Source organism: Lepisma saccharinum, chromosome 4, assembly GCF_977018435.1.
Source record: "Lepisma saccharinum chromosome 4, izLepSacc3.1, whole genome shotgun sequence".
Lineage (NCBI taxonomy): Eukaryota > Metazoa > Arthropoda > Insecta > Zygentoma > Lepismatidae > Lepisma > Lepisma saccharinum.
The window spans coordinates 82,986,213-83,058,301 of NC_139232.1; positions in this window are offsets into that span (position 1 = coordinate 82,986,213).

The following is a 72,089-nucleotide window of genomic DNA, read 5'->3' on the forward strand; positions in this document are numbered from 1 at the left end:
AGCTAGGAACCATGGAATCCAATCAAGCAAATGCTCTGTCTGTTTTTGCCACCCAGCTTCAAGAGATTGTGCAACAATACAAGAAACTTGTTGTGGACATAAAGATCAAGCCAGGCCATGATGATGTTGTTAGAACTATCAATGAGCACCTTGAATCTGTAACAAGCAGATTGCTCACAGCAGAAAAAGAAATAACAGGCATAATCGAGAATCCTAAACATACAGTAATTCTTGAATTGTACAGCATCCCCAACAAAGAATATGATTCACCATTTACACCAGGTGGCAAAATATATATGCTGTCCCCTGCACAATTTTATTATCAATTTTTTGTTGGGGGCACATTGAGACCAATCAAGATCAAATATTGGCTACAACCACAGGCACACCACTACCCCACCTTATCAATAACAAATGCTGATAACAAAGTAAAAATCACCAGTGTAGAGTTGGAGGATTTTACAGACCCCAATACATTAGAAACAGCCTATACTGAAGATGATGGCTCTCTGGAATTTAAAATACATATTGGAGACAAATTATATTTAGAAAATCCTGTAGTATCAGCTGCGGAACACCCCATAGTTGCAATATTCTTGTTTACATATTATGTCTAGAGAAATTATTGTTGATGAATTACACAGACAAGCCAGACATAATTTTAAGAGACTCCCAGTAGTTACAAAAGGCATAGATGATTTATGGCAGAGCGACTTGATTGAAATGTCAAGTGGACAGTTGAAAAACTTAGACAAAATCAACAAGGGCTACAAGTATCTACTCACTGTAATAGACACATTTTCAAAATTTGCCTGGGCTGTGCCACTCAAATCCAAGACTGGAAAATGTTTTACAGAAGCCATCAGGACAATCATCAATCAGAGTGGAAGATCACCGCGCTATTTGCAAACACATAATGGCAAAGAATTTTATAATTCTGTGTTCCAACAATTTATTAAAAGCCAGTCAATACAACATTACTCGAGTTACAGTGATCTCAAGGCCTCAATTGTAGAGAGATTCAACAGAACCCTAAAAAATCATATGTATAAACAATTTACACTTCAAGGTAATTAATTATAAATGGATTAATATTCTTCCAGAACTTCTACATAAATATAACAACTCGGTCCATTCCACAATCAACATGAAACCCTCTGAAGTAACTTCAATTGATGAGCAAAAATTGATCAGGACTGTTTATTATCCTAGATACCAGCCAACAACAAGAAGGGCCAAATACAGGGTGGGTGATCAAGTAAGAATCAGCAAATATAAGCACTTATTCAAAAGAGGCTTTACAAGAAACTGGAGCACTGAATTATTTACAGTGGTTCAAGTTAAACCCGGGACCCTTAACACATATATAATAAAGGATCACCGAGGAGAAATTCTCAAAGGCAGGTTCTATGAACAAGAGCTCAGCAAAACTAAACAGCCTGACACATATCTCATAGAAAAAATTATCCGCAGAAAAGGCAACAAGTTACTTGTCAAATGGCTGGGACTTCCAGAACACAGCTGGATCGATGCAAACAAAATAATAATATGAACACCTGGGATGTTATAAAGAGGCTGCCAGAACCTGAACAACAAAATAAGAGAAATGGAAAATTGCTACCTGATAATATTAGGTGTCTTATTGTTGGGCCATCTGCTTGTGGTAAAACCACACTAATGGTTGATAATTTTTTATTGGCACCCAACTGGTTAGACTGGAAAAACAGGCACTTGTATGTCTTCTCTAAGAGCTTGGAACAATTAAAATATCAGCAGCTGATGAAGCTATATGATGGATTGGATATTGCTACTTTTGAACCAGATGTTAAGCCACTTCATGACTGTCTCGATAATTCTGTTGTTGTGTTTGATGACATTATACTGGATAATCAAAACAAGGTTAGAAATTTCTTTACAGAGGGCCGACACAAAAACATTGATTGCTTCTACCTGGCACAGACTTTTTCTAAAATTCCGAAGCAGCTGATCCGAGACAATAGCAATTTTATATGTGTGTTTCATCAAGATCATACCAACCTCAAACACATACATGATGAATATGTAGGTGGGGACTTGAGCTACAATGATTTTTCTAAATTTTGCAGCAGGTGCTGGAACCAGGACAGTTATGGGTTTGTCACAATTGATATGACAAGAACACCCAATAGCGGCAAATACAGAAATAAAATCAACAATTTTCTAGACATTGAAATATAAATAAATAAACATGAAAAGGCCAATCATTGATGATCTTAAATTAAGAGATTATCTTGTAAAAAGATTTAAGGGATGGAAATCAGAGAACCGGGGAATTTATGAAAAACACAAACAAACAGAACAGCCTGTAATTGATGCTATTAATAATTTAGGTAAGAATATCAAAACTGTTACAGAGCAAAATCAAAATTTGCTCACAGAGCTTGTACCTGTAGCTGCTAGGAACATATTAGATTATCCAATCACCCCACTTTCCAGTATTCATACACCTAGTCCTGTTGCTCCTAGAAGAATTGAGGCTAGTCAGGATCCTATTGAATTGGGTCTTCTTGCTCAAAAATATTTAACCACACCTAAAGACAACAAAGATGAGGTGTTTGGCTTATATGCTGACACAGAGCTTGATGGTAGCATCATACATAGAATTGGCAATTTCAAAGTAACATTTATGGGAGATGATATAATTGTATATTCAGAATCTCGACTTGGAGAAAAAGGTGCTTTTGTTAAGTATCTCGGAACACCTGGATTGTGGGAATTGATGACTAGGAAGAGGCCTGGCAGCTATACAGATCAAGATTATGAGGATTACAAAGAAATATTAATAAAATCAGATGCTCTATACCAGAACAATGATCCCACACAAAAAAGAGTCAAGTCTAGCAGTGGAGCAAAATACAACAATTTAATTAAGCCCATATGGTCACAAATTAAGACAGGCAGTGGGATCAAACAATACAACACCTTGCCCAAAGAATTTGTGTGGGTTGATGATGTCAGGAAACTTGTAGATAGGTTATTGGTGATAGCTGGGGAGGAAAATGCTGGCAACAACAATTTTTACAATGAAAAGGTTGGAATTATGGACATGATAAGCACAAAATTGTCTAATTTTATAGTGAATGACACTAAGGGGATTGGATATCTCATAAAAATTATTAATACTCTACCACCTAAATTTTGGAATATCTCTGAGGGTCGGGGCTTGGTTAATGACATTATAAACAAGCTGCCATTTGAACTACATATTCCAGGCTATCAGTATTGTGGTCCCGGTACAAAATTGGACCATAGATTAAACAGAGGTGATCCTGGTGTTAATCCCCTAGATGCTGCTTGTAGAGACCATGACATAGCATACAACACACATTCTGATCTTGACAAGAGACATGTTGCAGACAAGAAATTAGAAGAGGCTGCATTTGGTAGATTTGTAAGCAAAGATGCTTCTTTAAGTGAAAAAATAGCAGCATTGGGAACCACCATAGCTATGAGCACCAAACAAAAACTGGGGTGGGGGTTGTGAATATGTATATAATAAAACTAGAATGAAGGCCAAGGATGTTATGTATCAAATACCTTATGCAGGTCTTAAATCTCTTAAAACTATTGATAGCCTTTTGACCAAAAAGCAGCGCAAGAAAAAAAATTCTTGTATTGCCAAGGGCCATGGTATGAAATTGTTGCTTAGTACCCCCCAATTAAAAAAATTACAGCAATCAAGAAAAAAATCACATGTGGGGGGTTTCATATTTACCATCCCTGCCATCTTAGCTGCTCTCGGGGCTGTGGGGAGCTTGGCCGGGGGATCAGCTGCCATAGCAAAAACAGTAATAGATGCCAAGAAAAATAGGGCAGAATTAGATGAGCAGAAGCGCCATAACCTGGCCATGGAGAAAAAAGGCAAAGGTGTTAAGAGAGCCATGAATAAGTTTAAAAAAAACAAGAGCCGCTTACAAACCAAGATATTGAAGCTTTAATCAAGCCACTGGGCATCAAACATTTTAGGGGTGTGTACATGTCTGATTCTTTACCGGAACAACCACTCAACAAAGAGTGTGGCATTGTTAATTTGGATAAGTACAAAAATCAGGGCACTCACTGGATCTGTTATCTTAAATATTTAAACAATGAGGCATTTGTGTTTGATTCATTTGGAGGTGTTCCTCCTGAAAATTTAATAAAATATCTAAAATCAGCTAATCTTCATTACAATAATGCCCGTGTTCAAAACTTCAAAGATGTTAATTGCGGACATTTGTGTTTATCTGTTCTTAGATACATGTCTCAAATAAATAAACCATCAATTGAAGATTTTCAAAAAGCCTTGTGGTATCTGAAACATCATGGGGGTATTCCATCTCACCAGCCAAAATTCAATATTGAAACTCAAATTGCATGATGACATAGTGTATCCCAAAACAATAGCTCTCAGAGCATTTTATGGCATGTACTTGATCCCTAATATTACACACCACAACAACAAAATTGCAGTTGGTGATCAAAAAATTGTCATCACTCCAGGGCAGTATAATCTATCTACTCTAAATGCTCAATTACCCAGAGGTGTAGTGTTAAGTCAAAATTCTGTCACTCACAGAGTAGAGATTGTATCTGCTACAGAAACAGTGGATCTGGGTACTATAGGAGAGTTGTTAGGCTTTGAGAACAACACAAAACTTGAAGCGGCCATCAAACACACTGCTATGAATATACCTAAATTCTTAGCCATAGAGACTCTGAATATTCACTGTAATGTGGCTGAGGGTATGATCACCAAATCAAATGGCATAGGCATTCACAAACAAACTGGCATCATTGCAACATTCAAACCTAATTCCGAATTCATGGAGCCAATCATCTACAATCCATCCCCAACATTATATTTTCCTGTGTGCCATAATAGAATAGATTACATTGAGTTGATGGTCACTAATGAAAAAGAAGAATTAGTGATTTTGCTGGAGCCACAACAACTGCAATCATAGAGATTAATATTTAAATAAAAATACATACAATGGAAAATATTGAGAGTTATGAGCTACAATCATTCCCCCCAAACAGGAGGACATTTGCAAATTTAAATCAACCCAACACAGAGATTGAGGTTGATCTTGATGTAGGGGATGGCTTTATACACCCCCACAGAGCAGATCTATACATCAAATTTGATGTTGTAAAGCTCGATGGAACAGATTATCCGGCAAATTCAAATATAAGATTGGTAGACAATTTTGTGCCGCATCTGTTCTCTGAAATTGAGATCAGAAAGCATGGTGTTGTTATAAACAGAGTGGATTATCCCGGCATTACCTCCACAGCTTTGGCCACACTAAAATTATCCAAAACCGAGGCTTCTTACTACAAAATAGGTGGATTTGAGGCTGGTGATAAAATATTATCTAAGAACCATACTGTATTGTTCCCCATGCGCCTGTTGCCAGGATTCTTCTCAGATTACAAAGATATCATGTGGAAGGGTGGTTTAAGAATCACATTTAGAAGAGCTGCAAATGATAACAATGCTTTGATGAGGTACAGTGCAATAAACTCTACCGGGGAAGCTCTGCCTAATACCCTACCAGATGCAGGCAAATGCATTATTCAGACTATGGAGCTAAGAATCCCTGTTGTTGAATATGAGGCCAGTTATGCTCTTAAATACAAAGCTGATATCCTAAAAAATCCACAAATTTCTCTACAATTTTATACATATCAATCTGTACAGAAGCCTGCATCTGGTACATATTATGAGTTTGATGCTACAAATTCATTCTCCAGTATACAATATGACATGCCGGATTTTGTGGTGGTACTGTTTCAGACTGGAAGACACAACAATCAGGAAAAAAATTCAAGTAAATTTGATAACTGCAACATCAAGAACATATATCTTAAAAATGACAGAAATGAGGTATTTCCTAGAGAAAATTACAATTTAGACATTTCCAAGGATGATTTCCTTAAATTATATGAGGCATTTTCAGCATTCAAAAGAGTCACTATTGGCAATACTGACATGTATTACACACCAGATGAATTCAAAGCACAGAGACCCATGTTTGTAATCATCACTTCAAAAAGGAAACAAGTTGTGGTGAATGACAGGACAAATATTAAAATTATCTGTGAATTCCATGAGGCATTACCTGATGACACCATATGTAGTGTTATTCTCATAGGAAAAAAATCATATATTTATGATGTAAGAAATGAGAGAGTCACGGAGCAATTCTAGAGGCCGATTCAAACACAGAAGCCCTTTGAACAATAATACCAACACTTTGCCGTCAGTTACTTACCCATATTATAAATATATTACTCATAGCACTTCTGCTCGTGGCAGGAAAGCTTTTACCTACCCAAATTTAACAGCACATCTGCCAAAAGCTTAAATACAAGAAATATGCAATATTTTGCAAGTTCTGCGACAATTCAGTTTGTACGACAAATATCCGAGAAGCCGGAATTTCCTCAATATGATGGATGGTCTCTGAAAAGAGGACAGTATAGATAAGAGTCCGATGATAAATGACATATAATTTCAGTCGGAAAAAGCACAATGCAGATATAATCTCCCAGGCATACAGACTTTGATGATGTTATTCCCCATCTGAAAAGACACAATATAGATTAGATCTGCTGGCAAACAACTCCCCGGCATACAATAATTTATTGCTGGCCGAAACATGGGACTGATCAAAAGATTATAAAAACATGGAAGCATGTTTGTTCGCTCCTTTCCCATTGTATGCCGGGGAGTTGTTTACGCGCAACTCGGGAAGCAAAAATCAATACATAACAAGGTTATGGCTAGACTAGAGGGGCTCTGCATATAGATAAAAAAATTGAACCTGGTATCCAATTGAACTTAAACCTGAAGTAAATATGTATAGGTGGGTATGGATACAAGTTTATGGACAAAAATCTGGCTGATGCAATTTTTGTAAATATGGGCAAATCTGCTTGAGGGGGGTTGATACTTTCCGAAGAGCATTTTTACAAAACTCTTGGGTTAGGCAGGGTGCTATACTTGAACAAAAAACTCATATGGACATGTTGAGCAAGTTTTAAGTATAGCCAAATCTGCTTGAGAAGAGCTCTTCTTTTCCGAAAAATTCCCGAGGGGTATTTTTCTAAAATTCTTGGGTTAGGCAGGGTACTACACTTAAGCAAAAAACTCATATGGGCATGTTGAGCAAGTTTTAAGTATGGCCAAAGCTGCTTGAGGAGGGCTCTTCCTTTCCTGTGCTGGTAGTACAGTCAATCATACTACTTTATTTTTTTTAAAAAAAAACAGACCTAGTTATGGGTTATAACCTGTGCCGTCTTGCAATTGTTTTCGCTTATTTCAATGTCAGCGAGCGTGATATGAAACATGCATGCGAAGAAGGGAGGAAGACCATAACAAATAATTCACACTTCGATTTCAATACTTTCGCTAGTCACGTTTCACCTCCTATCTAGAAGGATACTGGACGCTACTTTTTTTGAAGATGGCTAAAAGCGAGGGAAGGAGAGAAATGTTACCTTTTACCTTTTTGCCTGTGTGTGTGACGAAAATAGTTTTACATGCATATGGCTGTATCGTGATCTGCTTGAATCATCATCACGTCTGTGAGTTTTCAGTATTGCTGAATATATTTACATATCAACCAACGGTTATGAATTGCGTAGAAATTGGCTTTGTTAACGGTCCAGTGGCGAAGTTGGGAACGGAGAGCGGTCACATCAGACAGGTGCTCCTGGTATCTAAAGAAATGCCCCCTCTTACAGAAAAAAAATGGAGTGTTAGAAAGGAAAGATGTTATACCCGAATGAACGGGGAGTCTCGAGCATCTTCCAATCCTCATCTTCGCGTTCAGCTAACGAGGAAAAAAAAGAAACTTTACATATGGGGGACGCAACAGCTGCTGTACGGTATTGTCCATGGATGTTAAAACTTTTTGTTTTTTCTGAATAGACAGACATATCAGTGTTGCAATCTCCAGATGAGACCGGAGCTTTTTTTTTTTTTTTTTTTGGACAAGGGGGATCAGATCAATGCATGGACTAAAACTTTTCTTCACATCAAAATAAAACAAAGGATTCTTTACTCCACTGCTTACTTATTATTGTAAAGAATGGGGTGCCGTTTCTTATTGTATAGTCTTCCAACAGCACACCTCGGGGCGTAAATTTCTGCTTCTTCATGTATGCAAAATGCACTTAACTTCTGTTGTGAAGCGAATGGAGAGTTTGTTTTGCTGCTGTGATTAAATACTAAACCAAAATCTTATTACATAACTTTGAAGTATATTTGTTAATACGATCTATATTATATCATCGCTATAGGTGGTCCATATTATGCGCAGGAGAATTTTTTAAAAAATGTCTTGTTTCTCGAACCTGTGACCTGTAGATTTGCTTTTGCTGGCAACAGAAACAGAAAATGGCACCATGTTATTCTATACTGATACAGGTGTACTGTAATCATAACAATTTTCTAGTAACAAAACAACAACTATGTCGGAAAGAAATGGTGGGGGACTTGTCTGTGTGGGGTCTTATTAACTACTTCACATCTGTACCCGCACAACTCATCGACTACAAGGCAACAATGTTAGGAAGTGTGTGCATGGTCCCAAAAATACAAAATTTAAAATCACCAATGAGACATGAACTCCCTTCACTGGTGTGTATTTGAATATGCGAAAATGAGGTACTTTGAATAACCACAAAAAAAAGCTTGCAACGGTATAGAGAAGGGTCACAACTTCAAACTTTAGACGATTTTCGTTAATCTGCAAAGGCCCAGGGCGTACGGTAAATTGATTTTATTGAAAAAGTATGCAGAAGCAGTGTTGGAAGCAGTTTGAAGACTGAAACGGCTATGGAAGGACACTTATTATAATGTTAATATTTCAGTATGTTTTCAGAATTGCTTTTCGATAATGTTCGGTACTTAATTTAATCAATTGTTAGACAAAACACACATTCGAATTCAAGGACGGAAAATATGAACAGCGAATGAATGCTTTAGAGTAGATGTGATATTTAAAGGAGGTGGCTCTTCCATGATCATTTTTTTTTTACTTTCTCAATTCAAACAAAAATTCATGAATATTATTATCATTGAATGGTTGGTTAGGTGCTCGGTTTACCTTGTCACTCCGAACGAAAGATGGAATGTATACAAGCCTGTGCCTCCTAAGTTTATCGCGGTTATGAGGATGAATCGCGAAATGAAACGAACTGGAAACTTTCAATATTTTTTTTTTAGAACATGCTTCGCTAAGGAGGTCAAATGACAAGTTGGATTGCTATCCTTTTTATAACTTGTTAATTTTATTACGAACGAAGAAAGAATGCATGGCACTTAATGCTGTAATGTTATTGATTAGATCATCGTTTATCTCGTCCGCATCGATTAATCTCCTTATGTTCTTCTTCTTCCTCTTGTCGTTTTCGTCCAGAGTCGCGCTTATTGGAACGTTTCACAGCGTTAAAAAAAATCTTAAATTTGCAAATATCTCGAAAATAGTAAGAGTTATCGAAAAAATATATCGAAAAACACCCCCATCCCGGTAGCGAAGCTACCCCCCCTGTCGATTTTGGAGGTGGAGAATACGTGTACCAAGTTTTGGTGGTCCTGGGCCCAAGAGGTAAGAAGTTAGCCCACCTCCCAAAACTTTGATCACTCGTAACTTTTGAACGAATAGTCGTAGAGAGGTCGGGTTTAGTGCGTCGGTCGAGTCTCGGTGTCCTCTGTCCACCCATACCAAAATGAACATAGGTCGTCATGGAACCAAATTTGACCCCCATCTGTCGAAAATTTTCCAAGTCCAGCGTTAAATTGCAAAATGTCTCGAAAACAGTAAGAGATAGCGCGAATATCCTTCCCGTTGAACCTCTTGTCGAGTTTGGTGATGCAGAGTACGTGTACAAAGTTTTCGGAGGTTCTTGGAGGTCAAGAGTGGGCCAATTGCCAAAAATGTTTTTGATCACTCGTAACTTTCGAAAAAATGATCATAGAGAGCTGGGATTTCTTGCGTTAGCATCGTCTCGGTGTCCTCTGTCCTCTCATAACAAAATTGGTGTAGGTTGTCATGGAACAAAAAAAAATGTTCCGAAAATTTTCCAAGTCCTGTGTTAAAAAATCTTAAATTTGCAAATATCTCGAAAATGGTAAGAGTTATCGAAAAAATATATCGAAAAACACCCCCATACGGCATCGTTAGATGCCTCCTGTCGATTTTGGAGATGTAGAATACGTATACCAAGTTTTGGTGGTCCTGGGGTCAAGGGGTAAGAAGTTAGCCCACCCCCTCTCCAAAACTTTGATCACTCGTAACTTTTGAACAAATAGTCGTAGAGAGGTCGGGTTTAGTGCGTCGGTCGAGTCTCGGTGTCCTCTGTCCACCCATACCAAAATAAACATAGGTCGTCATGGAACAAATTTTTTTCATCAATCGAAAATTTTCCGAGTCCACAGCGTTAAATTGCAAATATCTCGAAAATGGTAAGAGTTATCGAAAAAATATATCGAAAAACACCCCCATCCTGGTATCGTTAGATACCCCCCCCTGTCGATTTTGGAGGTGTAGAATACGTATACCAAGTTTTGGTGGTCCTGAGGTCAAGAGGTAAGAAGTTAGCCCACCCTCCAAAATTTTGATCACTCGTAACTTTTGAACAAATAGTCATAGAAAGATCGGGTTTAGTGCGTTGGTCGAGTCTCGGTGTCCTCTGTCCACCCATACCAAAATAAACATAGAACGTCATGGAACCAATTTTTTTCATCAATCGAAAATTTTCTAAGTCCACAGCGTTAAAAAAATCTTAAATTGCAAATATCTCGAATTTTTGACAAACAGAGGTGTCCCATAGGATCTTTGAGAAAAAAAACACGTGAAACTCTACAGAGGTGTGGTAATCTATAACCGCAGCCGTTAGAGAACCTTTACTTTTTTGGTTGGGCACCACGCACCCTGGCGAGGTTATAGGGGCCAGGGATCCTAAAAAAACAACAATTATTATTTGTTTGTTTGCGTCACAATACGGAAATAATGAGAGGCACGCGCGCGCGCGTGTGGCACATCGTTCCCCCGAGAGGTTTACAAAGGTCACGATATATATAAACATTGGTCCCGGACTTGGAAAATTACGATAAGGTGCACTCATCCTTCAAAGGATGAGAGGATGAGAGAGTGAATTTCACTCATCACTGCTTTTCTACGCTGTGAAACATCGTCAGCGCAATAAATGAGGCGCGGAACGTGGAGAGAAAGTGAGTTTTTCAGGTTTTGGTGGTCGTGTGGTCAAGAAATCAGAGTTGTCATCAAAGGTACAAATACTATCTACTTACATTCCTTCAAAGTAATCGCCCCTCATCTCTACGACCTTCTGCCACACGTATGGAAGGCGTCGCACACCGTCAGCGCGTCCATCTCTGTCGATGTCCCGCAGTGACCGCCCTATAGCACGTATGATCGCTTCGCGCGTGTCGTAGTGCTTCCCGCCCAGTGGTTCCTTCATTTTGGCAAAACGGTCGTAATCACACGGTCTCATACCGGTGAATACGGCGGATGTTCCAGTACCTCCCACTTCCAGTATGCAGGAGAGCCGTCACAGTGTTCGCAGTGTGACACCTTGCATTGTCAAGCAGGATGATGGACACCGTGCCTGAACGTGGGAAGCTTTATTCTCCCAGAATTTTTGCCTTTGACGGCAATCTCTGGAGCAAAAGCCGAATAGAAAGTCAAGCTGGGAAGAAAACTGAGGAGGATGATATTGTGTCACTGCCACATTGCGTTGCTTGTACAAGTTTCTTGGGATGCTTTATTGTGCCGTCGCTTCCTTGTTAATGCGAGACGAAGGTGGTGTTGCAAGAAGGTGCAGTAGTAGGCTGCGTTGACCGTCTGCCTGAGAGACGTTGTTCTTCTTGCCTAAACATATTGTTAGGGCGCTTGCACTCTCGTCCTCTGCTTCAGAGCACTGCTGTTTTTGACTGAATAACATACAATCGCTCCCACTCACTATTCTCCCTCGTCTGACATTCCTTTATCAGCCACGAAACGCTTGTGGCGCTGCGACTCACCCCTTTCACGGGACATCAGTGTTGCCATTACTTTTCATCCAACCCTTGTAGTTTCCTGTACAGCCAACGGCAAAGATAATAGTAGCCAATTTGACCATCACAATTCTAATTGTTTCTTTCCTACCTCCTGTATTGTTTTAAAATATGTAATTCTGTTGATACGAATAAGATGTTTTCCTCTGCGTATTGACGATTCTGTTTCAATTAGTGACCCTCCCACTGTGGAAAACAGACTGACTGAAAACGGTGAAGAACAATTCGCCTACTATTTCTTTTGCTGTTGGCTAGGTAAATGTGTTTTTTGTGGTCAAAGTAAAACTGAAGCAAGGCACGAGTAGTTTTCAGTTTTTTTCGCATATTTTCAAAGAAGCCTGAATAGATGGTTCGTATTTGACATAGTGACTAAAGCATGTTTCACGTTTTCTTTATTTTCAATATCGCACCCCCTTAGCACACTTAGATGTGCCATAATCCTGGCGCTGTAGCTGATGCTAGACAAAAAATGGGTGTGGAGGTGGAGGAGTAACGGGTATATTTTTTGGGGTATTATTACATTTAATATATACCCCTAAATACCACAAAAATACATCTTGTGGCAAAAATAGTATTTATCTAGTTTTCTTCTTTGAATCTTTGCATACGAAAGCAACTCATGCTTTGGTAGAACCCTTTTGGAAAACGTTCTTGGTGACAAAGTCATACTTAGGTTTGAATGAAAGGGGCCAAATAAGAGATACGTTGCATAAATGCAGATTCCAAATTGTAATGAAAGGAGTAAGGCTGTTGGTAATAAAAATCGCACTGACTACTACTGTTCAATGTTTTTATGTAAAAATCAGTAATTTGCAATAGTAAAAATTCTTCGTTGAATGTGAAATATGATGAACAAACTTCGACTTTCCAACATCAGACACATTGCACTTATCGATGTTTTTGACGTTAAAAACTCTTTACAAAAGGGAAGAAAGGAGAAAAAGTTCCAGAGACCAACATGCTTCTTCGTGTCGAGTACGAAAAACCCCTCTGTTCATTTTACAGAAGGAACAGGAAGACAGAAAAATAAAAAATGGAAGAGAAGATAAAAGGTAATGCATTTCTCAAAAGAAAAAAGAAAGGGATCGATCAAGTTGTGACATTTTAAGTTGCCTGGTGTTCGGGCAAGGAAAGGGAGGGGGGAGACAATGGAGAAGTTAAGAGCTGAGGGGGCGCCCCCTTTCTGCTCCGGCTGCGTGAAACCATTTAACATCTTCGAGCAGACGCGAGATGCCAGAGGCCATTTAATTTCGTGTCCAATATCGCAAGAGTTCTTTAATAGAACAACTCAAGCAGTGTTAGTAAGCCCTGACAGTTTGTTCGGCGAAATCTTGTGGAAAGAAATAAAAGTTGAATTCGAGTGCTCCCGGAAGGCATATTAGTGCAGGGACTTGTTGCAGAGAGTTACTAACAGTAGGCTACGTTACTATATTTAAACAGCCTCTAAATAAAATAATAATAGCAAATCTCGCCATTTTGTGTAGTTGAGCATTAGGTGGGCAAAAACATTAATTGGGATTGAAATGGCGGACACACTCGTTCCTTTCAATTCATATGCTGTAATTTTTAAATGCTTTAATAGTCTGTAATGCCGTGAAAAATGTTTCTTCGTATAGTTTCGAAAAAAAGTGTAAAGTCCACTATTGAAGTAAATTATTTCTTTCTTCAATTATTGTTGGAATAAAACTTAAGATGCAAGTCAGCTCGTATCTCAGTCGTATCTCCACAAATGAAAGTTTAACTGTTCTTGAATATTTCAACTGTTTGGTGTGACACAGTACATCGAAGCCTTTACAATATCTTACATTAACTCTAGTTCTGTTATTCTGTTACCATGTTGCAGTACCATGCTATCATAACCCAATCTGGTGGGACAAGGAAAATTTACTTTCCCTTGTAAGACAAGGCTTGGCATTAAGATGCTGTAGTCCATGTGTAAGAAGTTGCTAAAAGTGTAGTGGGCAACTGTCCCCCTTGGCCTCTATAATCGCCGCCACTGGGTGAAGCGATAGAATCATCTCTGCTACCACTGTTGCTAATCCCCTTTAATTAGAACTCTGCAATAGTGACATAGTCATCGTTCTTTTCTTTAGCTTCTGTCATGATTCCAATATTGACGTCTATGTTTTGGCAGTTTTTGACACAAAGGGCATATGACTTAAAACTAGAAGATGGTTCATAATAACATGACGATGCTCCAGATGTCAGCACTAATCCTTCCTGGATTTACTAGGGAATACATTTCAATTCTGACACACCCGTTAAATTTAGTTCTGCTTCGACATGTGACGTGACAGAGCTAATGCCACACCAGCGACATGTGGACGAGGCTTTACAAACTGTTGAACCGAGTTTCGTGCGGCGTACAACGCAAGGGGGTTCAGCATGTGGTGGGCTGAGTCTCGAACCTTCCCTCCTTTGTCTCTGTAGCAGAAACTCGATAAGTAGTTTCCGGTTGACCCAGCCTGGCAATTAACCCAATTAGAGTCCAGTTCTGTGCTTAATTAATTTACGCGAGTTTGGAGGAAATAACTCCAATCGTCTCCAACTGCCACACGGAGGAATTCCACAAACCACATTAGGAGCATTCATGATTAGATCGGATCTCTGTAGAGACCCGCTCATGAATCAATCACGGACTCCAAACTATTGACCTTTTGGGAGTAATTAGTGAATAAGCTTAAACGGTGAAGAATATTAGAAAAGTTATATTCCCCCGTTTTGTTTTCTCTCTTGTGGCCAAATCGAAATAGTTAAAGTTTGTCTCATAAATACACATTCGCAGGATATTTTTAATTTTATCATACTTATTTAAAGTATACAGTACAGTGCTGGATAATCCACAATGTGGAACACATAAACTTCCACGGTTTTATTAGACCCTAGTTGTGGACAAAAATCCATACCACACAGGAGGGTTACGAGGATAAATTTCGGGGGGGTGAGAAGATCTGAATTCCCGGAGAGAGGGAGACAGATGAGGAGGAGGCCTATTAATATCATTATTTAATCTCTTTTAGACACTATTCCTGATATAGATTCATACATTATGAAATGTACCACACACCTGAAATAATGATTCCATGTTCTTTTGAGATGCACCTCTGATGAGCCTAAATCTATTTATATTTGGTTATTTGACGTCGCTTTTCTTCCATTTTTGGCTAATCGAGACGATGGAGATGAGTGATGATATGATGAAATTGGTAAAGGGACACTCACAAATAATACCAATGCTTAGGCGGTTTCGTAGCTCACTGTGGTAACCGAGGTCTACAGTTCTACATATATTATGATATTGGAGATCAGAAGGCTGTAAGCACTACATAACATCTAACTTTATGCTTCAATAGTGCTTGTTATTGTTATTGATTTGGTGTTTTAAGCCCACTTTATGCACAGTAAGGCTAATTAGGACTGGACCTACAGTTTAAAGTGGGATCCGAACCACTGTGGCAAGTGCCTCCACCGGGTATCGAACCCGGCACCCCTTGATTCGAAGGCGAAGACGCTACCACTGCGCCAACGCGGAGGCCCAATAGTGCTTGTAATTCGTACAACAGTCGCCTAGTAATCAAGGAAGCACATAGGTTAGGATCCTATATTATACTGTAGTTCCAGTCACGATTAGCCTTATTGGATCCCACTTTAAACTGTAGGTCCAGTCCTGATTAGCCTTACTGTGCATAAAGTGGACTTAAAACAACAAATCAATCAATCAAATCAACGATTAGCCTTATTGTGTATAAAGTGGACCTCAAACTCACAAAACTCGTCTTGTACAACAGTCATTTATGAGCATTTGATCTACCAGAAACTTGGCGTACATAAAACCGATGTTCTCTGCACTAACAGTTAAATATAACAAATTCAGAAAGTTTTTTATTAGGAAAAGGATATATATTTTATAAATACCTTATATTTATTAAAATTATAAAGTTAACAAGTACTCTTCAAGATTTATAGTCTGCTTCTGCCATAGATACAGCATGGAATTCAGTGTTTCCTACGAAATTCCGGAAGCATGGTTGCCAGGTGGTAAAGATGAATATATGGAACAAAATAGCAGTCACAAGTTGAAAATAACAGACAAAATTGCAAAAACAGAACATATAACATTTCTACTTACGTTTTCATCTTCAGAACAGTCCTTTCTTATGAAGAAAAAGCTAGTATTGGATGTTGCAGATAAAGAACATGCTATGTTTTTCGTGTACTCCATTCCTCGAGCGTATTTGCAACCTGTTTTATATTTGTTATCACTTCTTCTAACCACGACTCTGTCTCGACAAATCTAGAAGGGTCTCGTCTCGCCAAATCACGGAGAAAGTTTCAAAAGTTTAAGTTTACTTTATGTATAGTCACCGGCAATAAAAAAGGTGTCCTATAGGATTTTAATAGCAAATTTTCAATGGCAATTTCTACCAACGCCTTTTAGTTATGCAACACACATAAACACCTTGCAGGGAAGCGAGTATTTCAGGATCTAGGTGTCCCAATTATATTGCCGGTGACTGTACAGATAGGCTAATGGGAACTGGATAGTTTAAAGATGTTCCTCCACTCGGTCTAATTATAATGTGGCTACGCTATTACTAAACCATCAGTCTCGACTATTCTGGAACAGTATCATTTCCTTCACGTCTGAATTTTTAAAAAACCGTTTTGGTCTGGGAAAAATTTCTAAGCAAGTTCTGTCTTGGGAATCTGTGGAGCAAGGCCGCACATAACAATAGAGAAGGTGAGAAAGCGAGCAAAACAGCCGTAAACGACTGGTAGCTGCAGCCATGTTTTCTGGTCCTTACAGCCACTTCCTATCTCTTGCGTTCTTTTGTCGAGTCCGCTCGAGTCCCACTTGAGCAGAGGACTTTTTTTTAATTCGCTTGCTCCAGAGATTACCGAGAGTATGCGTTTTTAAGGAGATTTAAATTTAGCACCGAAATTATTGTGAATTAAACAACTGTGTGAAATTTGAGGGTGTTGTAAAAAGTTTGGGAAAGGGTGTTAAAATGGTATTGGGTTGATTTCGTAATCACTGCTGAATATTGTTAAGCACTGTTTTCTCTCTCTCTCTCTCTCTCTCTCTCTCTCTCTCTCTCTCTCTCTCTCTCTCTCTCTCTCTCTCTCTCTGCTAGAACCAGGATGCCAATGGGCGCATGGTGAATATTGCTGAATATTGTCACTGCTGAATATTGTTAAGCACTTCTCTCTCTCTCTCTCTCTCTATTTTCTCTCTCTCTCTCTCTCTCTCTCTCTCTCTCTCTCTCTCTCTCTCTCTCTCTCTCTCTCTCTCTCTCTCTCTCTGCTAGAATGCTAGAATCAGGATGCTAATGGACGCATGGTGCGGCGCCTGCAGTGAAATTACCCCATCCAATGACGAAGAGCAAAAGACAAGCAAGGGAGTTAGCGTTTTTCCACCTCGTTGATTTCCATCACACATGCTCTCCTACGTCATCATTCTTCCTCCCCGCTGCGAAATTCCTTTATTAGCGAAGTGAACCTTGCCATTTGGCAGAGTGTTTCGCGAGACCTCTTCGAATCCCGTAGCAATTTCGCGAATTGATTAAGCCCCTCGCTCGAACAGCCTCCCAGTTCCTGTTTGTGCAGCTCTTGCACCGGAAGTCAGCCCCCACCCCATGGCCCCCCTGAAGTGAGCAGAATTCTCGACGGAAATTTAATTGACTGCAGAATTTTCCTCCCGTCCCTCGTCTCTCCCTTCAACCTCCGTCTCTTTTTCCGTGACATTTCCTTCTGCAGACAGGCATTTTCTAAAGAAAAAAAAGAAATGAAAATCGCAAGTGTCACAACTTTGCTCCTGGACACACATTGTCTTTAATGATCAACGTCAGATTGAAATCGAAGTGGAACAGATAACTTTCAAAATCATTATCTTCCGTGACACTCTCGGTCATGAAAGTTATTTTTAGGTCAGTTTTAGACACAAAATGACACATTAAAATGCTGACTAAGGCAAAATTTATTGCAATAAAAATAATCCCTAAAAAAGTAACGTTTCCACTCAGTGTCTTCTTCAGACAAAGATTCACAATAAATTCATTGACGAAGAAGCACAATAAATTCATTGTGAATCATCGTCTGAAGAAGACCCTATTAGAGTGCGGAAACGTTACGTTTTTAGTGATTGTTTTTATTGCAATAAATTTTGCCTTGGTTAGCATTTTAATGTTTTATTAACATGGAAACAAGACTCAACAGTATTACAAAATAACGTTCAATCAATATATCGAACGTCTAATTTCGATAGTAAAGTAAACTTGATAAAAGATAAAGACGGTGATTTTCTAGCTGACCCAAGCGATATTCTAAATAGATGGAAGAACTACCTTAATGACCTTTTAAATGTCCATGTAGGAGATAAATCAGAAGTGAATGAAGTCCACACAGCAGAACCTTTAGTTCCAGAACCTAACTTGACTGAAGTTAAAGATGCTATTAAAATGCTAAAGAATAACAAAGCACCTGGCATTGATTTAATACCAGCTGAGTTAATTAAATATGGTGGAAATTCATTAATATGTCAAATTCATAAATTAATTTGTTTAATATGGAATAAAGAAGAAATCCCTCAACAGTGGAAAGAATCCATAATTGTTCCTGTGGTTAAAAAAGGTGATAAAATGAACTGCAATAATTACCGTGGAATTTCTCTACTCTCAACAACATATAAAATATTATCTAACATTCTTTTAACAAGACTAACCCCATATGCTAATGAAATTATAGGTGATTATCAATGTGGATTTAAACGTAACAGATCAACTACAGATCAAATTTTTCACATCAGACAGACACTTGAGAAAAAGTGGGAATATAATCAAAATGTCCATCAGCTTTTCATTGATTTCAAAAAAGCATATGATTCGGTCAAAAGAGATAAATTATATAATATATTAGTCGAGTTTGGAATACCTAAGAAGCTTGTTAGTATGATAAGAGTATACACCAGTGAAACAGAAAGTAAAATTCGTGTGGGTATTAATATGTCTGACAAATTTACAATTCATGATGGGTTAAAACAAGGAGATGCATTATCTCCATTGCTCTTTAATTTTGCCTTAGAATATGATGTTAGGAAGGTAAAAGAAACTAAAGAAGGACTAAAATTAAATGGTGTGACTCAGTTGTTAGCATATGCAGATGATGTAGACTTACTGGGGGATGATGTGAATACAATTAAGAATAATGCTAAAATATTTTTCAAAACTGCTAAAGAGATAGGTTTGGAAGTTAACAAAGAGAAAACTAAATATATGCTTACAGGCCGAAACCAAGTGTTAGCTAATAATCAAAATCTAATTATTGATAACAACTCGTTTGAACCAGTTTCCAAATTCAAATACTTAGGAGTAATATTAACAAATGAAAATTATATTAAAGAGGAAGTAAAAAGTATGGTTAATTCAGGAAATGCATGTTACTTCTCTCTTCATAAACTTTTGTCGTCTCGTTTAATATCTAAGAAACTAAAAGTTAAAATATACAAAACCGTAATTTTGCCTGTAGTATTATATGGGTATGAAACTTGGTCCCTTACATTGAAAGAGGAACATAAATTGAGAGTATTTGAAAATAAGATCCTTAGGAAAATCTTTGGGCCTAAAAGGGATGAGGAGACAGGTGAGTGGAGAAGGTTACATAATTTAGAACTACATAATTTGTATTCATGTCCAGATATTATTAGAATAATTAAATCATGATGACTTAGGTGGGCAGGCCATGTGGCACGAATGGGAGAGGAAAGAGGAGTTTACAGGATTCTTGTTGGGAAACCTGATGGTAAGAGACCTGTAGGAAGGCCAAGACGAAGATGGAGGGACAACGTTGAGATGGACCTAAGGGAAATCGGTGGGGATGGAAAAGAGTATATAGATCTTGCTCAAGATAGGGAAAGATGGAAGGCCTATGTTGCTGCAGCCATGAACCTTCGGGTTTAAGAAGGCTAGAGAGTTAGTTAGTTAGTCTAATTTCGATAGTATAAGTTTCTAACGAATCTGCCTCTTTATGATTTTATATTCTTGAATTGTTCAAGCCATTGTTGCCATTTTTATTTAGAAATATGACGTCATCGGTAGGATGCTACGACGCTTTTTGAAGTTTGAAATCCTCTAAGTTCAATTAAAATTGGCTGTGACATGGTTAATATTTTTCGAAGTAATAAACATTCTTAAGATTTTTAATATTTAGGTACTTCGAAAAATATGAACTATGTCACAGGCAACTTTGATTAGAAAGACAAATCTGTTAATTGAACTTGGGGGGATTTCAAACTTCAGAAAACATCATAACATCCTACCGATGATGTCATATTTATAAACTTAAAAATTGATATTTGTGTATTTGTTATTATATTTACTTCTTCCACTTCTTTAGGTTAATCGCGAGGTAAGAATGACTTGTGAATTGCTGAAATTTATGAAGAGAAGAAAACAATGAAATATCCTATCCAGGATTCGAACTTAGAATACTCTGTATATGAAAACAAATACTTGGTTTGATCATTATAATTAAACTTCTCTAACATGTAATAGAATTAACAACAATACGTTACCGTGACAATAACAATATAAGATTGAAATTTAAATTATGGACGACTCAGTCCATGACTGCATACCTAAACTTTGTAATACTCGTATACATATAACAATGCATTTCTATTTATTATTATTTTAGGTTTATTGCGAAGGTGATGATGGGTAACGAACTCTGGGATTTGAAACGGTAGATTAAGGAGGCCAAGGGGAATGAAATTAATAAAATATGTGCGTTATGCATACATTATAAAAAATGACCATCAGTTTGCGCCGAAACACTATGTACCTCCACCGGGAATCGAACATGGAACCCCTTGATTACAAGGCTACGACGCTACCACTGCGCCAAGGCCGTGAATGAATGAATGAGTTAACATTTTTAAACACCTGTTACATGGTTAACTTAATAAATGTAATTTTAATAATTCAGTTTTTGAAAATATATTCACGGTGTAAACACTTGCAACTATAAGGTAATTTTTTCAATTCCTTATGCAAGATAAAATATTCAATTTTTGAAGTGTTAAATTCAAAATGTCTCAATTCTATACTAAATTGTAACATACATGAGTTTAATATTCCAAGAGCGTTAACGAAGCATTGTTTATTTTTCATTCCAATCACAACACCGAGAGGTGACAACATGAGTATCCTTCTGTTCACGATAAAAAGATTGATTCCCGTTTTTGTAAATTTACAAGAATAGTGTTAAATTTTAACTGTAGAATGTCGAAAATTATATTGTAACTTCCAACAGTGTGCCAGTGTACGGGGTATAGGATTGATTGATTGATTTATTTGTTGTTTTAAGTCTACTTTATTCACAGAAAGGCTAGCAGGAGATATTGGAAACAAGCGAATGAGCACAGTATTGAATGTGAGTGAGTACATGCATATTGTAATATATTTTCATGAACTCAACAGTTCATGTAGCGTAACGTTTTGCAAATTAACGAAATCAACTTTGTGTATGAATAAGGATGAAATATACAGTTTAGAATGGGATCCATTTCACTGAAATACTGGATTAAATAGCTATACGACCGACGTCAACAACTGAATTTGTTGGGTAAATTGTAGCAGTTCCTCTGACGATTATTGTCAATAGAATGCGGGCTGTATTTTGGAATTAGTGTAACTAAACTGTTAAATTTGTTACAGATATGGGAAGAGCTTTTGTTTCATTAACCAATTTCAGTCTATTGCAAGCACATTACACATATCTTTGGCATTTTTCATTTCTAAATTTCAGTTATCTAAGCTCGTTTAGTCTTCTGTGCAAAAAATAAGTTTCCTGGGTAAGTTAAGTTTGAAAAAGTTGTCCCACAATGACGGCACACATACATCAATGTATGTGGCCGACAACATTCTGTTCTGAAAAACGGTTCATTTCCATGACGCTCTGCGGTTCCATAAGCCTAATAGGAGCGCTTGGAATATGAAACCCACCAAATCCACTTATCACACCGCCAAAAGCAGTTTACGTGTAACTTTATCATATTACAACTGGCTTTTACCATTACACTGATGGATCGTGTGTTTCTTTGTTGATATTTTCATGCAAGCGCTTGCTGTATCGGGGGGTAACCGCAGCTCTGTGGGCGGGGAAGTTGGAGGAATAAAACGGGGGTGAATAAATAATTAGAGACGGGGAGGGAGGGATTACCTTTTGAATTATGCAATTTTGTTTCTTGATGTTCAGCATCTTTAAATTTCCATCTACAGCGTCTCGTAGCGTCTCCGTTCTAATTCGAGTCGTATACAGAAGTTTAAAGGTTTTGTTCCGAAGTTCTAATCGCTATTATTTTTTTACCACGGCAACCTGCAAAATGCTTGCGCCATTTGCAATTCTGATCCCCCTGTCCCGTTTGCGAGGTATCGCATTGTTTCTGCTCTCCGAAATTTTGGCGTTCATGGTAACCTGGTTAGGCCGTTGTTCCTCCTCCCCCCTCTCTCTCTCTCTCTCTCTGTGCCCCCTCCCCCAACCACCCGTCGGCCCCGAAGCTTCCACCTTCATTCCAGAACTGTCAGTGTAGGGTTTACCCAGGAGAGGTTGGCAAAACCAGGCTAAACCAGCTCCTTTTGTACGCTTAGGAACGTGGTCGAGCCCGAAGAGAGGAATAAATATGCCATCGACGTAACAGCTTCACTCTTGCAGTTCTGTGTCATTATGTATGTTAATTGGAAACAGCGCTGTTGATGAGACTCCAAACGTCGCCTTTGACAATTCTCGGAGGTCATGTCTCTTGAACTGCAAGCCCAAGTTATACCATATTAAAGTTTTTATTTAATTCAAAAGTTTCTGCAATTTTTCTCATGGAAGGGCTACAACCTGCATCAGTTCGTAGTTTGGAGTCTAATCAGATCTAATTTCTCTGGACTGTTTATTTCATGGACTCAGCAAAGATCATACTCTGATGTATTGGATACAGGACCATAAGGTGGATCAAATCGGGACATTCGTGTATAAGGGATGCCCTCCGCCTGATACGTATTTATTAATTGTTGCTTAATACCTTCTTATGAGTTTATAGGCCAACGGTGCTTCAAATTGAGAAACTAAATATCTCAGATTTATAATTTAAAAACACCGAAAGCAAATATCAGTACAACGACCGCCTTCTTTCACAAAAGGAGTCTTACTGGCATGCGGGAGACCTGGGTTCGATACCTGGCGAGGATGATCTAAGGTGGGATTTATTCTGACAATGTTCCTGCATAGGGGTTCCCCTACCTTCCATGGAATGGGGGGTAAAGGCGAGCGGAGCATGGTGTTGATCACACCACCTCCACTGTGTGGTGCCCTACACCCTCTATGTGCCTTCATGCACAGAGAATAGCAGGAGAAACGGATAGATACGTTGGGACAAGCGGACACCTGTCTTTACGCAATTTAATGTCTTAGGCAATTGTGACTGAAAATACGAGCCGTTGCAATTTTCTGTGCATTTCACATGTTACTATATATGACATCCAATGAACTGAATCCAGTCTTCACCATATTTATAAGCCTTTGGACATAACATGCATGCTCCTCTCGTTTTATAAGATTAAGAAGCATATTCATAATAAATAGCAAAGTAACAGGAACGAAATGCCAAATCTTCCAAGCAAACCAAAGGACAACTTTTTATAACTTAATTTAAACATATATTTGGGATTTTAAAAAAAACAATTCGTTATTCCGGTTTCTTTATAAGTTTCTATATTACCTCTGTAAAAACCTATTAATGTTAAACGGATTCAAATTCTTAATGAAATTAATGAGGAAGGCTGTTTGAAAGAGGATGAACATATGGAATCTACAATTTCATTATCTTTCATTAGCTTTTCTGTATCATCTTCCATAACTTGGCCCATTTCCATTCTTTCTTTCTACTCTGAGATAATATCTTGCAATCTTGAACTCCTCAAACAAACAAACAAAAAATGTTATTATGGACAGAGGAATACGTATTATCAACTGTGTTTTGGAATATTTCAAGCCACTCACTGCTTCCTTTAAACACACTTTTAAAACAGGAAAGAGTTTTCACTCGCTGTCGCGAGAAACAACAACGCATTCCAATAATTTCTCATTCGTTGCTAGGCAACACACAAATGTTGAAGTGTAACGCCCACCCAGGAAAACGCGCGGAGTTTTCTGTTGCGCGTTTCTCTGCGTCTCAGTGGGCGTCAAGCTTCAACATTTGTGTGAAACGTCCGTGGAGTTTGTAGAAAGGATTGGGCATGGAGAACTACTGTTATTTTGGAGCAACCATGTTCCATACGAACACATCCCGAAACTTTCAAATTCAAATTCAAATTCTTTATTTAAGTGGGCGAGGTTCAGCCTGAGGCTGTTCTGCCCCCTAACCCATGTCATGGAGTACATTTAAATTTACATTTCTTATATGTACATACCAAACAAAATGTACGATTTAGCTACAAAATACTGCTTTTTATCAAATAATTAAAATAAATGTTACATGCATAAAATTATGCAATAAATGGTGAGAAGACAACAAAAATAAAAGTAAAATTAAAATGAAAAGAAGACATGGACAAAATACATAACATAAGCGTACAAGTTACATCATAGTATTTGAACACAATCTCTGCTCTGCTAATAGAAATGTCTTTACTTCATTCGGAAAGATTCAATTTTAGGTACACGCGTCATGCTCTTAAGTAGGGCATTAATGGTGACCTGTACATTACAGTGATTTTCCAACCAGTTTCCTTTTACGTTTTTCTATACTAATCCTCAGAAACTAGTACGAAACTGGTAAAGTTATTGTTGAGTTTGTTTTTAAGTTCACTTTATGCACAGTGAATAGCTTCCTAGTTCCTGGGTGTGTGGTTTCGCGTATGTCAGTTTCACTCTGGTACAAATGAAACATATATGTAGATTAACTTATACTTTAATATCATGAAGCACGTAAATAACACCAAATATAATGAAGGGTTCCACACAAATGTACACGAATATGACGAGGCGTACAACACACGTACGTCGCCTCACGACTCTACTCGGACTCACACTGCGCATGCGCACACTGCATGGCAACAAGCTTAATAAGAATGACAATTCGTCTGAACACACAGAAAGGCTAATCAAGACTGGACCTACAGTTTAAAATGGAGTCCGAACCACTATGTGCCTCCACCACTGACACAGGTGAAAGTACACGATAATAGAAGCAAAAAAGTCTCAGTAAACATGGGTCTGCAAACTAGCCGTTTTCGAGATAATCGACTAGGACGACGTTTACAAACAATGAAGTCAGTGGCGGCTTGTTCACACATTCGCGATTATCTCGAAAACGGCTCGTTTGCAGACCCATGTTTACTGAGACTTTTTTGCTTCTATTATCGTGTACTTTCGCCTGTGTCAGTTTGCGCTATTACTTATGAGACACCCTGTATACTCCCCCAGAACAACATTGTTAAAGGTATTAGCAAAATTAATCTGTTCTTTGAAATTATCTAAATCCCTGTAGAGTTTAGAACTCCACGTGCGTCAATGGTGTCGCTGTAGTGAAGGCAGGATCACCCATCTGACTCGTAGCTCTCAGATGCAGAAGGGAAACAGCAGCGACTGACTTCCGCCAAGAAGGAAGTTTCTTGGAAGTTGGAGGTCTGGAGAGCAGATGACAATGACTTGATAAATACTAATGTGAAGATTCACATTCAGTAACCCCAACGAGATGTCGAACTTAATAACACTGCAATCTATTCCGTTAGCTGATATCATTTCAGAATGAGGGTTTGATTTTTATTTTTCATGGGAAATATGAGCAACTTAAAATGATTTTTTTTTATATTGCAATTTCTGAGAGCCGCGATGGTTTAATCGGTTTGCTTGTCTTGTCTGATTTCCACGCGGGAGCCCCGGCTTGGGTGATCTGAGGTCGGAATTTTACCGGCCTTGTCCCTGCATAATGCTTACTGAGAATTTCTGTTGTCTGCTTTTATTGGCATCAAATGGTGTAACGCCCACCAGAGGGAAACGCGCGGAACCGAAGCACGGAGTTTCCGTACCAGAAGTCTGCACGTTATCGTAAAGGTTATAGCCCACTGAGACGCCCGAAACACGTCTGTTGCGTTCTGTTGCCGCGTCTCAGTAGGCGTCAATCTTCAAGCGGCTCTGGGGCTCACCCAGCCTGAAATCAATGGGTACCTGAGAGGTAGCCCTTGGGGGGGGGGGCACAGGCGCAAACACGATTTTTTGTCTGGGGAGAGCAAGTACCAGGATAAACGTACCAACAATAATAATAATAATAATAATAATAATAATAACAATAATGACATTATTATTGTTATTATTATTACTAGTGGTATAGTATTAATAGTAGTAGTGCCAAAAACGTTATCATCCTCATAAATTACGCAAGAAGGGGGTAGAAGTCCAATTTTTGATCCAATTTTTGCAATTGAAAACAATATTGATATAATAGGGCACAAATAATTTCACTGTACGCCATGGCATTCTCTCTTATATGTCGTATGTGTGACGCTTATTGCGTAAATAGTCTGTATGGTTTATAAGACCTTTGAAGTTGTCAAGATGTTGTTAAAAACAGATTGTGTTTTGTCTTGTATAAATGGAGTTCATTATAGTTTGTTGAATGGAATTTTGTGATCAATTAAATATTGTTGAATTATGAGTGCTTATCATTGATAATCTATTCGACACCTTGAGTGCGATCTGCGTGTGTTCCAAATACACAACAGATGTATTAAATGGCGACGAGAAAATATTTAACGGCGTAGTACACATTTAGGAGAGTTTGGTCGATGATTAATTGGATTTAATCGTTGCTGTAGGCATCATGTCGTACGTGCCAGGATTTGACAAATATGATCCAGATGAAGGAACCATTAACTCTTATTTGGAAAGATATGATAATTATTGCCGAGTTTTCAACATATCTGAGGAAAGCAAAGTTCCTAGATTCATATCTGTAATTGGCGCCAAACCTTATGAAGTGCTACGCGAGTTATTCTCTCCAATATTACCAGAGAAGAAATCGTTCAAAGAAATTTCTGATAGGCTCATTTCTTATTACAATCCAAGTAGTAATTTTATAGTGCAACGCCTAAAACTAAGAAAATGTACGCAATTGGATGTGGAGAAGGTTGAAGATTTTACAAGAAGGCTCCGAAAGATAGGTGAAGCATGTGGATATGGTGAGTTTCTACCTATTGCATTGTTTGACACGTTCGTGAGCGGTTTAAGGTCTGACGTTATTAGGAAGAAAATAATAGCAGAAAATATCATGGAATTCCAGAAAGCTTTTGAGTTAGCTAGACAAATGGAAAAACTCGAGTGTGATATGAAGGATTATTACCGTGACGTGAACTTAAAAGGCACAATGAATAATATTAAGTGCAAGGGCAATAACAGAAGATTTCATGAAGCGAATAACGTTTCACGTAAAAATGAGATTGATTCCAAATTTACCAATCAGCAAAGTATTCTTCATGGTCAAAGTAATAATTCAAAATCATATAAATCAATGTCCAAAGTGCAAGGGCATTATGAAGGAAGTTTTTGTTCGTTTTGTGGGAAGCAAGGCCATAATTATTTGAAATGTTATAAAAGGATTAACATTGAACGTAGAAAATCCACAAATTATGAATTCAATAACAAATTTGTTGCTCATACAACTGAGTTAGAATCCGCACCTAAATCTGAAGCTAGTCCAACAAACACAGATGCAAATCAAGATTTATTTATTGCCACTATTTTTACGCATTCTAATGATGCACAAATCAACTTTAATAGTAAAGTTGATAAAGAAGAAATCGTGGATCATGCATCCAAACTTCAATCATCACAACATATGGTCAACGATTCGGAAAATGATATAGAAGTGTGTACAAGGGAACTAGATTCCAACATTAACCAGCGTACATATTTAATAGATATTAATGTACACGGTCATGAAGCCAAGTTTGAGATTGACACTGGATCCTATGCATCTGTAGCTAGTAAAGATTTTTATCAAAAGTTTCTACAAAATGTACAAATGTCTGAACCTAACTGTACATTGAAAAGTGCTGATAATAATGTAATACCTTTACTGGGAAAAGTTAATGTGAATGTTGCGTGGATAAATCAGTTCTATCGTCTAGATTTGTACATAATTAACTGTCATTTAGAATATCCGCTTTTAGGAAGAAGTTGGATTCAAATTATGATACCCAAGTTACATTGTGAGTTGACTGAAATTTGTGCAAGGGGAACTTGTTCTCCGCAGTCTGATATTATTGCACACAATGTCACAGGAAATAATGCAATGAACTCTGTTCGTAATGTCAAGCATATATTAAATAAATGTGACAATTGTATAAAAACTAATAATGTACAAGGGATCGTTGATATTATAAAGGAAGAATTTCATTCTACAGAGTGATCACAAAGTCCCATTACCCCCTATCGCTTGTCCACATCGTCATAGATGGTCGCATTGTATTAATGTGAGATCATGGCAGAGGACAACTCGGGGGTAGTGTGACTATTCGTTATGATTTAGTCCAGAGTGTCTGTGTGTACACCATCGTTTTCATAACAGAGTATGATTCTCTGCCATGTACGATGGGAAATTCTCCTCAACATTGCTGGCGTGATGGCAGTAAATGCAAGTCGAACAGCATCCTTAAGTTCGTCAACTGTCTCGTAACGTGTGGCAGCAACCTTCTGTTGGGACCTTGTTCTCACTAACATCTATGTAATACATAGGGGGTAATGGGACTTTGTGATCACTCTGTACATTTGATGGCGATTTAAGCTTGCCTATAAAAGATTTTAGAGCTGATATTCCATTAAAACCTGACGCAACTCCAATTTTTAAGAGAATTTACAATGTACCTTATGGAATTAAAGATAAAGTAAAATCAGAATTGGATAAATTGGTTAGAAAATGGCATTTATGAAAAAGTCAATACTAGTGAATGGGCCAGTCCGATGGTTGTCATTAAAAAGAAAAATGGAGATTTACGCATTTGTTGCGATCTAAAAAGTACATTGAACAAATATGTAGAAAATGCTTCTTATCCCCAACCACTGTTAGAGGATATTTTCCAGAAAGTTGGAGGAAATGCCGTATTTGTTAGTTTGGATTTGCAAAAAGCTTATTGGCAAATAGCTTTGAGTGAAAAAGCAAAAAGGTTGCTTGTAATGAACACGCCATGGGGATTATTACAACACACAAGATTACCGTTTGGAGTTAAAATTTCGTCTCAAATATTTCAGAAAGTAATTGAACAGATATTGCAAGGTCTGCATTATGTAATTCCATATCAAGACGATATTCTAATTTGTGGATCTGGACTGAATGAAACGGTTAGCAGATGTATTGAGGTCATGCACAGGTTAGCAGAATATTACGTGAAGGTTAATTTGGAAAAGTGCAAGTTCTTTAAATCATCCATTCAATACTTAGGATATGAACTCTCTGCGGAAGGAATTAAACCATGCCAGTGCAAGATTGAAGCATTGCTTAATTGTCCACGTCCGCATGGCGTGAAGGAATTGAAGTCGTTTTTGGAAGGCATTAATTTTTTTCGAAGGTGCATTCCAAATATGGCTATACTGATTCCAGCCTTGTACAATTTATTAAAGAAGAATGTACATTGGAATTGGAGTGATGACTGTGAAAGTCAGTTCAAAAAGGTTAAAGAAGCACTGCAGTCATCCGAAACTTTAACTCCGTTTGATCCTAGCAAGGATACAGTAATCATATGCGACGCTTCGAGCTATGGTCTAGGAGCTCAGATATGCCATAGAATTAATGGTGAATTGAAAACAATAGAGTGTGCATCTACTACTCTTTCGCAACATGAAATGGCTTATCCTCATCATGAAAAGGAAGCTCTTTCAATTATATTTGCCGTGAAGAGATTTAGAAAATATATTTATGGAAAGCAATTTCAAATATGGACTGATTCACTACCCGCAAAACAACTACTTCAACATGGAAAGGCTATACCCATTATGGCTTCATCCAGGATTCAACGTTGGTGTTTGTTCTTGGCTAATTATGAATATGAAATTGTGTACAAGAAGAATGTTGAAGTAGCGGATCTGTTGTCGAGGTTGCCATTGCAAGGGGAAACAGTTGATATCGACGGGATTCAGTTTGTAAATGCAATCAAACTCACTGATCGTCTGAAAGATGTCTTCCGAACTTTGCAAGAACAAGATGTGATGTTGAAACAGGTCAAAAGGTATGTTATGGAAGGTTGGTCAGAATCTAAGATTAAGGATCCAAATATAGATGCAAGTGAATTCGAAGCGCTGAGAAGAAGAAGAAATGAACTACAATGTGAAGAAGATATATTGCTGTGGAGTTCTAGAGTTATTGTACCTAATTCAATGAGGCAGCAAGTTTTGGAGAAAGCTCATGAGAATCACAATGGCATAGTAAAAATGAAGTTACTATTGCGTGAAAGATATTGGTGGCCTGGCATAGACAAATGTATTGAGGATCACGTAAAATCGTGTAACGTTTGTAATGCTGTAAAACCCGACACCAAAAAGAAAGAATACTATAATTGGAAGGAAGTAACTAAGCCGTGGGAGAGAGCACACATGGATTTCTTCTATTTTCAAGGAAAAGTGTTGCTTCTCGTTGTTGACGCATTTACTAAATGGCCAGAATGTGAGGTTGTATCTTCTACATCATTCAGGGATGTAAAAGGATTTATGTCGAGACTAAGTTCAAAGGTATAACCAGCCATACACCTTAGTTACGGATAATGGTCCTCCCTTCCAATCTGCAGAATTCAAGAAATATTGTGAAGATTAAGGGATTGCTTTAATGCATTCACCAGCTTATCATCCGGCTAGTAATGGACAAGCTGAGAGACACGTACAAATTATAAAAAGTGCTCTGAGATGTAAATTGTACGAAACTAGAAGAGATGACAAGCATTTTGATTTAAATAATGCTTTGCTAGATGTGCTACGTAGTATTCGAATGGCTCCAAACACCGTTAATTTGAAATCTTCTGCTGAAATGATGTATGCATTTGAGCAAAGACCGAAAGATGATATAGATCGATTACAGAATATTCCTGATAAAAACAGTAGTGTATATTGGCCGGTTCTACGCAATACTTAGTAGGTATGCCTTTTTTTTATCAATCGAATATAAGTTTTTGACATATTTTGACAATTTTTTGTCGATGTTTTAGCGTTTAGCGATGTTTTAGTACAAATTTTCACTATACTCATTTTTTTTCCACTCATACTTGGTAGGTATATTATGATCTTACGTGATACAACTTAACCTATCCTTTTTTTTTACGATTATTTAATTTTTTTTACGATCCTAAGTGATATAACTTAACCTATCATTTTTTTTATTTATGCACTGTTTGAACGTCATCATTTGAGGATCATACTTTGTAGGTATTTTTTTTTATCAATTGAATATAAGTTTTTGACATATTTTGACAATTTTTTGTCGATGTTTTAGCGTTTAGCGATGTTTTAGTACAAATTTTCACTGCACTCATTTTTTCCACTCATACTTGGTAGGTATATCACGATCTTACGTGATACAACTTAACCTATTTTTTTTTACGATTTTTTAATTTTTTTTAAAATCCTAAGTGATATAACTTAACCTATCATTTTTTTATTTACGCACCGAACTAACCTACAAGGGACTCTGTTTGTTTTAATATTTCAGTATTATAAGGTTTTCACAAATTTTATATAACCTAAAATGTGTTGGATGTTGATTTTTAGTATGTGGCAATTTTTTATGAATTTTAAAACTGTTCCGTCACCCTCTCGTTCTTCACGTCGTGGACGAAGGACTTCTCTGCAATCAGGATGACGCTGCATAGAGTATCGGCAGGCAGCGCGTCGTGGAACTCGCAGACGACCTTGATGTTGGTGCGATCGTTGACCACCACCTGCCTTCTCTTAGATGTGTTGATGACGGTCATGGGTCTCCGTGCTTTGAATTCGCTGGGCGTGTAATACATGTCCACGCTTCCCTCGGTCACGCGTTTGTAAGCCGTGTAAGCTTCGTAAAGTTTGAGGTAATCGTCTTTGGTCACGTCGAGGTTGTAATTCTCGCGCGGGAACACTTCGTTCCTACCGTTCTTCAGATAAACGTTCTTGATCTTGCAGTCGTCGAACTTGCTGGAATCTTTTTCCTGATTCTTGTCCCTCCCGGTCTGAAAAAGCACTACGACGAAATCTGGCATGTCGAACTGTATGTTGTTGAACTGCGTCGTCACGTCGAATTCCATGTGACTTCCCGACGCCATTTTCTGCACGCACTGGTAACCGTGAAAGTGAATCGGCACCTGCGGACTTTTCAAGATCTCCGCTTTGTACTTGAGGGCGTAGTTCGTTTCGTATTCCACCACCGGCATTCTCAATTCCATGCTTCGGATGACGCATTTCGCTGCTTCGGGTAAAGTGTTGGCTATCGGCGTGGTGCCGTCCGGACCCAAAGTAGCGTATCGCATCAGTGCGTCGTTGTCGTTGGCCGCTCTTCGAAACGTGATCCTCAGTCCTCCCTTCCACATGATCTCCTTGTAGTCCGAGAAGAAACCAGGCAGCAGACGCATGGGAAAGAGCACCGTGTGACTTCTCGTCGATATTTTGGTCCCGGCTTCGAATCCCCCGGCCTGGTAGTACGCTGCGTCCGTTTTGGATAATTTCAACGTTCCCACCGCCGTCGACGTGATGCCTGGATAATCTATTCTGTCGATGACGGTGTTGTGTTTCCTCACCTCCACCTGCGAGAACAGGTGAGGCACGAAGTTGTCCACGAGTATCAAGTTTGCTGCTGCGGGAAACGCGTCTCCGCTTTCCTTCTTCACCACGTCGAATTGAAGGTAGAGGTCCGCTCTGTGAGGATGAATGAACCCGTCGCCTACGTCCACGTCGTATTCGATCTCCCTGTTCGCTTCGTTCAGATTGGCGAACGTGCGACGGTTGGGAGGGAAAGATTGCAATTCGTAACTTTCGATTTGCTCCATTTTACATGTATGGTTATTTATTATACGTTGATCTCCACGATGGCCGTCGTAGTGGCACCTGCGAAATCCACCACGTCTCCTTTCTCGTTCGTCACCACCAACTCTATGTCGTATATGCGGTTGCGACATACTGGAAAATAGATCGGCGAAGAGGGCGTGTAGATGATCGGTTCCATGAACTCGAAACTTGGTTTGAAAGTGGCTATGATTCCCGTCTGCTTGTGACTTCCTAACAATCCGTCCGAAGATTTCGTGATCATGCCTTCGGCCACGTTGCAGTGCACGTTCAGAGTTTCGATGGCCAAGAATTTAGGAATGTTGGTTGCTACGTGCTTGATGCCAGCTTCGAGTTTGGTGTTGTTCTCGAAACCTAAAAGTTCTCCCATGGTGCCCAGGTCCACGGTCTCCGTCGCGGATAGGATTTCCACTCTGTGCGTGACCGAATTTTGAGAAAGGTACGTGCCTTTGGGTAATTGAGCTTGCAAAGTGGAAAGATTGTATTGGCCTGGCGTGACGACGATGTGTTCGCTTCCGACGCTAATTTTGTTGTTGTGCTGGGTGACGTTAGGTATGAGGTACATGCTGTAGAATGCACGCAGAGCCACGGATATAGGATAGACGATGTCGTCGTGCAGCGTGAGTTTCAAGATCGAAGATTCGCTCGTGAGATGGAACATGCCCATCCTAGTGATGCTGTTTGAGGTTCCACAATGCTTTCTGGAAATCTTCGACCGTAGGGTTATTTATTTTAGAGAGAAACGCGAGCACGGAGAGGCAGAGATGACCGCAGTTCACGTCTCCGAAATCTTGAATGCGTTCGTCGTTGTAGTATATAGAGGTTTTGCTCGTTTTCAGATAATGAATTAAATTTGTAGGTGGAACACCTCCGAAAGAATCGAAAACGAATGCTTTATCATCATTTTTGTGGTAACATATCCAATGCGTGCCTGGATTTTCTTGACCGTCCAAGTTGACTACTCCGCATTCTCTTCTTTTGACGGTTGAAGGTAACGAGTCGGACATGAAAACTCCTCTTAAGTGTTTAATTTGTAACGGTTCGATCAGAGATTCAATGTCTCGGTTGGTGAGTGCTTCTGTTTCTTTTTTTTAAACTTTCTCATCACGCCCTTCCCCTTTTTCTTCTCCATGGCCAGGTTGTGACGTTTCTGTTCTTCCAACTCGGCCTTGTTCTTCTTCGAGTCGATGACGGTTTTCGCGATGGCGGCACTTCCGCCGGCCAAACTTCCAACGGCCCCCAATGCTGCCAGGATGGCCGGGATGCTGAATATGAAACCTCCGATCTTTTGCTGTTTCCGCGAACGCTGCAAGCGTCTCAATTGAGGTGTGCTGAGAAGTAATTTCATTCCATGTCCTTTTGACAAGCAAGAACGTTTCTTCTCACGTTGTTTCTTGGTAAGTAACCCATCGAGGGCACCTAGATTTTTAAGATTGGAGTATGGTATCTGGTACACGACACCCTTGGGCTTCATGTTGATGCTCTATGTGTTATTTTCACGGTATGTTATTTATATATATATTCTGAGATTTTTTCTTGTGTAGTTTTTTTACGGTATGTTATTTATATATAAATGTTCTGAGATTTTTTTTCAAGGCCTCGCAGTCGTTACACAAATTCTATTACGTGCTTCGTTTTCTTGCCAAGAAGTTCCTTTGTCCCCTTGTACACGATTCGAGTTTTGTTCTCGATTAAAATAGATAGCTTCTCGTCGGATAACATGTTAGCGTATCGATCTGGTAAAAATAGACTGTAATGTGCGTTGAGCAACAGGCGTACCTTGGGGCCATACTGGGTAGAAACGATTGAACCGGAAGTTATCGTGTAAGGTTTGTCGACTTCCAATTCCTGAATTTTTACATACTCGACTGACAAATTTAGCATTTGTTTTAATGCTTGGAGATCACTCATTTTTTCAGTCGTCATATCAAAGAAAAATTTCAAAGTGTTAGAGAGAAATTTAATTGTTTTTCACGATGTGTGTTATTTATATATACCGAAGATTATTTTTTTTCACGATGTGTGTTATTTATATATCAAGTTTTTTTTTGACACGTATATATATTATTATTTTTTTAACAGAGGAAGAAAGTCCGTGCTTCGGAAAACGCGATGATGTGCGTGATGATATCTTCCGTCTCCTGCTTAGACTTGCGCCAATCATCAGTATATCGTCTTCTTCCCTGCCTTGCCTCGTGCAATTTGTCCAACTTTCGTTTAATTTTTCCCCTGCAGCCGAAAGCAGAATGTTGAGATCACCACACCTCAGGCCGCTGATCTCCCGAAGATGGTCCTTGAGAACCATTTCACAAGGGATGCGAAATTCCGGCGTTGTTTTTGCCATGATTACAAGTTTCCCTACATCTCTGTTTACTACTTTTTTTAATATTTTAGATAGTAGCTCGGGTGGCGAATCAGTTATATGAGACATGTTGTTATTATTATTATTTTTTACTCTATGTTATTTATATACCCCACCCCAATTTTTGTTTCGTGTTCATGGCGATGGTGGTACCCAGTGCGGCGACCCGTTCACCCAGCGATGCGTCTCTGCTGACGAACCTTTCGAAAGCTGCGTGCTCTAACTTTCTGTCTGCTTCGTGACGTGCGTCCAGATCCGTCTGCGTGGTGTTGTAGGCGATGTCGTGATCTTTGCATGCCCGTTCCAACGGATTCACACCCTTGTCTCCTCTCTCCAATCTTTTCTCGAGTTTGGTACCCGGTCCGCAGTACTGGTAGCCAGGTAAATGCATCTCGAAAGGTAACTTGTTGATGATGTCGTTCACGAGTCCTTTTCCTTCGGCCACGTTCCAAAATTTCGGAGGCAGTGTGTTGATGATTTTGATCAGGTAACCTATGCCCTTGTCGTCGTTCACGATGAAGTTGGAAAGTTTCGTGCTGATCATGTCCACGATGCCAACCTTCTCGTTGTAGAAATTACGATTGCCTGCATTCTCTTTGCCGGCTATCACCAACAATCGGTCCACGAGTTTCCTAACGTCGTCCACCCAAACGAATTCTTTGGGTAACGTGTTGTAGCGTTTGACGCCGCTGCCTGTTTTGACCTGGTTCCAAATCGGTTTGATGAGATTCCTGTACTTCTCGCCGCTGCTCGATTTCACCCTATTCTGCGAGGCGTCGTTGTTCTGGTACAAGGCATCCGTCATGATCAGAATTTCCTTGTAACTTTGGTAATCTTCGTCGGTGTAATCTTTCGGCTGCTTTTTGGCGACGAGTTCCCACAGTCCCACCGTACCCGGATACCTGTTCCAACTATCCTTGTCGCCTAAATTGACTTTAATGTCGTTGCCTTCGAAGGTCACCTTCGATTTCCCAATCTTCCACACCACACCGCCGCCTTCGCTGGTTTCCATGCTGGGATACAATCCGAACACTTCATCCTTGTCGAATTTCCCCGTGCTCAGGTAGTCTCGTGCCAAAGGTCCCAACTCGATTTTATCCGAAGACGTGCTGCCTATGGCTCGACGTCGTGCCGGTGCATCCTTCAGTTCGAACGGCGTCGAAGGAATGCTCGAAATAGGTGTGGGTACGGCGTAACTTTTAGCTGCGAGCGGTACGAGTTCGTTGATCAAATTTTTATTTTGTTCCGTGACACTTTTAATTTCTTTACCTAGACTGCTGATGGCATCGATCACGGGTTGATCCTGACGTTTCTTCTCTTCGTAGAATCCGCGATTCTCGGATTTCCAACCTTTGAAGCGTTTCGCGAGGTAATCGCGAAGCTTGAGATTTTCGTCTTCGATTTTTCGTTTCGTCATGACGTTATTTATACACGTCGTTTCTCACAACGTTGCAACGTTTAGAAAGTCGTTGATTTTCTTTCTGTATTTTCCGTCGTTGGGTTTCCTCGTCATGTCGATCGTCGCGAATCCGAAATCGTCACCGTTCCAGCAAGTAGAGCAGCAGCGTTCCGAAAATTGATTGTAGTTCATGTCTCCGCCTACGTAGTCATCGTACGCGTGCTTGAGGTTGGTGTGATCTTGACGAAACAAACATATGAAATTAGCGTTGTCGCGTACTAACTGTTTTGGAATTTTGGAAAACGTTTGAGCTAGGTAGAAGCAATCCATTCCTTTGTGACGACCTTGCGTGAAAAAGTTGCGAATTTCATTTTGATTTTCCAGGATGGCGTCGTCGAACACAACGACTGAATTTTCACGACAATCGTCGAGTGGTTTTATTTCCGAGGCAAACGTTGCAATGTCCAGACCATCGTACAGTTTCATCAGTTGCTGGTATTTGGATTGCTCCAAACTTTTCGAGAACACGTACAGGTGCCTGTTCTTCCAATCTAACCAATTCGGTGCGAGGAGAAAATTGTCCACGAGCAGTGTCGTTTTCCCACACCCCGAAGGACCTACGATCAGACAGCGGATGCTGTCGGGAAGCAACTCGCCGTTCTTTTTTTTTCTCGTTTGACTTTCCGGATCCGGTAGACGCTTCACCACGTTCCACGTACTCACAAGATCACTTCGTCCGCGTCGATCCAACTCTTTTCCGGAAGTCCCAGCCATTTGACCAAAAGTTTGTCACCTTTCCTACGCAATACTTTCTCGATGAGGTACGTGTCGGGGTGTTTCGTTTTAGAGAGTTCCTCTTCGTAAAATCTTCCTTTCAAAATCTCGCCGCTACTATCTTTTATTATATACGTGTGTCGGTTTCCGGGTAGAACTCGAACCACCGTAAAGAGTTCCGTGCTCCAATTTTTTGTGAATCCCTTCTCGAAGGTGCGTTTGAATTTGCTGATCCTCACCTGGTCTCCAATTTTGTATTTAGCTTTTTTTGTCGTGGGTGTGTACTTTGGACAGTAAACTGTAGAAATTAAACGCTGCTCGTCGGACTTGGTAACGTCGGCTGGCTTCATGCCTATCGTTCTGTGTACCGTATCATTATAGGTGTCGACGAGTTCCGGCAGGATGTCGACCCATTTGTAATTTCCCCGAAGCGTGAATCGTTTCCACATGTGTGTTTTCAAGGTTCGATTGAATCTTTCCACGATGCTGGCTTTGATGTGACTGAAGGTCGAATAATGTCGAACGTCATGTTTTTGAATAAACTTTTGGAATACGGCGTTGTAAAATTCTTTACCGTTGTCCGTTTGCAGAAACCGTGGTCGTCTGCCGCCGCTTTCGCGAAAAATTAATTTGAATGCTTCCGTGACGCATGTTCCCGTTTTCGCCTTCAAAGGTAGAGCCCATGCGAATTTCGAAAACGTGTCTATGACGGTGAGGAGGTACTTGTTGCCCTTGTTCAATTTATGTACGTTTTTCAAATTGCCGCTACTCATCTCCACGAGGTCGCTTTGCCAGAGGTCGTCGATGCCCTTGGTTACCACAGCCAAACGTTCGTAGTTGCGGCGTGCAGGTTTATGCAATTCTTCGACGATGGCTTGCCTAGACATTTTTTCTTAGAGATTACGTTTCAAGAGAAGCACAAGCGTGATGGGATTCAAAACACGAGGGAAGTGCCACCCTCTTTGAATCCCATCACGCTTGTGCTTCTCTTGAAACGTAATCTCTAAGAAAAAATGTCTAGGCAAGCCATCGTCGAAGAATTGCATAAACCTGCACGCCGCAACTACGAACGTTTGGCTGTGGTAACCAAGGGCATCGACGACCTCTGGCAAAGCGACCTCGTGGAGATGAGTAGCGGCAATTTGAAAAACGTACATAAATTGAACAAGGGCAACAAGTACCTCCTCACCGTCATAGACACGTTTTCGAAATTCGCATGGGCTCTACCTTTGAAGGCGAAAACGGGAACATGCGTCACGGAAGCATTCAAATTAATTTTTCGCGAAAGCGGTGGCAGACGACCACGGTTTCTGCAAACGGACAACGGTAAAGAATTTTACAACGCCGTATTCCAAAAGTTTATTCAAAAACATGACGTTCGAAATTATTCGACCTTCAGTCACATCAAAGCCAGCATCGTGGAAAGATTCAATCGAACCTTGAAAACACACATGTGGAAACGATTCACGCTTCGGGGAAATTACAAATGGGTCGACATCCTGCCGGAACTCGTCGACACCTATAATGATACGGTACACAGAACGATAGGCATGAAGCCAGCCGACGTTACCAAGTCCGACGAGCAGCGTTTAATTTCTACAGTTTACTGTCCAAAGTACACACCCACGACAAAAAAAGCTAAATACAAAATTGGAGACCAGGTGAGGATCAGCAAATTCAAACGCACCTTCGAGAAGGGATTCACAAAAAATTGGAGCACGGAACTCTTTACGGTGGTTCGAGTTCTACCCGGAAACCGACACACGTATATAATAAAAGATAGTAGCGGCGAGATTTTGAAAGGAAGATTTTACGAAGAGGAACTCTCTAAAACGAAACACCCCGACACGTACCTCATCGAGAAAGTATTGCGTAGGAAAGGTGACAAACTTTTGGTCAAATGGCTGGGACTTCCGGAAAAGAGTTGGATCGACGCGGACGAAGTGATCTTGTGAGTACGTGGAACGTGGTGAAGCGTCTACCGGATCCGGAAAGTCAAACGAGAAAAAAAAGAACGGCGAGTTGCTTCCCGACAGCATCCGCTGTCTGATCGTAGGTCCTTCGGGGTGTGGGAAAACGACACTGCTCGTGGACAATTTTCTCCTCGCACCGAATTGGTTAGATTGGAAGAACAGGCACCTGTACGTGTTCTCGAAAAGTTTGGAGCAATCCAAATACCAGCAACTGATGAAACTGTACGATGGTCTGGACATTGCAACGTTTGCCTCGGAAATAAAACCACTCGACGATTGTCGTGAAAATTCAGTCGTTGTGTTCGACGACGCCATCCTGGAAAATCAAAATGAAATTCGCAACTTTTTCACGCAAGGTCGTCACAAAGGAATGGATTGCTTCTACCTAGCTCAAACGTTTTCCAAAATTCCAAAACAGTTAGTACGCGACAACGCTAATTTCATATGTTTGTTTCGTCAAGATCACACCAACCTCAAGCACGCGTACGATGACTACGTAGGCGGAGACATGAACTACAATCAATTTTCGGAACGCTGCTGCTCTACTTGCTGGAACGGTGACGATTTCGGATTCGCGACGATCGACATGACGAGGAAACCCAACGACGGAAAATACAGAAAGAAAATCAACGACTTTCTAAACGTTGCAACGTTGTGAGAAACGACGTGTATAAATAACGTCATGACGAAACGAAAAATCGAAGACGAAAATCTCAAGCTTCGCGATTACCTCGCGAAACGCTTCAAAGGTTGGAAATCCGAGAATCGCGGATTCTACGAAGAGAAGAAACGTCAGGATCAACCCGTGATCGATGCCATCAGCAGTCTAGGTAAAGAAATTAAAAGTGTGACGGAACAAAATAAAAATTTGATCAACGAACTCGTACCGCTCGCAGCTAAAAGTTACGCCGTACCCACGCCTATTTCGAGCATTCCTTCGACGCCATTCGAACTGAAGGATGCACCGGCACGACGTCGAGCCATAGGCAGCACGTCTTCGGATAAAATCGAGTTGGGACCTTTGGCACGAGACTACCTGAGCACGGGGAAATTCGACAAGGATGAAGTGTTCGGATTGTATCCCAGCATGGAAACCAGCGAAGGCGGCGGTGTGGTGTGGAAGATTGGGAAATCGAAGGTGACCTTCGAAGGCAACGACATTAAAGTCAATTTAGGCGACAAGGATAGTTGGAACAGGTATCCGGGTACGGTGGGACTGTGGGAACTCGTCGCCAAAAAGCAGCCGAAAGATTACACCGACGAAGATTACCAAAGTTACAAGGAAATTCTGATCATGACGGATGCCTTGTACCAGAACAACGACGCCTCGCAGAATAGGGTGAAATCGAGCAGCGGCGAGAAGTACAGGAATCTCATCAAACCGATTTGGAACCAGGTCAAAACAGGCAGCGGCGTCAAACGCTACAACACGTTACCCAAAGAATTCGTTTGGGTGGACGACGTTAGGAAACTCGTGGACCGATTGTTGGTGATAGCCGGCAAAGAGAATGCAGGCAATCGTAATTTCTACAACGAGAAGGTTGGCATCGTGGACATGATCAGCACGAAACTTTCCAACTTCATCGTGAACGACGACAAGGGCATAGGTTACCTGATCAAAATCATCAACACACTGCCTCCGAAATTTTGGAACGTGGCCGAAGGAAAAGGACTCGTGAACGACATCATCAACAAGTTACCTTTCGAGATGCATTTACCTGGCTACCAGTACTGCGGACCGGGTACCAAACTCGAGAAAAGATTGGAGAGAGGAGACAAGGGTGTGAATCCGTTGGACGCGGCATGCAAAGATCACGACATCGCCTACAACACCACGCAGACGGATCTGGACGCACGTCACGAAGCAGACAGAAAGTTAGAGCACGCAGCTTTCGAAAGGTTCGTCAGCAGAGACGCATCGCTGGGTGAACGGGTCGCCGCACTGGGTACCACCATCGCCATGAACACGAAACAAAAATTGGGGTGGGGTATATAAATAACATAGAGTAAAAAATAATAATAATAACAACATGTCTCATATAACTGATTCGCCACCAGAGCTACTATCTAAAATATTCAAAAAGGTAGTAAACAGAGATGTAGGGAAACTTGTAATCATGGCAAAAACAACGCCGGAATTTCGCATCCCTTGTGAAATGGTTCTCAAGGACCATCTTCGGGAGATCAGCGGCCTGAGGTGTGGTGATCTCAACATTCTGCTTTCGGCTGCAGGGGAAAAATTAAACGAAAGGTTGGACAAATTGCACGAGGCAAGGCAGGGAAGAAGACGATATACTGATGATTGGCGCAAGTCTAAGCAGGAGACGGAAGATATCATCACGCACATCATCGCGTTTTCCGAAGCACGGACTTTCTTCCTCTGTTAAAAAAATAATAATATATATACGTGTCAAAAAAAAACTTGATATATAAATAACACACATCGTGAAAAAAAATAATCTTCGGTATATATAAATAACACACATCGTGAAAAACAATTAAATTTCTCTCTAACACTTTGAAATTTTTCTTTGATATGACGACTGAAAAAATGAGTGATCTCCAAGCATTAAAACAAATGCTAAATTTGTCAGTCGAGTATGTAAAAATTCAGGAATTGGAAGTCGACAAACCTTACACGATAACTTCCGGTTCAATCGTTTCTACCCAGTATGGCCCCAAGGTACGCCTGTTGCTCAACGCACAATACAGTCTATTTTTACCAGATCGATACGCTAACGTGTTATCCGACGAGAAGCTATCTATTTTAATCGAGAACAAAACTCGAATCGTGTACAAGGGGACAAAGGAACTTCTTGGCAAGAAAACGAAGCACGTAATAGAATTTGTGTAACGACTGCGAGGCCTTGAAAAAAATCTCAGAACATTTATATATAAATAACATACCGTAAAAAAACTACACAAGAAAAAATCTCAGAATATATATATAAATAACATACCGTGAAAATAACACATAGAGCATCAACATGAAGCCCAAGGGTGTCGTGTACCAGATACCATACTCCAATCTTAAAAATCTAGGTGCCCTCGATGGGTTACTCACCAAGAAACAATGTGAGAAGAAACGTTCTTGCTTGTCAAAAGGACATGGAATGAAATTACTTCTCAGCACACCTCAATTGAGACGCTTGCAGCGTTCGCGGAAACAGCAAAAGATCGGAGGTTTCATATTCAGCATCCCGGCCATCCTGGCAGCATTGGGGGCCGTTGGAAGTTTGGCCGGCGGAAGTGCCGCCATCGCGAAAACCGTCATCGACTCGAAGAAGAACAAGGCCGAGTTGGAAGAACAGAAACGTCACAACCTGGCCATGGAGAAGAAAAAGGGGAAGGGCGTGATGAGAAAGTTTAAAAAAAAGAAACAGAAGCACTCACCAACCGAGACATTGAATCTCTGATCGAACCGTTACAAATTAAACACTTCAGAGGAGTTTTCATGTCCGACTCGTTACCTTCAACCGTCAAAAGAAGAGAATGCGGAGTAGTCAACTTGGACGGTCAAGAAAATCCAGGCACGCATTGGATATGTTACCACAAAAATGATGATAAAGCATTCGTTTTCGATTCTTTCGGAGGTGTTCTACCTACAAATTTAATTCATTATCTGAAAACGAGCAAAACCTCTATATACTACAACGACGAACGCATTCAAGATTTCGGAGACGTGAACTGCGGTCATCTCTGCCTCTCCGTGCTCGCGTTTCTCTCTAAAATAAATAACCCTACGGTCGAAGATTTCCAGAAAGCATTGTGGAACCTCAAACAGCATCACTAGGATGGGCGTGTTCCATCTCACGAGCGAATCTTCTATCTTGAAACTCACGCTGCACGACGACATCGTCTATCCTAAATCCGTGGCTCTGCGTGCATTCTACAGCATGTACCTCATACCTAACGTCACCCAGCACAACAACAAAATTAGCGTCGGAAGCGAACACATCGTCGTCACGCCAGGCCAATACAATCTTTCCACTTTGCAAGCTCAATTACCCAAAGGCACGTACCTTTCTCAAAATTCGGTCACGCACAGAGTGGAAATCCTATCCGCGACGGAGACCGTGGACCTGGGCACCATGGGAGAACTTTTAGGTTTCGAGAACAACACCAAACTCGAAGCTGGCATCAAGCACGTAGCAACCAACATTCCTAAATTCTTGGCCATAGAGACTCTGAACGTACACTGTAACGTGGCGGAAGGCATGATCACGAAATCTTCGGACGGATTGTTAGGAAGTCACAAGCAGACGGGAATCATAGCCACTTTCAAACCAAGTTCCGAGTTCATGGAACCGATCATCTACACGCCCTCTTCGCCGATCTATTTTCCAGTATGTCGCAACCGCATAGACGACATAGAGTTGGTGGTGACGAACGAGAAAGGAGACGTGGTGGATTTCGCAGGTGCCACTACGACGGCCATCGTGGAGATCAACGTATAATAAATAACCATACATGTAAAATGGAGCAAATCGAAAGTTACGAATTGCAATCTTTCCCTCCCAACCGTCGCACGTTCGCCAATCTCAACGAGGCGAACAGGGAGATCGAATACGACGTGGACGTAGGCGATGGGTTCGTTCATCCTCACAGAGCGGACCTCTACCTTCAATTCGACGTGGTGAAGAAAGAAAGCGGAGACGCGTTTCCCGCAGCAGCAAACTTGATACTCGTGGACAACTTCGTGCCTCACCTGTTCTCGCAGGTGGAGGTGAGGAAACACAACACCGTCATCGACAGAATAGATTATCCAGGCATCACGTCGACGGCAGTGGGAACGTTGAAATTATCCAAAACGGACGCAGCGTACTACCAGGCCGGGGGATTCGAAGCCGGGACCAAAATATCGACAAGAAGTCACACGGTGCTCTTTCCCATGCGTCTGCTGCCTGGTTTCTTCTCGGACTACAAGGAGATCATGTGGAAGGGAGGACTGAGGATCACGTTTCGAAGAGCGGCCAACGACAACGACGCACTGATGCGATACGCTACTTTGGGTCCGGACGGCACCACGCCGATAGCCAACACTTTACCCGAAGCAGCGAAATGCGTCATCCGAAGCATGGAATTGAGAATGCCGGTGGTGGAATACGAAACGAACTACGCCCTCAAGTACAAAGCGGAGATCTTGAAAAGTCCGCAGGTGTCGATTCACTTTCACGGTTACCAGTGCGTGCAGAAGATGGCGTCGGGAAGTCACATGGAATTCGACGTGACGACGCAGTTCAACAACATACAGTTCGACATGCCAGATTTCGTCGTAGTGCTTTTTCAGACCGGGAGGGACAAGAATCAGGAAAAAGATTCCAGCAAGTTCGACGACTGCAAGATCAAGAACGTTTATCTGAAGAACGGTAGGAACGAAGTGTTCCCGCGCGAGAATTACAACCTCGACGTGACCAAAGACGATTACCTCAAACTTTACGAAGCTTACACGGCTTACAAACGCGTGACCGAGGGAAGCGTGGACATGTATTACACGCCCAGCGAATTCAAAGCACGGAGACCCATGACCGTCATCAACACATCTAAGAGAAGGCAGGTGGTGGTCAACGATCGCACCAACATCAAGGTCGTCTGCGAGTTCCACGACGCGCTGCCTGCCGATACTCTATGCAGCGTCATCCTGATTGCAGAGAAGTCCTTCGTCCACGACGTGAAGAACGAGAGGGTGACGGAACAGTTTTAAAATTCATAAAAAATTGCCACATACTAAAAATCAACATCCAACACATTTTAGGTTATATAAAATTTGTGAAAACCTTATAATACTGAAATATTAAAACAAACAGAGTCCCTTGTAGGTTAGTTCGGTGCGTAAATAAAAAAATGATAGGTTAAGTTATATCACTTAGGATCGTAAAAAAAATTAAAAAATCGTAAAAAAAAAATAGGTTAAGTTGTATCACGTAAGATCGTGATATACCTACCAAGTATAAATGGAAAAAATGAGTGCAGTGAAAATTTGTACTAAAACATCGCTAAACGCTAAAACATCGACAAAAAATTGTCAAAATATGTCAAAAACTTATATTCAATTGATAAAAAAAAAATACCTACAAAGTATAATCCTCAAATGATGACGTTCAAACAGTGCATAAATAAAAAAAATGATAGGTTAAGTTATATCACTTAGGATCGTAAAAAAAATTAAATAATCGTAAAAAAAAAGGATAGGTTAAGTTGTATCACGTAAGATCATAATATACCTACCAAGTATGAGTGGAAAAAAAATGAGTATAGTGAAAATTTGTACTAAAACATCGCTAAACGCTAAAACATCGACAAAAAATTGTCAAAATATGTCAAAAACTTATATTCGATTGATAAAAAAAAGGCATACCTACTAAGTATTGCGTAGAACCGGCCAATATACACTACTAAAAACAAACGTGAGGATACCAGAGGAGGTGTCAAAGTTTGGGTGAAACTTGCCAACCGAGATTCCAGTGGTGCATCCTATGTGCAAGGTGAAGTTGTCCGGAGAGCAGGGACATATACTTGGTATATTAAAGTTGGTAAAGATGTTAAGTTAGTGCATGGGAACCAAATAAAATGGAGAAATGTGATAGAAAATGATAGAGGATATCATAATGATAGTGATGAAACAGGCGATAAGAATAATGACGCATCTTCAGAAGTCCACGAAGGAAGATATTTAGATGCGAATGATACGTTTAAGGATTACGAGAGAGGAGACAATCATGAAGTGGTGGAAGAAGCTGCAAGAGGGAACATAGATTTAGATTTAGATAGACGTGAAGCAGCAGAGTCAAGAGTGTTAAGGAGAAGTCAGAGGCAAAGAAAACCACCTGACAGATTGGATTTGAGTGATTATGGTTAAAAGAAGTAAAACAAATAAAACCAAAATACACAACATTATACAACTTTTTTTTCATTTAGATCACTCGGCATCCATGGCCGACTCCCGCTGCCCCATAGATAAGGGTCTGAACCTGACAAAACCAAGAAACATAGGCTTTACGACCGAAGGGAGCAAGAAAATTTTACGAAATGTATTTTAATTTGCATAAAATTTGAAATTGAAGGGAGCAATTGCTCCTTTACGCCTCCCTTGCAGGTGCCTTTGGCTCCCCTTGCCCCCCCACTATTTGCCAGTAATAGGGTGCAAATAATATCATGGATTACCAAGGAATTCTCTCTTTCACAACGTTTTTTCATTTAGATCATTCGGCGCCCATGTGTGACTATAGCCGCCACCTAGCAACGGCTCTGAACTTGACGAAACTGAGAAAAGCAGGCATTGCGAGCGAAGCGAGCAAGAACATTTTAAGAAATGTACTTTTATTTGCATAAAATTTGAATGTTTGCTACCCTGCCCCCACTACATTTGACTTCCGTCGAAGGTTGGGGGGCAATGCCCCTTGTCCCCCCTGTGTCCGAGATCTAGAATGTGTTGGGCCCTATTCCTACATTTCTAAATGTGACTTCATGGCACGGGGAGCTTACCTATATTTTATCTGTTTCTCTCAAAGTCTTTTTGGCTACTTAGAGATGCATGAACAAGTATAGCCAATAATTTTAACAGAAAATACATTACCAGAACTTTGCTGGGGGAAAGGAAGATATATCCCATACTAGCTACCATATATTTTTCACGTGCATATGAAATATAAAATTACGATTAGAAGAGAGCATCGTTGAGCCGTGCAGCTGGTCATCATATAATCAAAATTTTCCCTGTTAACTTATAATTTTTATTATTAAATAGTATTATGTGGCGTGATATTACAAATTAAACGTAATGACGAGGAACGAAGTGGCGAGATGGCTACACGCGGCGGCAGCGAGGGAAGCCAGCTTGTCGGCGGATGGAGCATATGATCCACCCCCGGGGGAAAGTAGGAAAATCACACGGCAATTAATCGTGACACTCCCATTACACTCCATGTTCCCTTCCCTACGGTAGGGTGTAATATTTGCCTAGCCCTTGTTGAATTAAATGTCAGAGGCAATATATTTCTACCTGTTGGAAAACTCATTCCCAAGGCAGCAGGAAAATTATATTCAGTTGCCTCTAGGTGGAAGTTAACGTAAAAGATTTTTTTTTCTCAGACGGCACAAGTGACAGGAAAACCATTATTCCTTGCAATATTTGATATTTCTATGTACCCAAAAGAAAACGTAATGCTTTAAAATATTGTATTAGTAATAATCAGTGAACGGTTATATTTGTAAATAGACCTACATATTTTTATATGATGCTAAAATTTGTGTCGTTTTGTATTACCTTTACTAATTGTGGTATGTAAGCTGGAAAAATGCTATTTTCATTTTCCATATTTTTACATATATTAGATTTTAGAACATATTTAGCATATTTTAGTTATTTTTACATATAATTTCAACATTTTAAAATATTTTTTTACATATATTCCATATTCATGCTGTTACAACATTCCCCTTCTTGCGTTAAATACCAAAGGTTTACAGTTCATCTGTTCACTTTGTATTCTCTGTTCATTTTAATTCTTGACATTAGACGTTGCATCTTTTATTCTATCATTCTTGAGAACACTCGAGAATACTAGCTCAAGCTTTCGTGAAGTCCATTGCATATTTTAAAAATACTCCCACTACTTTAAGCGATATTGAACGTAGTTTTAGTCACAATAAATCTCATTTAGGGAGATTCATGTTTAGGAGATTTCATTTTTCAGCACTTCAAAAAGAAGTTTGGTAATCCTTATAAAGGAAAGTTACATTCACCAAACTTTGCAAATGTAATATGGAAGTACTAGAAATAAAATTTATAAAGAGGAACAAATTCGATTCATGGGAAACGTTCTGAAAAACAGTGTTTTTCGATGGCTGCATGTCATTTAGAAAATGGCTTACTCGTGTTCTTCAGAATATGTAGGCCTATATGTCACGTTCTGCTTAGTACCCATGAATCTTATCGTTATTACAGAGCAAATACAGTTCCAACTTGTTTATAACCAATCCCCTCTTTTATATAAAAACCGATGGAGCAAATGCGAGTATATTGAATGAGCCAAAATATATGTAACGGAATTATTTTGAAGAAATAAATTTAAATATAAATATAGACATAGTAGAAAATGCCATTTAAATTGACCAAAAATGTTTAATACAATCGTGTGTATTTTCACATTTGTTTTAAAGTTCAGACTGGACGAAACTCCATTCTATAGCCACATTACTTTCTTCTTTCTCTTCCCTTACTAACTAACCAACAACCTCTCTGGCCTTCTTAAACCCAAAGGTTTATGGCTGCATCAAGACAAACGTTGCGTCTGTTCCTATCCTGGTCAAGATCAATCCAATCTTTTCCATCCTTACCGATATCCTTTAGGCCCATCTCAACGTTATCCCTCCATCTCCGTCTTGGCCTTCCTACTGGTCTCATAACATCAGGTTTTCCAACAAGAATCCTTCCCTTGCACAAAATTGAAAATGACATTTTATATGTATGATTAGTGCTATGCACATGAACCTGTGGGTGAAAGTTATGAAAAATATAAATTTTCAGCAAGCAACAGAGCCTTTTATAAATATACAAGGCATAATTTCAAAATGTAATGCACAACTTCTCAAAATTGCATATAACAATGGTAGAAATTGAACATGTTTATTGACTCAAACAACGTACAACGAGAGTGGGTTCTCAGAATATTAATGGTAAATTTATTCATCTTACTTCATGCTGGCCCCTCAAGAGGTTTTTAATTATAATACAGTTCTGATGTTCTCAGTATTTCTAAGAATATATTGTAAGAGATAAAACAATGGGATATAATTATCCATTGTGGTATTTCCTTCGCTACCCTTCTTGAGAACAATATCGAAGATAGACAGAGAGAGCCAGGTGTTTACACAGAATGCATTTAGGAAAGGCACATAAAATCCATGTTCTTAATTTTCATCCTAACACGATTCCATTTTAAGCACAAGTTTACATGATACTTTTCCCTGGTGACAATTTTCCCACCTGGCTTTGCCATCGATTGGCAGTGACACCCTTTCTGCGCGTTCTAATTACATAGAAAGGCTCTATAATGCCTCCCCAAATCCTCCCCCCTCCCGCACTTTTCTCCGCAACTTCTCGTCGCTTACTTTCCTCCTTGGAAATTTGCTAATGCAATTACCAGCAGCTCCACACCAGGTACAATGGCTGCAGGAATTGAGTTAACAAGGAGAGGCAGGCGTTTTAAAAGAAAGATGGCAGCACCAGTGCTCCGCAGCTAATTCTGCTCTCTGCGCCATTCAGGAAACCATGCTCTTCGTGTGCAGCCAATGGAGAAGAAGTACAGAAAGCATTTGAAGATACGAGCCAAAAATATAATAGGAACACATTAAATGTTTCTCGTATCTCTATGGTAAGAACTTATCTGTCACATGTTATGCTCTGTTTTGTGTTGATGAAGTCCAGTGATGTTATAAAAAAAGTTGCTAGAGATAAGGTTAGTTCCATGTGTTATCGAGCTTAGCAAATTCCTTCCCTCATTCTCATCCAACGGATCACCAGGCTTCCTGTGCTTGAACAGAGTTCATTGCTTCCCGAATAATAAGCCTTGCTCGGAAAGGATGGTGCCTCGCATAACGAACGGGCCGGAAAATGTCCCGCATTGCGAACCGCACGCGAATATAGTCACGCATGATTAATCCCTCAGCAAGCAGGCTGATTATGTTACATGAGTAGGCGCGTAGGGTACTGCACTTTAGGCTATACATAAGCTTCGACCTGCCCATAATTCATTTAAAAAACAAATGTCATAAATGCACTCAAAAAAGAACAACGAAAGTATCGAAAGCCGAAATAACAAAGAATAGCTGGTGCATGAAACCAGTTTGATTCATTGCATTGTTGCCACAGTCAGAAATCTAACACGCGAATCAAACTGCCAGAAACTTAGCGGACAGTAAAGGTGGTTAAAAAAAATCTGTTTTATTTTTATCAAACGGGCCTGTTTGAAAGGATAATGTTTTAACAATGTTTCAACATAATTTATGCTAGTTTATTATGATTATTAAATACTGCACCATCAAATGTTATATTTATGCCTATTGGATGCTAGCAGCTTTATATTATCACTTCTTTGTTTTTCTTAATGCTACCTTCAGCATTGTGCATATAGGATATCATTTTGTCACTCGCTTTACATGAGAAAATTTCTATAAATAATTTATTAAAATATACATTTTCCTTATTCAGTGGCGGCGGTGGGCCACAAATACTGCTAGGTTATAACTCAAAGATGTCGCTTACTCCATAAACACAGCTCCAACATTTTCTTCTTTTATGTTTCGCGTGTTATCCTCACTCATTTTACTTCTTTAAGTTATATTGATCCAACAAATCATTTTCCTTGGGCTTCTGATCTTGTTACTTCCCTCGTACATTTTCCGTGCCTCTTCTATATCATTCTCAACTTGGATCTCCCCGGAACGTTAAGGCGATTGTGAAAGCTTTTACTTGTTCTAACTTTCTTTATTCCCTGGAGTAATTGACTTTACGTTGAAATAATATTTGAAAACACGCTTCCGCTTATCTAACTGGAGCTCGTTCTTGCCTGGCTCCTTCAAGCATGAAACGGCCCCGTTCTTTGGCGTTTGCGGACGAAATTGTGGTCGGAGGGGAAAGAGGACCGGAAATGAAACCAATTTGGTCCAACGGATACAAAAGTGACGGAGAAATGAAATTGAGAACCGAGAGGAAGAGGAGAAGAAGGGGAACAAAGGAACGTATCATTTCCCCCTGGAAGCTGTTGTTTTGTAATTTTCTTACGGATGGATATATTTACTCCAATGATTCGATCCGGTTCCGTAATGGGAACTTACAATGCAAATTAGAAGCAAGGGCTTTTGTGCTCGCCATAACGGCGTGGGTTTCTCTGATATTCATGCGCGCGGGTATTGTGGACTCGGGTCTCATTTCTCAACAATTAGTTGCCGAGAGTTACCGTTGGTACAATGGGTTTGCTCGTGGCATGTAGTATGTATGTTCTGTTTGCAGGGTATAGAATTTCGTGCGTCTATATTTCCGTGGTCTCAATCGAGACTCTTGTTACAAAGCCTTTACAGTTCTTGTGAGTTGATACATACGAGATGAATAATCTCACTTCCTTGTCCATCGTAATGCAACCCAGGGCCGGCGGAAGGGGCGGGGGGGGGGGTTGAACCGTGCCACTGCACAGAGCGGCAAATTTTCAGGGCCGAAAAATTTGAAGAGAAGAAAAAATAAGCCTATTGAAAACTTGAAAGTTATAATATTATATTATATAACTTGGAAGTTAATATATGCCAACCCACAGTTTTGAAGGAACATATCAGTAGTCTCACTTTAATACCACTGAGCCACAAGGTGAGAAAGCAGATTCGATGCCTTAACTCCGTTGAGAGTTAAGTGGGAGAGGTCTATGATGCGCGCTCCTTCAAATAATTGACGACAATAAAACTGTCCAAATGGTCGCACATGAGGCTCAGTATATTGCAAACCAGTTGCGTGGCTTTACATTCCTTTGCTCATTAGTTATCCGGTATGACTTTTTACTCCATGTTATGTAATGAGCAAATGTCTTCAAAACATTAATCTACGATGAGTTAGATGCTGTTAGATGGTTTCTTGAAAACATATCAGTATTTTGAAAAGAGCAGGAGTGTTGAAAAATTTCAGTTTCTTAGACGCCACTTGGCAGCCTGGCAGGGCTTCCTCCCTCCACTCGTAGAGGCGTCGGGAGGCGGCGACCTGTGAGTCCCGGTTGATGAGAAAGAATTGGCATCGAATTTAGATATAGATTATCCAAAGATAGGCAAAACTGTACAGGGTCGAAATCAAAAGAAGAAGCAATTTCAGTATGATGAAACTGTTGAAGATCCACAAAAATTGTACAAAGTTGATTTTTATTACCAGATCCTAGACGATTATTTTAGCTCTTAAGAGAAAGATTCGAGTAGCTTAAACATGACAGTGAATTTTCAGTTTCTTTTATGATATTAGTAAGCATAAAGACATGCCATCTGATCTTTTGTTTGAAAAGTGTAGAAAACTCCCGGAATGTTAACACATGAAGGCTACTGAATTAAAAGATGAACTAAAAGTGTTTTCGCCTATAATAAAACAATTACACCAAAGGAGACAAACTGATAAAGGGTCATGATTTTGCACCTAATGTGAGTGTAGAACTTCGAATTTATTAACTATGTCGGTAACCGTGGCAAGTGGCGAACAAAGTTTTTGTTGGAAATTAAGGGTAATAAAAATACTATCTTCGGTCAATCATGACTGAAACACACTTGTTTCCATTTTATGCAAGATAGCATTATACAAGAAAAATAATATTACATGAAAAGGTAAAGTTCTCTGTGCATATACTCGTACGAGTAGCACCATGTCATCAAGGCACATTTAGGGGAGGTAGTGATAGGGCCACACATTCTCGACCTCGGCCATTTTGGAGGTGATGTAATCAGCACCACTCTCCGGCTGCCTTTACCTTAGAGGGTTGCCCCCAGGTACCCATTAATTTGAGGCTAGGTGAACCCCATAGCCACTTTATGCGAGGACAACGCAGGAAAGAATTTAGACCTCAGATCACCCACACGGAGATCTGAAAATGCAATTCTTTTAAAAATCCAATCATATATCACAGACCTACAACGGTAAACGTATGAAGTCAAGCATTCATTTCTTTTCTAATACTTGTTACGTTTAAGATACGTTTAAGAGAGAGAGAGAGAGGGAGTTTTCATAAAATATAATTATACCTAATATAAAATTAGTGTCGCATTTTCTAAAGATTAACTGTGGTCGAGCGAGATATCCTTTTGTACTTAATAGTATCGAAATGGCGTAACAAGTCTCATTATTTATTTTATAGTTTGATGTTTTACTTAGGAATATATTGATTTGCATTTCCCGTTGCTGGGTAATTACAGGGAGGGGAGGGGAGTTCGAAAGAGAGCGGCATCTGCCGCCTCCGCCCAGGGCGGCAAAATGACTAGCGCCGGCCCTGATGCAACCTCAATTGTACAGAAATATTCATTGGCTACCTTTGTTACGTTGCCCAGTTTTTATCACTTGGAAAACTTACCATCACTCCTTCGCCGAGAACAATACATTACCAGCCTAGCCTACTCTGAGGCCACATCAGACGTGGGATACACACTAAGACAATGGATGAAATATCGTATGTATCCACACTAACGGCTAGTCAACACTATTTAGCACAACACAACATCCACTGGTGTCAGTTCCATATAATGTACACATATTAAGAAAACATAAAATTGGAAAATAACAATATAAACTTTTCTTCAATTAAACTACTGAAACTATACATTTGAATGAGCTTACATCATCCTCTCTGATAAACAACTAACATCTTCTGGCAACCGAAAAGAAACTTACAGGTTAGTCAATAACCATTCGAATGACTTTCAGAATATGTCAGAATATGACAAAAATATTGTTTTAATAACTAAATTTTAACGTCGCATTATTGAATCATATGGGGGCGTAACAAATTATCATCATTACAAATATGTTACTGACAAGGGAGGTTATCTAAGTGTCCCACTCCGATTTCCATGAAACTTGGCAGGTGTATAGAGGTGTCCAAAGGAAGAAATAGGTGTTTTTTTGTTTCGGCTGAAAAACGTATTTTAGGGGGCAAAACCTCCCCTCTAATGTCAAGATGAGGACAAATTGAAGTGGGGATCTGGCCCCTTGTGTCCCCCTCAGGTTTCCATGCCCTGCTATTGGATTCGTGGAGTGGACATAGTGATATTGTTATGCGAGAAGTGACACCACGGGACAAAAACATTACTCTGTTGATAATACCTAAAGGATTGACTGGCACTCTCCAACCATTAGATGGGTATGGATTTAGGATTTGGAAAAATTTCGTGCGACGGTTTTCCGATCTTGTCCTGTTACTACACAGTGACATTAATCTCCACCTACGCAATAACATTATCAAACTACAATCACTCACACATAACCAGTTGTCCTCACCCAGGTTTCGACACGTCTTCCCATACGCATAGTATAAGAGTGGGTATCTTCCCGATAGTTTTGCCCCTACAACAGTTTTTTAGCCGAAACAAAAAAAAAACACGTATTTCTTCCTTTGGGCCCCTCTATACACCTGCCAAGTTTCATTGAAATCGGAGGGGGACACAGAGTTCAAATCCCCACTTCAATTTGTCCTCATCTTGACATTTGAGGGGAGTTTTGCTCCCTAAAACCGTTTTTTTAGCCGAAACAAAAAACACGTATTTCTTCCTCTGGACCCCTCTATACACCTGCCAAGTTTCATTGAAATCGGAGGGGGACACAGGGGTCAAATCCCCACTTCAATTTGTGCTCATCTTGACATTTGAGGGGGGTTTTGCTCCCTAAAACCGTTTTTTTAGCCGAAACAAAAAAACACGTATTTCTTCCTTTGGGTCCCTCTATACACCTGCCAAGTTTCATTGAAATCGGAGGGGACACAGTTGTCAGATCCCCACTTCATTTTAACATTTGAGGGAGGGTTTTGCCCCCTAAAACCGTTTTCAGCCGAAACAAAAAAAACACGTATTTCTTCCTTTGGGTCCCTCTATACACCTGCCAAGTTTCATTGAAATCGGAGGGGACACAGGTGTCAGATCCCCACTTCATTTTAACATTTGAGGGAGGGTTTTGCCCCCTAAAACCGTTTTCAGCCGAAACAAAAAAAACACGTATTTCTTCCTTTGGGTCCCTCTATACACCTGCCAAGTTTCATTGAAATCGGAGGGGGACACAGGGGTCAGATCCCCACTTCATTTTAACATTTGAGGGAGGGTTTTGCCCCCTAAAACCGTTTTCAGCCGAAACAAAAAAAACACGTATTTCTTCCTCTGGACTCCTCTATACATCTGCCAAGTTTGATGGAAATCGGAGGGGGACACTTAGATAACCTACCTTGTGAGTAGAAGACAATGTCCTCATACTATCATATTAAACTAACGAACACAAAGTAGAATCCTTGAACTTCCCCAGAAATCAATAAAAATCGACTACAAAAATGGAGCCAAGCCACATACTCTTCTGCCACTAGTACTTTATAGTCCAACACATCGACTAAAATTATAAACTTCACACATATAAGTGTCTTTCACCTATTCCTATGCTGAGCAATCCACTCTGGACCGTGCTTATCAATTTCTTCCAGGCCCATCTTGACTTTCCCACACGTGTCTTACCATTAGGTTTCCCCAGAAGGATCCTGTGAACTTTTCCATCTTCTCCCTTGCATTTTACGCGGCCTGCCTTCTTGATTTAAATATTCTAATAATGATAATAAATTATATGTGAGGGTCGTTTCAAAAGACTTGCACACTGCGCATGCGCGGACCTTGGATAATGCAATCGCTCAATTTGTAGCGTCAGCTGTGAATCAGACTAGAAAGTTCTGTTCCTTGGCTGGCTAATTTGTTGCTACCTTGGAAAGGAAAGAATATGAGTCTCCTCAGATTTCACGTGCTGTTCTCATTTTATTACATAACGTTAAGTCACGTGTTAGCCTATCAGCAACATGCATTCTGGAAAAGCCTTTATGGGAACTTCTTTCTCACCTGGCCACCAGACTTTGGCTTGTAGCCAAAGCTCAAAACCGCTCCGCCTGAAACGATTCAATACAATCCAGGACATTTCTTGTGAGGCTATCCGTACAATGAGACTCGTGGACAATGAAGGTGCTCTCAGTGAAATACAGAACTTGCCTTAACATTGAGCAGCTGAAACAAAGGAAGTAGAGATGGCTTTGAAGGTCTATAAATATGTCCCCCACCCAGGTTTTTTTTCCCGTGGGGAAGCATATTTCCCCCCTGAAAATTAAACTGCTTCGGTTTGATGATATTGCGTTACTGGGACACCATGGACCATAATTGCATATAACTATCAGTCCCTAATAATAATTAACGTAAATTTCTGTCGCTGAAATGAACTTTTTTGTAAAGTAGCTATTTGTTAAAGAAAATCCGCAGTGTGTAAAACGTTTGCAATGATTCTCTTAGAAATGATAACTTTAAAAAAATATATATAGGCCTATCCGTAACACGACTTGAGACTACTATGCCATGCCTTTGAGTTGTATAGAAGCTGTTAATAAAGTCAAAATAGTTTTAATACACCCAGTACATTCAATCTTGCATAATTGATTGATTTATATGGTGGTTTAAGTCAACTTTATGGACAGTGAGGCTAATTGGGACTGGACATACAGTTTAAAGTGGAATCCGAACCACCATGTGCTTCCACTGGGTATCGAACCCGGGACCCCTTGATTAGAAGGCGACGACGCTACCACTGCGCTATCAGGGAGGCTCAATCTCGCATAAGTGCTATGGGCCCATAAGACTTTCGGTGTTTCAACTACAACCCCCAAATATTTCATCTAAACGCACGGCCATGAAAATACGCAGCTGGGCAGAATTGCGCTGGTGCCACTGTGGGAAAAGCAAAGCGAGAGTGGGACAAAAGTCGCTGGTTCCCGCGCACTGTGTGGCAACGTCAACCTGGCTGCGTTGCCTAGTTCGAGCGTGAGGCCGACCTCTCTCCGGGGCACTTCTGTGTTATCCCTGGCCTTTAGAGCAAATACTGTCAGTTTGTATCTAATGGATTACAAAGACTAACTCTACAACGAGATCTTTCATTCTCTTAAACCTCCGAACACGCGGGGTTATGCTCCGACGTGGCAACAGCGCGAACTTCTGCCACCCGCCTAATTCCATGGCCGCGCGTTTAGTCATAACAACAGATTAAATGGACTGACACTTGAATTGCAATCAATTACCACAATAACAAGTAACAATAATTTCCAAATAGTTGGCTCAATATAATATATTCAGTGTAATTGAACTAATATTAACTTTCTTAAATTTTGAAAATAGAAATTATCATATTCACACCCATTTAAAACTTTTAAAATGTAACAAATTTATTTATAATCTAAAAAAAATGAAAGGATAACACTAAAAAATACACAACAAAACAATGAACTGGGATAGATATTTGTTAAAAATGCAAGATTTTGCTAAAGGTTGTGAATATTAGGAACGTCTCCATAAAGTAACACACAATTCCCCCCTTTCCGCCAGACCCGTCCATCAGCAGGTGACTAATTATCGTGCGTCTTTGTCAAAAACTTCTGTTCTAGAACTTGGAAAAATCCCTGGGATAAAAACCGCTAATTAAACGAAGCAAGAACGAATCTCCAGGGATGCGGAAGCATGGAAACTAGGTTCCAAGAGTTCCTTTCTTTCCACTTTCCTCAACTCTAATGCCACATTCTGTGTAAATCCTTGTAGTTTCCATTATGTCTTTCATTATTCACGTCTTTCTCCCCTGTAGCTGGGAGCTAATTGACTGCAGCGCCACGATGCGGCAATGTTGTCATGTTGGTCTCGCGGCTCTCCGGAGTTTTGGCTCTTCCAAGATTCTCTTGTTTCTTATTCTCTCCCATTTTCACATTGGAATCGCAGCAGCTTTGCAGTTTCTCGGCGAGCGAGCGAGCCTCCTCATTGGTTTTGAGGCTGTGTAAACAGAGTATCTCGGGATAAGCACACTAGTTCCAATTACAAGTAGAACTATAATTCCACGTTGAGCGGAATTTTTCTTATACAGTCCCTACCAGGATTCTGTTGAGCAAGCGAACGAAAGTAAGTCTCTGCGCAAGTAGTGACTCGAGAGGGCTCGACCAATAAACGCGCGACAATTGCATCAGCGCACACTGCAGTGCTCCGCCCACTCGATTTCACCCCTTCTCTACTGTTACGCACGACCTTGCTCCAAATATTGCCGAGACTGGAATCTCTGGTGCAAAGCCGCGCATAAACGTAGAGAATGGGAGAAAGCAAGTGAGTGGAGCAAAGCAGTACTTGCTAATGGAAACAGCTGGTAGCTGAAATCGGTTTTCCCCCTCAACACATTGTTCATTTGTGGGGCCCTCTCCCGGGACAGAATATAGTATGCAGTATGTAAACCAAAATCAAATCAAAATCGCACACAAGTCTGTTTTGTCCATTTAATGCTCAAATAAGCTAATTGAAACTGAACGTACAGTAGTTTAAAGTGGGATCTGCTGAACCACTATGTAGTGTGGCTCTGCTGAGAATCGAGCTCGAGACCCCTCGAATGCAAGAGGACAGCCTTCCTACCGCGCCATCGGGCGCACAAATTTCACTACATAGTTGCCACATTTATCCCTAAGAACGCAATTTCGTCAATGGCAATATCGTATCCAGTAAATTTGATTCACAGATTACTCAGAATTAAAGTTGGCTAAACGGTTTAAGGAGAGAGGCCAGATTTGAACAAATAGGTTGATATTCTGTGACTTAGTTGTTGTCTTTTTTTAGGTGAATTATTTTTAATTTTTTTATTATTAGAGGAAAGTGACCAAAGTAGGAGCCCCGTTTTGTTTTTCATCCCTGGTGTCATTATGGCATATTATTTCTATTAGAAATTTAATAAAATGGGTTCTATGATATGTTTGATAACGTTTTGAGTAACTTAATCCATCTTAAAGCGCATGATGCTTTGCCAGTAAGCATTTCTGTAAAAAGGGACGAAAAGTAACAACGGAGAAAAAGTGGGCAAAGTCAGACCCCTCCTTTAACAAGTTTCAAAAATTGGAAAAGACGCAAAGAAATGTAAATATATTATATGTAGTAAATGAGTTACATTTATTGAGCTTGCATAAAGAATATAGATGTACAAATGTAATACAATACAGACTACCAATATCCTAACTGCATTAATAGTCCTTTCCATTTGTTGGACATCCCACCTTCTCCCACCTGCATTGCCTTTTCCTTTGAACATCTGAAACAATATGTAAATGGATTTTACTAACGAGTAACGACCCTTTCCTTCAATTACAATTGTAACGTTAGGCATTCATTGAGGGGTCCTACTTAGGGCATTTTACTCGTGGAGTCTTATTGTTTATACAATAAAACTACACGTATCTTCAAACAAACCATTACCATAATTTCAAAGTACAATACTTACTAGTGTCTAAATTGTAACAAGATTGCTACTTATCTCTCTCTTAATTAGCAAAATTCCCACTGTTCTGCACCGATGTACAAACTATCATTCGCACAAAAACAAGTCATGGCGGACTACAGCACCTGGTACTTGCATGTTACTGCTGATACCTTCCCTACACAATGTTTTCGTTATTGTTGACGTGTTTCGCCCATTGCCACCACTTGGCAGCACCTACTTACGGAAACAGGAAGGTGGTCCGGCTTAGGGAGTGGGATCCGGGTTTGGTTATTTTCCTCTATTATTATATAGTATTTTCTTTTCAGATATCAACAAACCTTCTAATCAGAGAGTGATAGACTCTTCAGAATGAATTCCTCACATGTTGGTTCGAATCGCGTCCTTGTCGCCAATTGCGTTAAGTGACTGACTTTCGATCTCGCCACGGAAGTTTCGGGGTTCGAGTCTGAGCATGGGTGTTCTTTGTGAGTGTCCCTCCATCAATTTAATCTAATCAACACTTATCCTCACCATCGTGATTAGCCAAAAGTGACATAAAAGCGACTCTAAAATTAAGCGAAATACAAACGTTAAAATATGATGAAACTAACGCTACCTTGTGTTTGAATTTTGCTTTTTTAAGGTCACTTTTCCGTCTCGTTAAGTAAATAATCAGATGGAAGTTGATATTGACGAACTTCCTTTATAAATTTTTGTGTGGCGAGATTATAAGTCGACTATGACCATCAAGGTGGCAACACCATCTTGTAACTCCAATTGTATCCATTTATTGGTTTTCCTGTTTGCAATGTAATGTTTCCTTTTTTATTTAAATATTAATTGGTTAAAGTTTACAGAGACTGCAAGAATAGAAATGGATGAATCCTGTAATATTTTTTTCTGTTTGTTTTCAGGTACAGTGGCGGCATCCAGTGAGCGTTTGTGAACTTTCCACAGTAAAGAAGTTTAAGGCAACGCCATCTAGGAAGCGTCCGTAAATTTCTGTGAGTATAGGGCCAGGCCTATATTTTAATATTGCTACATGTTATAAAGCCATTTGCTTATTAATTATTATAAAATGATATTGTACTTAGCCAATATGTCACTAAATTATGAGGAATAGCGTCATGTATAAGAACCTTCATAATGTTAGTTTCTCTTAAGTTTAGAAAGGAAACAATTTGTGCTTTATAAGTGTTCTGTTTATGTTAGTTATGTGAAATTGAGTGGTTAACTAGCGTTAATGTACAAAAAATCAATTTCCAGTGAGGTATTTGAAACTTGTATGTAGATAAAATTAGGTGCACAAAAAAAATGTAATTCTCATTTTAAAATTAAAATAGCTACATGTACTTGAATGAATGAATGAAAGAATGTCATACCATCGTGTATGTATAGGCTATGTGGCGGCGGTTGGGTTCCAAAACGGGGGGGGGCAAGTTGGCAAAACTCGGGGGGCAAAGACAGTACATTTCCTTTGTATATAAAATTTAGTATAGTGCGAAGGCGAAAGTGGCGAAAAGTGGGGGAGCAACTGCCCCCCCCCCCTCAAATCGCCGCCATACGTATTACTTGAAATCATCCATTTCAAATTCCTTTATTTTAAGTAACCATTTCTTACAACTATACCACATGTACACCATTTCACGACATTACACATTAACAACCAGTGTGCGAATTAACGGGGGAGGGAGGGTGCTGGGGATTTTCTCCCAAACAAAATCATTTTTATCCTTGCTAGGAATGTTTCTATTTTTTTTATCCCCTCAAAGAAAATAGAATTGAAAACATTTCTTAATTTTTCGTGTTTTTAATGGTCTAATCACCATAGATTTTCCTGCCGGAAAGTAAGTATCCTTGTGGATTAAAGGAGGATACCATTCTCTAACTGACCAACCTCACCGAACATGTATTAAATGGTTCACAAGAATCTTGTAGGTATGTTAAATGAAAATCAATGTTGAACCTGATAATATAAATTGTCAAGTTTTCGGTGTTACGAGTTCGATATATTTTTTTGTGTGTGAGTTTGGGTTTACTAAGAATGAAAATATCCTAGGTGTTTCTAAATTACGTGTAAATGGTACCATAAGACTTTTGCACAGTGTCAACAACTAAGTCACAGAATATAAACCTATTTGTTCAAAACTGGCGTCGCTTCTTAAGACATTTAGCCAACTTTAACCCTGACGCGTATTATAAAGATTTGATTCTAAGACCGTTGTGCAGTCGAAAGTCAGCATCTGTACAGAAGCAAGAAATAAAGAAGAAGGGAACATCAGTAATTGCCCAAGAGTGGAAACCACCATCCGCCGCGGAAAGCCTGGGAGATTTATATCCGAGATGATGAATTCGCTGCCGCATGACCATGCTTCGCTGTCTTCAGTTATTTAATGACTTCCTCTGAGAGAATGAAGAAACACATTTTGGATGGGACGGTTGGAAGTCTCCCCCGCAAAGATCAACACGAAAAACTCGCAGATAAATTTCACTTTTTCCTTCGCATTCAATTTTCTTTCTCCGTCTTGTTTTTGCTCCGTCTTTTTTTTTTCAAGCATCGAATTCTTGTTGAAAATATCAGTGAATGCCAGAAACGACTTCACTGTACGTTGCACAGCCCCAAACTTGAAACGTTGTAAACTTAGTTAATCTTTAAGTGGCATGAGAAGACAATGGCATGCCACGATTATACTCAGGAGGGGTATATTTATAAAATTTTGATCCCTAGGCTATTCTTTGTTTTTGGCCCGGCCGACATTATTGTTCTTATTATTATTATTATTATTCTGTCAGCCACCAATCACCTTCAAAAAGTTTAATCAGTTCAAAAACTTTTTATCAGGTTATTATGCACAAACTTTAAAAGTAATTACTATGACCAACATTACTCGGAATGGTTAATACAGTTGAATACGTTTACCTTAGAAGAAAGAAGAATGAAAAAGATCAATTTTGTAGAGAAGATCATAACTTTTCAAATAGACAGTGAATATTTTTTTGAATATATATCTTATAAAATTTCCAGATATATATATATCTCAATTCTTACATGTCTAAATAAGGCCAGAGGTTTAGTAGCTGAACTTCTTGAAACCTGCAATTTGAATTTATGATTATGTATAAGATTGTAGGAACGACTGTATTATTTTATAATTATGTATTCAATTCTGTAATTTTGTATGACCAATTTTGACATAGTGATGTACCTGATTGTCAAATCGTGCTCATTACTTAATAAATATCACATATCATTATTATTATTAAATTCTTCAAGGAACATTTGTTTACTTTCGAGCGCTATTACGTGACCTCACGAGGCTTCCTTTGCAGTCTGCCATACAAACTTGCACTCCGGTTGTAATGCAGTACTGAAGATAGAGTTATTTAAATGCTAGAAACTCCTTCCATTCACCTTCTTTCATGCGGTAAGCAAGTAAATGGACTTGACATGTTGTTTTATTTTGATATTATCACAATATTAGGGAATTTTCATAGCCGATGGTCTTTGCCACATTTGCCCCTCCAGTTTCTCATTTTTGTTCGGCCACCTTGGACTTGTGGTCACTAGGCTAGGATAGCCTAGTTGGCAATTCCCTCTCTGGATACTTCAGTGAAATTAATTCAACAACATTTTGTTTGTCAGGAAGCAATACGAGCTACTGCATGGTTCAGATGTGATCAGCATCTTCCAACTAACACCAAAACGTCGAACATTTTTTTTCGAATATGTTCTTGCAAATTGTTAATTCTGGGGAAAGCTCGGAAAACAATATTACCCATTTCTTTCATACTGTGTTGAAAAACATTCATAAATTCACAAAGAACTGTGTGAACCACCAGACAATAGAAATATGTTATAGTTGTTTGTTCGGGGAAATACGCATTCGACAGTATAAGTTTTTTGTTGTTCTGGAAGGTGGGGGAGGAAGAAAGAAGATAAGAGGGGAGGACTTTTGTAGAAAAGTACTACTAATTGTAGTATAACAGCGTGTACTAGCTAATGCTACCTCCTTGTAATCGATCAGATTCGATCTTCGGTGGAGGTATAATTACACATCATTCAGTTTCCACTTTAGACTGTAGGTTTATCCCATATGAGCATAAAGTTGCCTCGAAACAAACTTTACTTCTCACTTTTTTTTTCAAATATCAGCTTTCCCCAATTTTTTTGCCATATTAACCCATCAATACGAATATTAGTCCTTCATTTCACGAAATAATGAAAGCTTATTAATTATTCTATATCTTTTAATGGAAACATGTTTTCAATAGTTCTCTTCATTATTTTTTTTTAGAAAACTTTTTCAGGAAATTTGATAAAAAATAATAAATAACCCGTGGCTCGACAGCCCTTGAAAGGCCGATCTCCCGACTGCCAGTCTCCCTCCCACAATCCTACCTAGAGGTGTGGAGATCTTCAACCGGTAATGGGGTGACGTGGGGTCAGCACGTCGAACCGCAAGCCGTTATAGGGATTTCGCAGACCGGGTTACGCTACTCACTCGTAGCTCCCCAATTTCCTCAGGATGGTGGGTTACCACCGGTCCTATACACAGGCAGAGAACCCAGAGACTGAACCCAGGCGAACTCGAACCAATGCCGTTCCGCAGTCAGAGCCCAAAGCTCAGCGCCTTAGACCGCACGGCCACGGAGGAGGACCAGGAAATTTGATGAAAGTTTACAATTTTCTCCATCATTAGAGAGATTACCAAAAGGACTGTAGGATCGTAAGGAAATATATCAATATTATTGTGATACTCTGTTTTGAAGATGTTAGGACGAAAGGAATAGCACCCTCTTCTTCCAACATAAATCCTATATTTATCAGTATTTGTTCTTAGAATAATTCTTTTTTGAACATATTCTATTTTCATATTTCGTTGATGTACATTTATTTCCGTACTTTATGCACAAGTGATTAATGTAATTTGTTTGTACTTCAATAAGTGTCGTAAAATAATATTCTGGTTGATTGTATTTTAGAAACAGGAAGTAGTCCTATAAATAACGTAATTTTCTTTAGAACTATAATGTATGAGTTTCTAAAAAATGAATAATTATTAACTTATGAATGTCCTGTCATCTACCGGTGAAATTATAATTAAAGTACCAAAAGATAATTGAAACTATTACAACGGTCTGCATGGGTTTGTTTGTATGACTCCTCGCAGATGACTGTTGTCTCTGCAGCATGCTGGTTCCAAAAATGAAATTCATTTTTAACCATCACGTTTAGTGTTTACAGAAAACAATAATATATCAACTGCCTTAATTTCACAATAAAATGTGTAGTTCCATCATTTCCCCAAATACATCGCTCTGTCTAGAATGGTGGTAAAATATTAGTTTTCTACAATACAAATCCTCCAATTTTGAACTGTAAATGCATGTAGAATAGTAAGCATTTAATCTACCTTCTACCATAACAAGACACCTAGGCATGAAAATTGTATGGACTTTGATTACGTAAGTTTTATTTTCGAAATCCCTTATAAAAAACACCTTCACAAAATGTCCAAAGCAATGTTATAGTATTGTGGTTTGATTGAACTTAGTGACGTGTTTACCTAGAGGAAAATCCTTACCTGATAGGAAGAAATTTATGTCATTTCCGTGATCAGCATACAAAATACTTCCAGAATCACCTATTGATTTGTAAACAACCGAAATTTCACTTGTATAAATTTCCTTTGTTTCGCTCTGTAATAGGTGTAATGGAATGGCAAATATGAAAATTTTGATTGTGAAAAATCCTGACGTGATTGGAAATAATGTATGTCATTTCCGCGATCAGCATTCAAAATATTTCTAGAATCATCTATTGATTTGAAACCATCCGAACTTAAAAAAAATGCAGGGTTGTGTTATTAATAGGTTGGTTGGTGGATGTTAATGTTTTAGCATTTATACCTGACACAAAATAAGAAAAACACAAAATACAAATGGAGAATCATGATGAATTTGCATAACAATCTACTAAATATGATGCATTTTGTGATTCATTTATTTGTGCAAGACTAATGCAAATTCTTTTGATTAGAGCCGAAACTACAATACTAAGTGCACCAGTAGCTACTAGGATTCGTTCGCAGAGAAGGAAACTCAACTCGGCTTGAACTTGTCTCCACAAACCCTACTCCACTGGAACGTGACAGTAGGTCCGTAAAATATTTGTTTTTCACAATTCCTTCCGTTCTTTTTCCTACATTTTCATTCAAATGGGAAGCGATAAATTTACGAGGCACCGGCCATGCATTGCGCGAGTTCCCTCTTTCGAGAGTCCTCGCTGGAATCAATTCCTCATGATCTGCGCCCGAAGGAAAATCCAACGGGGGCTGATAAATCCAGAAGCAGCAGAAAACTTCACTTTTATGCGTATCGTTTGCTTCACTCCGTCGGACGATTTCGCATTCGGATTTATGCAGCGAAAATACGCATGGAAAGAAAGATGTTGAATGCTTTCAAGAAATGAAAAATCCGTGTTCTTCAAAAGTCGCATGTTGCGTTTTATTACAGTAAGGGACCTTTCGGACCCAAGCGACACGTGGGTTTTAGGCAGCGGTTCAGACCGAAGCGACAAGCAACGAGCCAATTCTACTCAAAATAATCTGCGTAAAGAATGTACCTCATGTTGAATGTACTACCTTTTTAGGTGGTGTGTTCCTAGGCTTCTTGGAGGGGGGATGAATACCATCCTACAACAATCAAAGCGTAAGAAAAACTGACTTAAACAGAATTGTGAAGTTGAAAAGTCCAAAACTGGGGTTTCAAAAATGTGTTTAAAATACAATATCGGAAAGGGTGAGGAGTGATGTCAATTATCAATAGGTCATCAGAGATTGACATAAAAATTGTTCAAAAATAACCTATAGAAATATCTAAAACTGGTAAAAAAGACCTAAAAATCATTTTCAATCTTAGAACCAAAGCTTAATTTTTGCATAAATTACAAGAGAATAGTTGACTAATTCTATAAATCTCGTTGTTTGGTGGTTTAAACTACTGAAGAAAAGAGAAGGGAAGCAATTAAATGGCACTTTAGTTTGTTTTTTACCGTACATGAAGTACACTTTTCCATTGACCAAATTTGCTTAAAAGACTATGTCAGGAAATTTAAATATGTAAGTAAGTTATGTCAGTAAATGTGTTTAAAATTCACGAAATAACAGGGGAAATGGAAAATAAACCTCAATATTGAAAAAAATGCAATAAAAACGGCAAACAAAAATACTCAAAATGGCCTAAAAGCCGAAAAAGGCCGAAACTGATATCAAGTTTAGAATTGTGTTCAAGGCTCAGAAAAAAATATGATTCTTCATCAACTTCCCAGCCCTAATTACCATGATTCCCTTTCACTAATTTTCTCTGTGTAAGCTGCATTTTGGAACTTTCATAAAACGCAGGCCTTTCTCTTTCTCACAAGGAAGTCTAGCTGACGAAAAACGCAGGTTCAGGTGAGGTAACTTGAAACTGCAAACAAAACGACATTCTCTCTTTTTTAAACTCTGAATTCCGAATATTTCAAAAGCAAACTATTTTGGGAGTGGGTGAAGTTACTGAAAACTGAAACAATGGTTATCAAGACAATTCATTTCTTAGTACTACTGTGTAATTATATGGTCTTGGCTGTAGTGATTGCTTAGATAATTGTGACCAAATGTATTGATACGCTTAACAGAGAAAAGGAAACAGAACTGAAACATTTGTAAGGTCCGCTTAAGTTCAGGATTTTGCATAGGCTAATCCAGAGTTTGAAAATTGTTGCCAGGAAGAGTGTAACGATGACTTCTACCAAGCCTTTGGTTGGGTAAGGGTCTTGTTTCCGTATCTTCGATCCATTGGCTTTGCCGTGCGGAGAATGTGTAATGTCGGTATAATGAAGAGAGAGGCGAGGAGAGACGTCGGAATGAGAGGAAGAAGTGGTCAGGAAACGTGATCTCAGGTCAGCTCCAGCGAAGCCTAAATTTAACGAGATCGACTTCATCTCCTCACAAATCTGTTCTCCATGGTTACCAACTAATCTTCATTCTTACCATGCGCTCAATAGGTACATTTGGTGATTGATTTTGGAGTCGGCAAAAGGACAATTAATACTTCCATCACAGAGCAGGTTAGAAAGTTTTTTACATTGTAGATTTTTTTATGAAAGCAAAATATTTCGTAAAACACATTTAGATGCCATCGAAGCAATATTCATATTCTTTATCACAGCGGATCAACATTTATGCAAGTATTGTAATCCTGCTAGGGTTCCTTGTTTATTGATGTCTGATTGTTTGGTTTGATTTTATTTTATTTTTGTTATTTAGTATCGCTTTTATGACCCTTTTGGCGACGATGAGGATGAGTAATTATATGAGGAAATTGATGAAGGGGCACTCACAAAGAACATCCATGCCCAGGCGGGATTCGAACCCTGGATTCCTGGCGTCTTAGCGCGTTCTGATAACCATTCCGTCACAAAGGTCGGCTCTGATTGCTTGGGTCACGTTATTTGGGTCACGTTATCGTTTCCTTTCTTCGTTTTGGAACGTGTGAAAGTCTGATAAAGTCATGTCAGGACTGTATGGTGGGTGACGGTGGTGTCGAAGCAGTTTTGATGTATACGTACTGTATGCATTCACAACGTGCAGCATCGTGTTATCTCACAGACTCAGAACTGCACGACTTGTCTCATTTACTTCTTCCCGTTGCAGAAGTTTTCCATTGACCTTGATCAAAGTTGAAGTTTCTTGTTTTAAGTACACTTTATGTGCATGGCTAATCGGGATTGGACCTACAGTTTAAAGTGGGATCCGAACCACTGTGCAATGTCCTTCCACCGGGTATCGAACCCGTGACACATTGATTACAAGGCACTGACGAATTGATCGAGATTTCCTGAAAATAAATTCCCGGCACATAATGAGTTTAATATTAAAGGCATCCAAGTCCATACGGAATTAGTTGTTTTTATTTGTAACTCGTACATATAAAACTTTAATGCTGCCGCTGAATGGATATGACTGGAATACATGTTATTCTATCCCGAATCATATTACTATGTTAACGAACAGTACACAATTATTAGGCTTGACTCACTTTGATGTTAGGCCCTGCACATGAAACGATATTCTTTATCACGGCACTGTGAATAAATTGTTAGATTTATAACTACGACCTGTTAACATAAAATTATCCCATTTTACGAGAAATAATAACTCTTCCTATTGGAATGTCTACCAAGAAAAACAAACTTTCCTTACTCCCCCAGTTTTGCCACGCAATTGCCGCTACTGTATGTATATTCACGATATTCAAGAGATTGATAAATTTCAAAATTGTCACACCCACTCAAACTCTCTCTCTCTCTCTCTCTCTCTCTCTCTCTCTCTCTCTCTTTCTCTCTCTCACACACACACACTTTCTATGTTTCTCTTTGTCTCTCTGCGCGTTGTTAATAATATTATCATTGTTGTGTGGTATTGATTATTGCAAACTGTTTAATTAATGTGTCCGATCCATACCTTAAGGTGGAAAATCAATGTAATGAAATCAAGTAGAATGCACGTTATGTTCCTGCTTATAACTGAAAGTACGCAAATGTAAATTCTAAACGGAACGTCATCCGCGAAACCTCCTAGTTGGTGGAACTGTTCGTTTGTGTCTTCATCCATTAGGCGTGTGGTTGCCACCACAGAATATAAGTGTCCAGCCTCCGAGACAGCTCAAGAGACACGTTTCTCTTCGCGACGTGGTTGGGTTTTCGCTAAACGTGCGCTAAGGGTGGTCAACTAGGTCTGTGGTCTTGCAGCCATTTTGTCGTTGATTCAGGATTGGTAACCATCGACAATCCAGAAATCCATTTGTGGATTCTGTGTGTAATGGCTTCTAGGTAATTTATTCATTCAAGATACACTACGTCTATCTTTCAGCAAATAGCATTTATATTAAATTGTATGTTTGTTAGATTGATTGATTTGTTGTTTTAAGTCAACTTCTTGCACTCATAGGGTAATCTGGACTCGACCTACAGTTTAAAGTGGGATCCGAACCACTATGTGCCTCCACCGGGTATCGAACCCGAGACCCCTTGATTACAATACGACGACGTTACGCCATCGGGGAGGCCATTTATTTAAATTTAAGTACGTTAAAGTACCTTTTTGTCAATACCCGTCATAATTACAATTTACAATTACGTGTTTTCTATTCTGAATCAAGATATCTGTCATATGTGTGTGGACAAACCCAAACCTTTTGTGAAATGATGGCCATTTTTAATGTAAATGCAATGTTATATCCAGTAAAATAATTAATTTATTACTCATACAAATGATCAAATATTCTAAAGTTGTAAAGAGCTTAATAATCAAGTATGTTGATCCATTTTCATTACATTGGATACCCCGATGGTGTTGCGATCGCCTTGTAAACAAGATGCCCCGAGTTCATTTCTCTGATCCAAAGTGTGAATTGGAACTCAGTTTAAACCATGCGCATGTATTCCAGTATTTTAAATTGCCTACAATTATTTTCTACCGTCTGAAACGAATGAACTTGTAGTTTTCCCAGTCAGTTCGTTTTCGAAATGTAAACTTTCAGCACCATCTTGTGGCGATTTAACAAAACATCTGTCTTATTTCACCTGACATTCCGGACGCAGGGGAAGCAGGATATGAAAACGGGACTCGATGTCTTGAACCATCCAATAACGGGCCAGCTTCTATGTTCGATACCTTTACCCCAAATCAGTGGCAGCTGAAATGCAATTGCAATATCACAGAGCGCTACAATGCTGGGGGTCCTGGGTTCGAATCCCGGCCTGAATATGGGTGTTCTTTGTGATTGCCCGTTCATCAATTTCATCACATCATCCTCATCGTCACGATTAGCCAAAAGTGGCAGAAAAGCAACGATAAATAACAAAAATCAAATGCGATTGCAGTACAGTCAGTAAAGCATGTAGACAATGTAGTGTTGCAAACTGTACTGTTAAATATCTACGTACTGGGATTTCTTGCACGTCATTGCCAGCGTTGTGAGGCATATCAGCGAAGCATTTATTAAAATTATAGTTCAAAGATTTGGAGCATAGTAGAGACGCAGAACTATGAGTTTTGACAGAAAAATAACATGTTATGTATGAGGGACATCGATCGAAAGAAAGCAACTTTTGAAAACATTTAAAGCAAAGGGCATTTTTTTTATCAAGAAATGACAAGAGTTTGCAAAGACAGAGAAAGACTACTTTTCACCTTCAAATAGCCACTTTGAAGGTAGAAAGATCTTAAATATTCTTGACTTCCTTAATTTTTATGTGGTTGCTTCCCCAAGGGTAAAGGTCAACGTTCCTATTAGCCTATCTGTGCAAAAAATGGTCATTAAGTCAGACTTTGACAAACATTGACATTCCCACGAAATATTAAAAAAAAACTTGTAAGTAACAACTATGTGGGTATAGGTCTGGGTGTAAGGGGTGTCCTTCTGAGAAGGCACCTAAAGGTCAACGTGCTAGGTGGTCAATGCAAATTTATAATGGGAAAACGTGCATAATAAGGCCGTGGACAAGCAAATATAGCCTATCCTCGTAATCACAAAAGTCTCTAAGTAGGAAGCTAATGACACGTTTTTGAATGTCGCTTCAGTCTCATACGAGAACACACACCCAGAAGCAAAACTCTAGGCAAAATTGAACTGGTACGCCAATGCAATACCCAAGAACTAATTCTTTAAAGTAATCAATCAATCTTAATCGCATAAAAAACGTATCTTCATCAAGTGTGCTCAACCCTCTGTATAGAACGGTGGAAAAGGGAACACAAGACACTCCACTAGGCATCGTACTACTACGGTTCTTAACAGTACCTTACAACTAGATTTCTGATTTTTAGGTTCCTAAAATAGGCTCTAAAAATCCTAAAATAGGTTCTAGAAACCTTAAATTAGGTTCTAAAAACCTTAAACTAGGCTCGAAAAATCCTAAAATAGGTTGCAAAAAGGTTAATTTGGTACAAAATTCCTGAGAAATACTGATTAGGTGCAATCGTTAGAAACACAATTTCACAAGAACCGTAATAACCAAGTATTAATTTTCTAAATAAATTTTTCATTTGCATATATCATTTTCAAAATTATCTACAAATTATTATAATACTGCACTTGTGCTGTTACAAAAAAGTTACTTGTTTATATGAAAAATGATTTAGGCCTACGTATGTATAATTTGCTGCACAATATCAGGGTGGCTACTCACTTGGAATTCCTTGAATTCCGGGAATTACACGTGAATTTTTGGCACCGGAAATTATGCGTGAATTATTGGCTCTGGAAATTATTCATGAATTTTGGAAAAATATGAAAAAAGGTACAAGCGGATGTTTTCTCTATTCCGTTTTTTTCTCCGTAGACTTGAA